Here is a 70,488-nt window from a genome sequence, read left to right on the forward strand (position 1 = left end):
AGTGGGCGGCACCTGTCTCTCAACGGAGTGGGGAGCCAGCCCTATATGCTGAAGGTGGCAGGTTCAAACCCACCCCCAGCCATAAAAAAAAAACTTGCTGGGCATTGTGGTGGGTGCCTGTAGTACTTAAAAGGCTGTCAGGAGCCTAAGAAGTTGATGTTGCTGTGAGCTATGGTGCCAAGGGGTACACAGCCCATCCATCCCACTCTACCCTGTGACAGAGTGAGACTGTCTCAAGAAAAAAAAAAAGTCTTTGGGCGGTGCCTGTGGCTCAGTGAGTAGGGCGCTGGCCCCATATGCCGAGGGTGGCGGGTTCAAACCCAGCCCTGGCCAAACTGCAACCAAAAAATAGCCGGGCGTTGTGGCGGGCACCTGTAGTCCCAGCTGCTCAGGAGGCTGAGGCAAGAGAATCGCGGAAGCCCAGGAGCTGGAGGTTGCTGTGAGCTGTGTGACGTCATGGCACTCTACCCGAGGGCGGAACAGTGAGACTCTGTCTCTGAAAAAAAAAAAAAAAAAAAGAGTCTTTAAACCCATCACCTGTAAGCCGCTGCCTTCAGATGTCCCATCTTTTTAGGCCAAACCAATGTATGTTTTCCATGCATTGATTTATGACCTCACCTGTAATTTCTATCTCCCTAAAATGTATAAATCAAAGTATAACCCGACCACTTTGATTCCACTTGCTCAAGTGAATTGAGTGAATGCCTTGGTTGTGGCAAAGGTATTTCTTTCCAGGACCCTGAGACTCCTCTTTCTTGTGACAGGGGCATAGACCACAGCTGCAGCAGTGATATTTGAGGACTGTCTAGTCTCAGGAAACCTTCGAATGACTGCTTTTTCTCTGCCTTCTGTCTAAATATTTATATTTCATGAGTGATCACTTTTCCATGAGAGTGTCGTATATGCAAAGTCACCTCTGTCCGCCCCTCAATGCCAAAGAAGCCTAGAAATCAAAGATAAGGTGAGACAAATCAGTTTGTCGGTAAAGGGTGATTTATTGGGGAACCTGCAGAAAGAGTGTGGTCACAAGCGGTGACAAGATGGGAAATGTGCAGAAAGGGTGTGGTCACAAGCGGCGACAAGATGGGAAATGTGCAGAAAGAGTGTGGTCACAAGCGGCGACAAGATGGGAAATGAGCAGAAAGAGTGTGGTCACAAGCGGCGACAAGATGGGAAATGTGCAGAAAGAGTGTGGTCACAAGCGACGACAAGATGGGAAATGTGCAGAAAGGGTGTGGTCACAAGCAGCAACAAGATGGGAAATGTGCAGAAAGAGTGTGGTCACAAGTGGTGACTTTGGGAAAGGTGCACCTGCCTCCAGGGCTACCAGAAACGACCTCCAGACAGGCAGGAGTGCCATGTGCTGCAGGGCCTGGGGTTTGTGTGATAAAATCACAGTTGGTGTGACTAAAGGCAGGATTGAAACTGAGTGTAGGTCCTCACTCTCAGGACAGTAAATAAAGTAGGATGGAGGCGTTCATGGGATGGAGTTTATCTGCATCATTAGAGTGGTCTGCATCCACTTGTCTTCATGCATGACACTCATGGCATGAAGTGCACACAGAGTGGTGTCTCCCCTGGGTACTCTATAAATTAGGGGGTACACAGCCCATTCATCCCAGAGGTTTGGTCACAGCTGGGTCTGGGATGACACCCAGCCAAAGCTACTGTGAGGAGGGCCCCAATGTCATGCACCTGTCCCTAAACACCAACTAATTATCACAACTGTAGATTCAGTTCAGCTGAATTTGAACAGAGGTTGTGAGAGAGGACACCTGGGAAGAGTGAGTCCAGAGAACAGGTCTTCTCAGGAGACCAGGAGGATACACATGCAGGGTCCTCTCCATGGTGACTCAGCTCTTGGGAATTTGTAGACTTCATGGAACTCGGAAATTTCCACTTCTGTGAAATCTTGTAGTTCTATGGGGCCTGGGACAGCATTTTTCATTAGATTCAAACTGACCAATGAGAAAGGTACCTGTGGGTTGGAACTTTTTTTTGGTAGAGATAGAGTCTCTTTGTCACCCTCGGTAGAGTGCTGTGGCATCACAGCTCACAGCAACCTCCAACTCTGAGTTTAGGCAATTCTCTTGCCTCAGCCTCCTGAGTAGCTGGGACTACAGGCACCCGCCACAACACCTGGCTTTTTTGTTGTTGTTGTTGCAGTTTGGCCGGGGCCGGGTTTGAACCCATCACCCTCGGTATATGGGACCGGCGCCCTACCCACTGAGCCACAGGTGCCGCCCTGGGTTGGAACTTTTGACTGAGATAAAAAGGGAAAGATCAAGCCAGTTGAGAGGCGGCCATTTGAATTCTTCTCTGCCGTAAGCTCCACTGATGAAATAAAAGCCTTTTTCCTCTTAAATACGGTGTTTGGGTGTTCTTTCTCTCTATTGGCCTCATCTTCCTGCAACAGTTCCACTGACTTGACAGCATCACACAAGATGGCACAGCTGGTGCCAGAGGAGGACAGACTGTGGGCCTGCAGAAGTTCTGAACCCCTCCAATAGATCAATGGGCCCTCCTTTGGCTAAAAGCCCTAAATTTTGGAGTTTCAGGCCATGGCAGGAGGGGGTATTTGTTACAGCCCTTTGTAAGAAATAAAGTCGTCATTTTTTTTTTTCTTTTGTGACAGAGTCTCACTGTGGTGCCCTAGGTAGAGTGCTGTTATGGAACAGCTCACAGCAACCTCAAACTCTTGGGCTCAAGTGATTCTCTTTTTTTTTTTTTTATGGTTTTGGCTGGGGGTGGGTTTGAACCCACCACCTCTGGCATATGGGACCGGCACCCTACTCCTTGAGCCACAGGCGCCGCCCTCAAGTGATTCTCTTGCCTCAGCCTCCCAAGTTGCGGGACTACAGGCCCCTGCCACAACACTGGCTATTTTGTTGTTGTTATAGTTGTCATCGTTGTTTAGCTGGCTGGGGCTAAACAGGGTTGGAACCCGCCAGCCTTGTGCATGTGGCTGGTCCCATAATCACTACGCTATGGGCTCCAAGCCTAAAGTCTTCTTTCTAAATTTATAGACTTTGTGACTCTTTTTCAGTTGACACCATAAACTCAAATGTGGTCAAAAGGAGCTTATTTTGAATAACAAAAGACAATTCTCTCCCTACCACTCACAAAATTCCAAGGGCTGCGGAAGCCCTTGTGCAGAAACAAAGACCAAATAACGTTTCTTATGTCACAGCTCTTCCCTTCAAGGGCCTGCTGGGATTCCTGGTGGTGGGGGTTCTCTGAGACTGTGGCTCCCAAAGCTTTTCACCCTCATGCTGGTCTTCTCCTGTGGGCACCTGCAGGCTGGTCCACATCAGCCTCTGAGACATCAAACTGAGAGAGGATACCTGGGAAGGGTGAGGTCTAGGAGAACACCCACCTTCTCAAGAAGACCGCAAGGATACACCTGCAGGGTCCTCTCCATGGTAACTCAGCTCTTGGGAATTTGTAGACTTAACTTCCTGTGAAATCCTGTAGTTCTGTGGGGGCTGGAACAGCATCTCCCACTTGATTCAAACTGACCAATGAGAAAGATACCTGTGGATGGAACTTTTTGACTGGAAATAAAAAGGGAAAGACCTGGGCGGCGCCTGTGGCTCAAAGGGATTGAGCGCCAGTCCCATATGCTGGAGGTGGTGGTTCAAACCCAGCCTCGGCCAAAAACCACAAAAAAAAAAAAAAAAGAGAAAGACCTACAATTCCTCTATATACCCAGAAGACCAAAAATCACATTATAACAAAGATATTTGTACCAAAATGTTTATTGCAGCCTAATTCATAATTACTAAGTCATGGAAAAAGCCCAAGTGCCCATCTATCCTGAATGGATTAATAAATTGTGGTATATGTACACCATGGAATATTATGCAGCCTTAAAGAAAGATGGAGACAGGCAGCTCCTGTGCTCAAAGGAGTGGGGCGCTAGCCCCATATGCTGGAGGTGGCAGGTTCAAACCCAGCCCCAGCCAAAAACTGCAAAAAAAAAAAAAAGAAGATGGAGACTTCACCTCTTTCATGTTTACATGGATGGAGCTGGAACATATCTTCTTAGTAAAGTATCTCAAAAATGGAAGTAAAAGTATCCAATGTACTCAGCCCTACTATGAAAGTAATTTATAGCTTTCATATGAAGGCTATAACCTAAGAATATGGGGAAAGGGGAAGGGAGGGGAGGGGAGGGGAGAGGATGGGTGGACGGAGGGTAATTGGTGGGACCACACGTTCGGTGCATCGTACAAGGGTACATGTGAAACTTACTAAATGTAGAATATAAATGTCTTAACACAATAACTAAGAAAATGCCAGGAAGGCTATGTTAACCAGTGAGATGAAAATGTGTCAAATGGTATATAAAACCAGCGTATGGTGCCCCATGATTGCATTAATGTATACAGCTATGATTTAATAATAAATAAAAAAAAAAAAAAGGAAAAGACAAAACCAGTTGGGGAGAGTAGCCATTTTGAATTCTTCTCTGCTGTAAATTCTGCTGGCTTAAATAAAGCCCTTCCTCTTATAAACATGGTGTTCTTTTTCTCCATTGGGCCTCATCTTCCTGAAACAAAACTACTGGTTAAATGTCCCCCACAGTCTGGCCCTGGTGGCTTCTTGCCCCAGGTGAGCTCATCTTGGGTGTACTGGTCTCTCCAGATTTCAGGGAGGCTGTTTGCCCTGTGATCTGCACTCTGGTGGGTCCAAGAAAAGCCATTTATTTTCAGTTCGTTCAGTGTTTTTCTCCTTGTCATGACAACTTCTAGGTTCTTCCAGCTGGAGCTGAAACTGGAAGGCCACCCTTAATTGTTAAGACTTCAAGGGCGCCAGCCACATTCACCGGAGCTAGTGGGTTAGAACCCAGCCGAAGCCTACCAAACAATGACAACTACAACCAAAAAATAGCCAGGCATAGGTGGCGCCTGTGGCTCAGTGGGTAAGGTGCTGGCTCCATATATTGAGGGTGGCGGGTTTGAACCTGGCCCCAGCCAGCTAAAAAAGCAGTGACAACTGTAACAATAAAAGCCGGGTGTTGTGGTGGGCACTTATAGTCCCAGCTACTCAGGAGGCTGAGGCAAGAGAATCGCTTAAGCCCAAGATTTGGAGGTTGCTGTAAGGTGTGATGCCATAGCACTCTGCTGAGGGCAACATCATGAGACTCTGTCTCAAAAAAAAAAACAAAGACTTTTAGCTTCTGTACAGCTAAGGAGACAATAACCAAAGCAAAGAGACAACCTACACAATGGGAAAGGATATTTGCATATTTTCAATCAGACAAAAGCTTGATAACTAGGATCTATAGAGAACTCAAATTAATCCACATGAAAAAAGCCAACAATCCCTTATATCAATGGGCAAGAGACATGAATAGAACTTTCTCTAAAGACGACAGACGAATGGCTAACAAACACATGAAAAAATGTTCATCATCTCTATATATTAGAGAAATGCAAATCAAAACAACCCTGAGATATCATCTAACCCCAGTGAGAATGGCCCACATCACAAAATCTCAAAACTGCAGATGCTGGCGTGGATGTGGAGAGAAGGGAACACTTTTACACTTCTGGTGGGACTGCAAACTAGTACAACTTTTCTGGAAGGAAGTATGGAGAAAACTCAAAGCACTCAAGCTAGACCTCCCATTTGATCCTGCAATCCCATTACTGGGCGTCTACCCAGAAGGAAAGAAATCCTTTTATCATAAGGACACTTGTACTAGACTGTTTATTGCAGCTCAATTTACAATCGCCAAAATGTGGAAACAGCCTAAATGCCCACCAACCCAGGAATGGATTAACAAGCTGTGGTATATGTATACCATGGAATACTATTCAGATTAAAAAAAATGGAGACTTTACATCCTTCGTATTAACCTGGATGGACGTGGAAGACATTATTCTTAGTAAAGCATCACAAGAATGGAGAAACATGAATCCTATGTACTCAATTTTGATATAAGGACAATTAATGACAATTATGGTTATGGGGGGGGAAACAGAAAGAGGGAAGGAGGGAGGTGGGTGGGGCCTTGGTGTGTGTCACACTTTATGGGGGCAAGACATGATTGCAAGAGGGACTTTACCTAACAATTGCAATCAGTGTAACCTGGCTTATTGTACCCTCAATGAATCCCCAACAATAAAAAAAAAAAAAAGACTTTAAATGAAGTAGGAATAGACAAATACATATAAATAAGAACAAGTATGTTTCTTTTCCAACAGAGGAGGCTATAAAACAGATATAGTCCCATTAAAATTAGCTAGAAGTCAACAATGCCTGTTTATTTAATATTAAATATTATGCTGGAACATTAACAAATGAGAAAAATTAAGAATAAATAGGAGGAGGGCGGCGCCTGTGGCTCAGTGAGTAGGGTGCCAGCCCCATATACCAAGGGTGGCGGGTTCAAACACAGCCCTGGCCAAACTGCAACAAAAAAATAGCCAGGCGTTGTGGCGGGCGCCTGTAGTCCCAGCTGCTCGGGAGGCTGAGGCAAGAGAATCATGTAAGCCCAAGAGCTGGAGGTTGCTGTGAGCTGTGTGACGCCACGGCACTCTACTGAGGGCAGTAAAGTGAGACTCTGTCTCTACAAAAAAAAAAAAAAAGAATAAATAGGAGGAACCAAAGTTACTATTATTTATTTATTTATTTATTTAGACAGATTCTCAAGCTGTTGCCCTTGGTAGAGTGCTGTGGCATCACAGCTCACAGCAACCTCCATCTCCTGGGCTCAAGCGATTCTCTTGCCTCTGCCTCCCAAGGAGCTGGGACTACAGGTGCCTGCCACAACGCCCCACTAATTTTTTTTTAGTTCCAGCCATCATTGTTGTTTGGCGGGCCAGCGCTGGATTCGAACCCGCCAGCTCAGGTGTATGTGGCTGGGGCCTTAGCCACTTGAGCCACAGGCACCGAGCCAACTATTTTTTATTTTTGAGACGGAGTCTCACTATGTCACCCTCGGTAGAGTGCGGTGGCGTCATAGCTCACAGCAACCTCAAACTCCTGGGCTTAAGCAATTCTCTTGCCTAAGCCTCCCAAGTAGCTGGGACTACAGGCAGCTGCCACAACACCCGGCTATTTTTTGTTGCAGTTGTTTTGGTGTTTTAGCTGGCTTGGGCCTCATTCAAACCCGCCAGCCTTGGTGTATGTGGCTGGTGCCCTACCCACTGAGCTACAGGTGCTGCCCAAAGTTACTATTATATATGGATTATATGGTCCTTTGAGGTAAAAGAAAGGCTCTGGTTGTGCCCTACTAATTAGCACCCCAGAATCTCACCCCTATGGTGTCTTCTACCATCCAGGGAGCAGAGGTCACCCCTAAGTTTTCACTCAGTTCTTAGTGGGCTCTTCAGCTAGATCTAGACACCAAACTGACACCAGGCAAATTGTCAAAAGCATACACGTTTTATTAATTGTAGGGGGAAATTCACATGAGAGTGAAGTCTGAAGAAGTGGCCAAAACAAGATGCTTTTTGTATTTTTTAGATAAAGAATGATAGATTTGAGAAGAAATAACAGGATGAAGGAAGTCAGGATAGGGGAAGTAAATTTCTAGGGGCTTTGCTAGGAGGTATTGGCAGGGTGTAAAGCTGGTGGAAGACAAGGCTATTTTGATATGTGTGCTCAGGTCGCTGCTGCCCCCAATTCGCAGTCTCTGGTGATAAGAGCTATTTTCTCACCATGGTGGGGGAGAGAACCCCTCCCAGAGAAATCTTCATGGCTTATTGCAGGCAGGGAGAGACAGCTTCCTTGCCTTTTCTGAAATTACAATTTCTCCAATATTTTCAACTTAAAATAATCAATATACCAGTCTTGCATATTTGGGGATGGCACATCTTCCACTCTTTCAATCAACATTATCTTCCAAATACCACCTTGAGGGGTAACTGGTAGAAAGGAGACCTGGAAAAGATAGTCTCTAGCATGCCTCCAAGGTGCTCTCTCTGAGGCAGGCAGCTTGTATTTCTATGCCTTGCAAGGTCCATAGTACACAATAGAGTCATAAATATTCAGCAGGTGGTGATAGGGAGCAAGCCCATGCACTGTGGGTAAACACATAGGTAATAAAAGTCCCAGGTTTACTTCTGGGAAGTAAATGCTTTCAGCATTAAAATACAGTGGAATCTGGTGCTCTACATCAAAAGGTGAATGAATGATAGTACACAGGCAGTTTGTGTTCAGCCTCTATAAGCTGAGAGTGGCTTAATGTCTGCATTTGTTTACCCGTAATTTTTTTTTTTTTTTTTTGTGATTTTTGGCCGGGGCTGGGTTTGAACCCGCCACCTCTGGCATATGGGACCAGCGCCCTACTCCTTGAGCCACAGGCACCGCCCCACTTACCTGTAATTCTAACACTCTGGGAGGCCAGGGCAGGTGGATTGCTTGAGCTCAGGAGTTCGATAGCAGCCTGAGCAAAAGTGAGACTGTCTCTAAAAACAGGTAGGCCTTGTGGCAGGTGCCTGTGGTCTGAGGTACTTGAGAGGCTGAGGCAAGAGGATAGCTTGAGCCCAAGAGTTTGAGAGTTGGAGGTTGCTCTTTGAGCTATGACCCATTTGATCTCTAACCAAGGTGATAAGAGTGAGAAAGACTTTGTCTCAAAAAAAAAAAAAAAGTTTGTGAGGCCAATTCTCTGTTCAATCAGAGTTATATGGTCTGGGCTGTAATCAGCTGATCATTTGCCTGACAAAAAATGTAATTTGTAGTTCTTTATATGTTCTGGATACGAGTCCTTTTTTGGAAAAGACTGTTTCGTATATTATTTTCCCAACTTTGTTACTGGCCTTTTTGCTCACTGACATTCTTTTTTTTTGAGACTGAGTTTCACTCTTTCCCTGGGCAGAGTCCTGTGGCGTTATAGCTCACAGCTGATAGGGCCAAATGTAGGGACTTGCCCACATAGAACCATCCTACCCAGGAAAGAATGTCCCACCCAGGAAAGAATGAATGCACCAATCCTACTCCTCTGAACTCTTACATTTTGACTTCTTTTTTAGACTCAGCCCACTGCACCTGAGTGAATAAAGGCCACGTTGCCCACATAGAACCTGGACTCGGATTCCTTTCATTCATGTCTGGGAATAATTTCTCAGTTTTGGTCCTTAACTTCTCATTTTGTGCTAAGAACCTAGGACAGGGAGTGCCCCCTAGGGAGGCCGAGATACACCTGGTGGGACCCACTCCCAACTAGATGGACTCTTGTTCCAATGGGCTGAAGGGAAACGAGGGGACCCCTCCAACCCCTGCCCAGAATTCATCCATTTAATAGTGATGTGAGCATTTGTCTAGAACTCCTCAGTCTTTTTTTTTTAGACAGAGTCTCAAGCTGTCGCCTTGGGTAGAGTGCCATGATGTCGCAGCTCATAGCAACCTCAAACTCTTGTGCTTAAGAAGAGATTCTCTTGACTCAGCCTCCCAAGTATTTAGGACTATAGGCACCCACCACAACGCCTGGCTATTTTTTGTTGCTGTTGTTGCAGTTGTCACTGTTGTTTTTTAGCTGGCCCTGGCTGGGTTTGAACCTACCAACCTGGGTGTACATGGCCGGTGCCCTACTCACTGAGCTATGGGCACTGCCTTTTCTGAGCCTTTTTTAACTTCTTTTCCCTTTCCCCACTCCAAGTCCTTTCTTCCTCTTCCTCCATTTCTGAGCCTTTTAAGCATTTGTATATAACTCCTCTCTGAGCCGTTTTAACTTCTCTTCCCTATTTAACTCCTCTCTGAGCTGTTTTAACTTTTCTTCCCTTTCTCCACTCTGGGCCGAAAAACTCCTGTAAGTCCATGCCTCCTGAATCTGGTGCTGGTCACGACTAACCCTAGTGGGTCAGACTTGCCCGCCCAGTGCCTCATGTGTGGGGATGCCTTTCCATGAGCCATGGACCACTCTTTTCTGGTTGGTTAAAAGTCGTTCAGGGACTGAGTCACTCCTGTGACTCAAAGGAGTAGGGCCCTGACCCCATATGTCAGAGGTGGTGGGTTCAAACCAAGCCCCAGCCAAAAACAAAACAAAACAAAAAGTCCTTCAGGGATATCTGGTAACCTCCCCGACGCCAGCCTTGGCCACTTCCTTCCTCCTCCCCCTGTTCGAACAACAAAAAAAAAATAAATAAATGGTGTCAGCAGAGTTGCATCACTCTGGAGGCTGTTGGGGGTCAGGGATTGGGTTCCCTGGGTTCTAGCTACCTGGTTAGAAAGTTCGACTGAGGCATGTTGGTAATTGAAAGCAAAAGTGAGTGGAAACTGAAAACAAAACTGGAGCAGCACAGGTGGAGCGGACAGAAAGCAAAAGTAACCTGCACAAGTTTCAGTGTAACAGTGAGAAATTTTATTTATGAAAAAAAGAGAAAGCTTAGAGCACTTCCAAAGAGAGATGGAAGTGGGTCCCTCTCATGAAGGAGAAGAGATGTGAGAGACACACAAGGACAGTGTGGAGATATAAATACACCTTTTCCTCTCAGTTTGAAATTGTTCATAAATTGGCTTGGTGCCTGTGGCTCAAGCAGCTAAGGCGCCAGCCACATACACCTGAGCTGGCGGGTTCGAATCCAGCCCGGCCCCGCCAAACAGCAATGACAGCTGCAACTAAAAAATAGCTGAGCCTTGTGGCAGGCGCCTGTAGTCCCAGCTACTTGGGAGGTGGAGGCAGGAGAATCGCTTGAGCCCAGGATTTGGAGGTTGCTGTAAGCTGTGGTGCCACAGCACTCTCTACCCAGGGCAACAGCTTGAGGCTCTGTCTCAAAAAAAAAAAAGAAAGAAAAAGAAATTGTTCATAAGTCTTTCATTGGTCTCCCTGCACCGCCAGGCATTATTGTCCTTTTCTTTTTTCTTTTTTTTGTAAGGCATTTTTTATTATTTATTTATTTATTTATTTATTTTTTGAGACAGAGTCTCACTATGTTGCCCTCGGTAGAGTGCTGTGACATCACAGCTCACACCAACCTCAAACTCTCGGGCTTAAGCGATTCTCTTGCCTCAGCCTCCTGAGTAGTTGGGACTACAGGTGCCCTCCACAATGCCTGGCTATTTTTTTGTTGCAGTTTGGCTGGGGCTGGGTTTGAACCTGCCACCCTTGGTATATGGGGCTGGCGCCCTACTCACTGAGCCATAGGCACTGCCCAGGCATTATTATTATTATTATTATTATTATTATTTTTTTTTTTTTTGAGACAGAGCCTCAAGCTGTCACCCTGGGTAGAGTGCTATGGCATTACAGCTCATAGCAACCTCCAACTCTTGGGCTCGAGCGATTCTCCTGCCTCTGCCTTCCAAGTAGCTGGGACTTACAGGCGCCCGCCACAATGCCTGGCTAATTTTTGGTTGCAGCCGTCATTGTTTTTTGGTGGGCCCGGGCTGGATTCGAATCTGCCAGCTCAGGTGTATGTGGCTGGTGCCTTAGCCACTTGAGCCACAGGAGCCGAGCCTTTATTATTATTTTTATTTATTTATTTGAGACAGTCTCATTAGGTCACCCTGGGTAGAGTGTGGTGGCATCACAGCTCGCAGCAACCTCAAACTCTTGGGCTGAAGCCATTCTTTCTCTTGCCTCAGCCTCCCAAGTAGCTGGGACTACAGGCGCCTGCCACAACACCTAGCTATTTTTTGTTGCAGTTGTCATTGTTGGTTAGCTGGCCCAAGCCCGGTCTGAACCTGCCACCTTCGGTGTATGTGGCTGCCTCCATAACCACTGTGCTATGGCGCCGAGTCAATTATTATTATTATTATTTTGAGACAAATTCTCACCCTGTGCCTTGGGTAGAGTAGAGTGCCGTTGCATTATAGCTCACAGCGATACCAGAATTTCATCTTCAGTAGGTTCTTGGTCTCAATTATTTGAAGAATGAATCCAGGAACCACAGATCACTGGTAAGATAGGATTTATTTTACAGAAAATAATACAAAAACACCAAAGCTCCTTGCAGAGAGAAAAAAACCAAAGTCAGGAAAAAAGCTCTATCTCTCTTTCTGTCTCTCTGGGCTCTTTTTCCAGAGATATATATATATGTATAATCCTCTGTAGTTACATTTGGCTTGCTTCCGACCTCTGTAGTTAGATTTGGTGTGGACTCTGTAGTTACATTTAGCATGCAAGGCTCCTCTGTAGTTACATTTGGCATGGACTCATAACAAATGACTGGATACAATTTCTTTGGTTTCCACGCCTAGGAAACCTGGGAAGTGGGGATTCCCTGTTCAGCTGCAAGTTGCAAGTGAAACAGGAGGGAGACACTAAGATGCTGGTGTCTCTCCAGCAGTTGTGTGGCCCCTCTCATTACTGGAACCCCCTGCACTATTGTCCCACATGTCAGCTACCCCCCCACTACCCACCGTCCCCAGCAGGTCCACCCCTCAGCTCTACCCAGCTGGCTGAGGCTCCACCGGTTCTGTATCAACAGCAACCTCAAACTCCTAGGCTCAGTGATCCTCCTTCCTCAGCCTTCTGAGTAGCTGGGACTACAGGAACCCAGCTAGTCTTTCTTTTTTTTGGAGGCGGGGGAAGAGTCTCAATATGTTGCCTTTGGTAGACTACTGTGCTGTCACCGCTCACAGCAACCTCAAATTGTGAGCCGTGTGGGCTTAAGCGTTTCTCTCGCCTCAGCCTCCCAAGTAGCTGGGACTGCTGGCACCCCCAACAATGCCCAGCTATTTTTTGTTGCAGTTGTCATTGTTTTTTTTGGCTGGGGCTGGGTTTGAACCCCCTACCTCTGGCATATGGGGCCAGCGCCCTACTCCTTTGAGCCACAGGTGCCGCCCAGTTGTCATTGTTTTTTAGCAGGCCCCAGCCAGGTTCGAACCCACCAGCCCGGGTGTATGTGGCCGGCTCTAACCACTGAACTATGGCCCCAAGCCCAGTTTTTGTATTTTTAGCAGAGGAGTCAATTGCCCGGGCTGGTCTCAAACTCCTGAACTCATGTGATCCACCCACCACAACCTCTGAGAATGCTGGGATTACAGGCATGAGCCACTGGGCTGGCCTAATTTTTTTAATTAAAATTTTTTTTTTTTTTTTTTTTTTTGTAGAGACCGAGTCTCACTATACCACCCGCAGGTAGAGTGCCATGATGTCACACAGCTCACAGCAACCTCTAACTCTTGGGCTTACGTGATTCTCTTGCCTCAGCCTCCCAAGCAGCTGGGACTACAGGCGTGGCCACAACGCCCGGCTATTTTTCTGTTGCAGTTTTGGCTGGGGCTGGGTTTGCCGCCAGCCTTGGCATATGGGGCCGGCGCCCTACTCACTGAGCCACAGGTGCCACCCAGGTATTGTGTTTTAAATGATTTGGGGCCAGGTTTGCTAGCATGCAGAAAAGGAAGTCAGCAGCCCCTTTTAAGCCCAATGCGGCGCCTGTGGCTCAGTGAGTAGGGCGCTGGCCCCATACACCAAGGGTGGCGGGTTCAAACCCGGCCCCGGCCAAACTGCAATAAAAAAATAGCCGGGCGTTGTGGCGGGCGCCTGTAGTCCCCGCTGCTCAGGTGGCTGAGGCAAGAGAATCGTTTAAGATCAAGAGTTTGAGGTTGCTGTGAGCTGTGAAAACACCGCACTCTACCCAGGATGATATAGTGAGACTCTCTTAAAAAAAAAAAAAAAAAGCGCGAGGACTGTGCTGGTGAGCCAACCCAACGTGCCCTTTTTCCCCTACGTTCTTGAGATCAATGTTTTTGTCTCATTTCATGACAACAACAAAAATATATATATATATACACATAAATATATATATACTTAACGCTACTTATTTTTCTCGGAATACACTTTACACTGTGTTTCACAGATTTAAAAATGAAGTGTTTGCTTTTTTGTATTTTGAGACAGAGTCTCACTTTGTCGCCCTGGGTATACTGCTGTTGAGTCACAGCTCATAGCAACCTCAAACTCTTGGTCTTAAGCGATTCTCTTGCCTCAGCCTCCCAAATAGCTGGGACTACAGGCGCCCACCACAATGCCCGGCTGTTTTTTGAGACAGGTTCTCTTTCTCAGGTTGGTCTCAAACTCCCGAGCTCAAGAGATCTACCCACCAGGGCCTCCCAGAGTCCTGGGATTACAGGCGTTAGCCACCTTACTTTTAAACCTCCAAATCCTGGGTTCAAGCAATTCTCTTGCCTCAGCCTCCTGAGTAGCTGGGACTACAGGTGTCCGCCACAAAGTCAGGCTATTTTTTGGTTGTACTCGTCATTGTTTGGCAGGCCCGGGCCGGATTCGAACCTGCCAGCTCTAGTGTATGTGGCTGGCACCTTAGCCGCTTGAGCTATAGGCGCCGTTCAGGCCTGGTCAATTTCTTGTACTTTTCCTAGGCCTGGGAATAAAAGGGACTATAGCCATTCATTTGTTACCAAGTCCTGGCCAAAGGTAACTACAAAGGAACCCATGCGACTATATGTACCCCTAGACAAAGAACAGACAAAGGAGAGAGAGAGCTTTCTTCACACTTGGGTTTTCTGCCGGGAGCTTTGGTGTTTTTCTGTAAAATAAATCCTGTCTTACCACTGGATCTTTAGTACGTGGAGGCATGCTAGGGTCTTTCCCACGGAACTCTCGGGCTGGGGCCAGGTAGGCCGTTTGTTCAGAGAGGGGAAGAGGGGGAAGGGTTTAGGCACCTAACACTGCTGAAGGAATTTGGATTTTTCCACTTATCTGTTAATCGCTTACGGATTGTTCTTCCCAGGGCGTTCTTACATTTTATAAAGCTACAATCTGTTCTGATTCTGAGGACCTGTGTATTAAAATCTACCGCCACAGCATAACATGTAGTCCTCTCTGCATTTGTGTCCCCTTTATTTTGTTGCTGCCAGTCCAGTATCCGAGTCGGCTCTCAGGAGATGCTCTGGTATCGCGGTTCGGAACCCTAGGCCTTGACCTGAACCACAGAGTTGCCCTGGCTTCCCGCCGTCTAGAGCGGCGACGACGTCTCAGATCGGCCCGGCCCACCGGCCGGAAGTCGCGCAGAACTTCCGGGTGCTAGAGGCCGGAGAGTCGATACACTTTGGCGCCGCAGTACAGGTTACCTACAGCGCGCGACTACTTGAGTAGGTGAGAGAGTTGGGCAAAGGCCCTACCCTTACCACGGTGCGTCTAGCTGTTTCCGAGCCACTTCCGTGGTGGAGGTGATTCGGCACCTTTCGGGGCGGGGGCGGGGCCGCGCGGGGGGTTGTGGGAGTCCCGGGCGGGGGTCGAGCCTCAGCTGGCGGCCTCGCTGCGGTGCGCCGCGGGGTCCCTCGGTGCAGTACGCGGCGGCTGGCGTCCTTATTGGGCGGCAAGGCCGCCACAGGCACTGCGGACATATGTGCGGTGGCGTGCGAGGTCGGGTTGGAGGAAGAGGCTCCAGGAATTCGATGCCTCGTCGGAGGCCCTCAGAGCCCGGGAGAAAAGGGGTTTTCACTTTGGCATCAGGTGTCCTGGAAGGTTCCACCGGTGGTGGAGTCACTTTCCGGGTGCAGAAGAGACTCTGGGGAGGGGGAGCGTTTGGACCTGCTTTACAGAGGGATTAGCCAGACTCGTTCTGTGAGTGGCTGCGGGACGTTCAGTTGTCTGCCAGCAGCAGGTCTAGCCTTTAGCTGAAAACTTTGCTGCTGAGTTCGTCAGGCTGTTGGTAGGATCTGCTTCTTTGCGATGTTACACAGAGGTCCACGTTTCCTTGCCGCCTGCCGGCCTGGGCGGCCCTCGGCACGTGGAGGTCTTTGCACGTGGTCCTGTGAAAGGTCCTTCTCAGGGTCTTAAGAGCTCATGTGATTAGGTTGGGTCCACCAGGGTAATAATTATGCCTATTACCTTAATTCCCTCTGCAAACTAACTTTTGCTGTGTAGGGTAACATATCCACAGGTTCCAGGGATTCGGACGTGTACGCGGGGGGCGGGGTTACGGAGTGTTTTGCCTACCACAGATTAATTCTGTGTCTTTGTGAGCAAGATCTTGCATATAATGAGGTGAGAAAAACAAGGTGTAAAACAAAAGCATAGTTTGGTGTAATTTATAACAAATAGGAAAAAAATATATATACATATTTGTGTAAGTTTAGCATAATCTGAAGGGGCATACTAGAAGCAAAGGGAAACTGAGTCCCTGACTGGGAAATTGTTCATCATAAATTCTTTTTTACTTTAAAAAATTTGAGCCATATGACTGTGTCCTTGCAGCGGTTCTCAACTTGTGGTTCGTGGCCTCTTTGGACCGTATTAAAGATTGGCGGCATGAGGAAGTTTGAGAACCAGTGCCTTATAGAGTAACAATGATGAGAATTCGAAGTATTTTAAAATAAAATGAACTATATAAATATTGCAAATGATCGTGTCTTTGATGAGGAGAATGAAGGTTTCTCTCTCTCTTTTTTTTTTTTTTTGAGACACAGTCTCACTTTCTTGCCCCCGGTGGAGTGCTGTAGTGTCCTAGCTCACAGCAACCTCAAACTCCTGAGCTCAAGGGATCCTCTTGCCTCAACCTCCAGAGTAGCTCGTAGTAAAGGCATCTATCACAACGCCTGGCTACTTTTTTAGAGATGGAGTCTCACTTTTGCACAGGCTGGTCTTGAACTTGTGAGCTCAAGTGATCCACCTACCTTGGCCTTCCCAGAGTGCTGGGATTACAGGCATCAGCCACCATTTCTGGCCTGAAGATTTCCTCAGAGCAGGCAGAGGGTGACTCATCTCATCCCTCCCTCTGAGCATTCTGCTAGGTTAATCTTGAGATGTTAGTTTTGTCTCCTCATTCAGTAATGTGCCTGGTGCCCCACCTTCATGGGGCAGTCAAGGCCTGCCTGTCCCTAGTGACCATCCCTGTGAGCCCTGTTCATACCTCCTTGCTTGCATCCTCAAGGATTGACCCTGTACTTATTATCTAACTTTCTCTCTGCAGTCATTATGTGTGTGTTCCTTCATGAACACAGCCCTACTCAGCCCTTCTTCCTTCCCTGGACACACTGTAGGTGACATCTACCATCATCCTGACTCCTGCACCATCTTCCTGCCACCGTTCTTCAGAGAAGGCGCATGTTAATCCCCTTTCCAAATCCTCTTGGACACATCCTCATTCTCAGCAGATGACACTGCTACCTTCTGACATCCCTCCTCCCAGGCAAAACAGAAAGGAACTAAGAGAGACTGCTGGCTGAGAGACTGCATCCCATAGAGTCTGTGCCCTTCCGGGGTAGTGGTGGGCCATTCCCCAGCTGCGTTTTTTTTTTTAGAAACACAGTCTTACTTTATTACCCTCAGTAGAGTGCCATGGCGTCACAGCTTCCAGCAACCTCCAGTTCTTGGGCATAGGTGATTCTCTTGCCTCAGCTTCCTGAGTAGCTGGGACTACAGGCGCCCACCACAATGCCCAGTTATTTTTTGTTGCAGTTTGGCTGGGGCCAGGTTGAACCCACCACGTTCGGTATGTGGGGCTGGCGCCCTACTCACTGAGCCAAAGGTGCCCATTTTTTTTTTTTTTTTCTTAAGACAGAGTCTCACTCTCTCCCTGGTGCCATGGTGTCATAACTCAGCAACCTCAAACTCTTGGGATGAAGCGATCCTCCCACCTCAGCCTCCCAAATAGCTGGGACCACAGCTGCCTTCCATCACACCTGGCTAGTTTTTCTATTTTTAGCAGAGACAGGGTCTCCTTCTTCCTGGGGCTGGTCTTAAACTCCTGAGTTAAAGCAATCCACTTGCCTTGGCCTCCCAGAATGCTGCAATTACAGGCGCGAGCCACTGCACCTAGCTTCCCAGCTGCCTTCCAAGCTCCCAATAGGGAGCCTCCATTTCAGGCTGAACCTTTGGTACAAGGCCTGTGGGACCTGACAGTGCCTCTTGGGTGTGACTCTGCTCCCTTGTTTTCCTGTCCACACTGGCTGCCCCACTGTTCCTGGAACCTGTCCTGCCTTCCCCAGCCTTTGCCTTCACTCCACCCCTGCCTCAGACTGCCTTCCCTTTTGTCTGCTTGGCTCTTTCCCTTCCTCACCTTTTGGTCACTTTCTCAGCCCTCTCTGACATTCCTAGTTAAAATGCCCTCTTGCCCCAGCCCTCTGCCCCTTCGGTGCTACCTCTGTCCAGAGCACAGCTCACTGATAAATTTGCTATGATCTGTCTCCCCCATGAGCTTCATGAGGGCAACAGTGTATTGCTGTGTCTGACACTTCCCTTTAGAACAGAGCCCAGCAATGTTCAGGCAGCAATGAAAAAAGTGTAACTAAGAGGAAAAAATCCAGTCTGTAGATTGACATGCATTTTCCACTGGGGGTTTCTGCCAGTTTTTCCTGCCTTGTCTTCATGCCTAAAAGGCAAGGAGTCAGTGAGTACCATGTGAGTGAGATCCTGCCTTATGCCACTGCCCCCAGATAGACCTTACTCAGGGTGTGGTGTGTTTACACAGAAAGGGCAGTGCGGAGGTGGAGTGGGGGACCCGTTTATGCCACTTGCTTAGAGGGAGCAATTAGGACTGGAGATGAGCCCCATTTTGAAAGTCTTCAGGATAAGGAGCATTGACATCTCAGGAATGGACAAAAATCACCAAGGAAATTTGTGTAGGTGTAGAAGTGAACCCTGGGGTGCCAACATGAAGAGGGAGATTAGAGGCTGGGAGGAAGTAACTAATGCAGTAGAAGGACACCTCAGGTAGAGTTGGGGACACCCACTGTAGATGCTGCCAGGAGAGTGCAACCCAGACAGAATTGACCACTAGGATTGGTGGACATTGCCACATGATGACCATGTGTGTCTCTAGTACAGCCTGCTCCTGGCTGCTCTGCCTTAGCTGGATCTGGTGTGCCCAGCTTCAGAGTAGCATGTCAGGAATAGTCAGTGAGAGGCGTGGACCCACAGTGCTCTATAACCCACTCTCCTGTCATGATGGGCCAGGGTCATTTGGGAGGCAGGGGTGCCTGCTGGGTACAGTGGGCTTACTTTGCTTTGTGAACAGCATCTTAGCCCTTTGTACCTGCAGCCCTGGCTCACAACTGTTTGTCCCCATGGCTGACATTCCCTCCCCTTGGGTCCCAGATCAGGGAAGATAGCATCAATCACTGGGACTAAACAGCACCAGGCTCTCTCTGGGTGGCTACAGGGGTGGAGGAAGAAACCCCTGTGTGATGAGAGGATGGATTCCCTGGCGGGAGCCCCTTTGCACACTTACCTGTTCTTGATGGTTTTTAGGTTCCAGCCATGCCCAGCCTCAGAGCTCGCCAAGAGGAGGCAGAGATGGAGCTCTCAGCTCCTGGACCATCCCCTTGGACCCCTGCAGCCCAGGCCTGTGTGAGCGATGCTTCTACTGTGACCCACCCTGGATCTGCAGTCTGTGGTCCCTTCTGCTCTAGTGATGCTAAGTTGGAAATGATCCACCCTCATCAGCAGCAGCCAGGTACTGGGAATATTTCTCCACTGATGCCTTATTCTGAAGAAATGGTGTCCATGCAACCCTGCGCTTGCTCCTAGGAGGTGTTTGTTTCATAATGGTGGGAAGTGTCATTGACTTAAGGGGTCAAGGCTTGATATCAGAAAGGAAATTGACCTGTTCTGGCTTCTGGTGCCCTAAGGAGGACACTGTGGTGTCTCCACTTACAGAGAGGTTGTGACATGATAGTTGCCAGGATCCTTTGCTTTGCTGTACAGCCCTGACTTCTTCCTAGCCCAACGACTAGGCTAGTGGTGTCTACTGCCCTTGGTATTCTGCCTAGTCTGGGCTCTGCTTCCTTCTGGCCAACACTGCATTTATGCTGTCCAGCTGCACCCGTTCTCTTCAGAACCCTGGCAGAGAGTCCTTCCCAGAAGACCCCTCCATCTTGCCTTTTTGGACCTTTCAGCAGTCATTAGGATGGATACTCAGTGTCAGCTTCCTTTGTTTGGATCAGAGAGAGGCTGTTTTACAAGGGAACGCCTTGGTCAGACCCTGTGTGGTCAGAAATGTCAGCCTAAGGGGACAGGTGGTGGGCGAGTGTCCCAGGTGTGCCAAACAGAACAGAGAGGAGCAGATTCTGAATGGGGAAGAGCAAGGTACCAGGGATGAGACACATAAGAAGCTCCCCAGAATGACCCCAAGAGACAGGCTTGCTGACCTGCCAGAGTACAGGCAGGATGTTAAATAGATGGTGAAGGAAGGCAAGACCTTTGGTCTGGAAAAACAAGAACAAGCTGATGGTAGCTCATGTTTTAAAAGACACTATGGAGCAAATCAGTGGAATAGGCAGCTCAAACACAACTGCTCCTTTACATAAACATCAGAAATCTTTTTTTTTTTTTTTATATAGCTATACTTATTTGTCATTAGTAAAAGGAAGTCCAGTACTGATAGGAAGATGCAAATTTGTCCTTCCATGCATTTGTGAAGCAAAAGACTAATTTGTGGGAGGCTGAGGAGGGTGGATTGCCTGAGCTCAAGGGTTTGAGACCAGACCGAGCAAGAGCAAGGCCTTGTGTCCAAAAAATAGTAGGCTTAGGGCCTATAGCTCAAGCTGCTAAGGCGCCAGCCACATACACCAGAGCTGGAGGGTTTGAATCTAGCCCAGGCCCACCAAACAACAATGACAGCTACAACCAAACAATGACCAGGCATTGTGGCAGGCGCCTGTATTCCCAGCTACTTGGGAGGCTGAGGCAAGAGAATCACTTGAGCCCAGGAGTTAGAGGTTGCTATGAGCTGTGATGCCACAGCACTCTACCCAGCACAACAGCTTGAGGCTCTGTCTCAAAAAAAAAAAAAAGAAAAAGTTGGGCATTGTGGTGGGCACTTGTAGTCCCAGCTACTCAGGAGGCTGAGGCAAGAGGATCGTTTGAGCCAAAAGTTTGAGATTGCCGTGAGCTATGACGCCTCAGCACTCTACTAAAGGCAATAAAGTGAGACTGTCTCCAAAAAAAAAAAAGACAAATTTGTTCACTGTCATTCCCTCAAAAGGAGTTGAGCCCCTGGACTACTAGGCTGACCCTTCAAACCTAACCTTCTTGTTAGATTTTCTGATCAAGGAAAAAGTGGAATGTTCTAATTTCCTAAAATTCTTTTTTTTTTTTTTTGAGACAGAGCCTCAAGCTGTTGCCTTGGGTAGAGTGCTGTGGCATCACAGCTCACAGCAACCTCCAACTCCTGGGCTTAAGCCATTCTCTTGCCTCAGCCTCCCAAGTAGCTGGGACTACAGGCACCCCACCACAACACCTGGCTATTTTTTGGTTGTAGTTGTCATTGTTGTTTTGGCAGGCTCGGGTTAGATTCTAATCCACCAGCTCTGGTGTATGTGGCTGGAGCCTTAGCCGCTTGAGCTATAGGCACCGAGCCAATTCTTTTTTGCTCTTGAGACAGAGTCTCACTATGTCGCCCTTAATCGATTCTCTTGCCTCAGCCTCCGGTGTAGCTGGGACCACAGGTGCCCGCCACAATGCCCAGCTATTTTTTGGTTGTTGTTGTCATTGTTGTGTAGCTGGCTCAGGCTGGGCTCGAACCTGCCACCTATGGTGTATGTGGCCAGAGACCTACTCATTGAGCTATGGGCGATTCTCTTGCCTCAGCCTCCCAAATAGCTGGGACTACAGGTGCCCGCCATAACACCTGCCTATTTTTTGTTGTTGCAGTTGTCTTTGTTGTTGAGCTGGCCCGGGCCGGGTTCTAACCTGCCAGCCTTGGTGTATGTGGCTGGCACATAACCACTGTGCTATGGGTGCCGAGCCTTGAATCAGGATTTCTTAGGAACCTTCTTAGAATTATTCCATATGGCATGCAAGCAGATCTGGCTTTATTTTATTTTATTTTATTTTGAGACAATGCCTGGCTATTTTCTATTTATTTTATTTTTTTTTGGTTTTATGTTCGCTAAGACTTTATAAAGTATTTTTCTTCACATTACATTTTGAAAAGGTTTCTTACCTCTTTTTTTGTTGTTGGGGATTCATTGAGGGTACAGAGAACTAGTTACACTGATTGCATTTGTTAGGTAAAATTTCTCTTATAATTGTGTCACACCTCCAAGTGGTGTGTTGCACTGTGGCACCCCCACTTCCCTCTCTCTGCTCCCCTATTGCCCCACCCCCCACCATGTACTAGGTCATCATTTGTCCTCATATGAGAATCGAGTACATAGAAAATTTTTTTTTTTTTTGAGACAGAGCCTCAAACTGTCACCCTAGGTAGAGTGCTGTGGCATCACGGCTCACAGCAACCTCCAATTCCTGGGCTCAAGTGATTCTCCTGCTGGGACTACAGACGCCCACCACAATGCCTGGCTATTTTTTGGTTGCAGCCGTCATTGTTGTTTGGTGGGCCCAGGCTGGATTCGAACCCGCCAGCTCAGGTGTATGTGGCTGGCGCCTTAGCCACTTGAGCCACAGGCGCCAAGCCAGTCCGTAGAATTCTTGCTCCTCCATTCTTGTGATGCTTTACTAAGAAGAATGTGTTTCCACCTCCATCCAAGTTAATACAAAAGATGTAAAGTCTCCATCTTTTTTTTAGTATTGAAAAAAATTTTTTTTAATTGTTAGAGATTCATTGAGGGAGTCTCCATCTTTTTTAATAGTATTAAAATAGTATACATAGTATTCAATGGTATACATATGCCATAGCTTGTTAATCCATTCCTGGATTTTTTTGTTTTGCAGTTTTTGGCTGGGGCTGGGCTGCCACCTCCAGCATATGGGGCCAGCACCCTACTCCTTTGAGCCACAGGCGCCGCCCTGGATTTTTTTTTTTTTTTTTTAAGAAACAGGGCTTAGGTGATTCTCTTGCCTCAACCTCCTGAGTAGTTGGGACCACAAGTGCCCGCCACAATGCCTGGCTATTTTTTTTGTTGTTGCAGTTTGGCTGGTGCCGGGTTTGAACCCGCCATCCTCGGTATATGGGGCTGGTGCCCTTCTCACTGAGCCCCAGGCGCCACCCTCCATTCCTGGATTGGTGGGCATTTAGGTTATTTCCACATTTTGCCAATTGTAAATTGAACTGTGATAAACATTCTAGTGCAAATGTCCTTATGATAAAATGATTTTTCTTCTGTGTAGATCCCGGGTAATGGGATTGCAGGATCAAATGGGAGGTCTAGTTTGAGTTCTTTGAGGATTTTCCATACTTCCTTTCAAAAAGGTTGTTTAGTTTGCAGTCCTACCAGCAGTGTAAAAGTGTTCCCTTCTCTCCACATACACACCAACATCTGCAGATTTGAGACTTAGTGATGTGGGCCATTCTTACTGGGGTTAGTTGATATGGCAGGATGATTTTGATTTGCATTTCTCTGATGATTAGGGATGATGAGCATTTTTTTTCTTTTCTTTCTCTCTCTCTTTTTTTTGAGACAGAGTCTCAGTTTGTCACCTTCTGTAGAGTGCTGTGCCATCATAGCTCACAGCAACCTCAAACTCCTGGGCTCAAGCAATTCTCTTGCCTCAGCCTCCCAAGTAGCTGGGACTACAGGTGCCCGCCACAGCGCCCAGCTATTTTTTAGAGATGAGGTCTCACTTTGGCTCAGGTTGGTCTCAAACTTGTGACCTCAGGCAATCCACCTCCCTCAGCTCCCAGAGCGCTGGATTATAGGTGTGATCCACCATGCTGGCCAAGCATTTAGCCATTCGTCTATCTTTAGAAAAGGTTCTATTTATCTCTCTTGCCCATTGATATAAGGAATTGTTGGCTTTTTTTATGTTGCTTAATTTGAGTTCTCTATAGATCCTAGTTATCAATTTTTCGTCCAATTCATAATATGCAAATATCTTTTCCCATTCTCATGGTTGTCTATTTGCTTTGGTTGTTGTCTCCTTAGCTGTACAGAAGGTATCCAATTTAATTAAGTCCCATTTGTTTATTTTTATTGTTGTTGCACCGTCAAAAATCTTGTTAGAACCCACTTTGTCAGAAATCTGGAAAAACCATCCAAGGTTTACAAGAAGGAAGCAAACACTCAAGAAAAAGACAACTTAAAAATAATGGGAAAATGTGGTTTTGGTTGCCCATACCCAGACCCCTTCCTAGTTTGGTGGAAATCTTAAAACGAGCATCCTGCATTCCCAATGTAGGACCCTGGTGTCTGCTTCCAGAGACAGTATAGCACATCTGACTCAGAAATAGTTGTTTATTCTAACCTATCTGGGGCTATCTTGAGGATTGATGCAAGACGTTCATCTCTGCTTTGCCTAACTCAGAACTTACTCAGAGCAAAAGAGCTCTAGGCTTAGAAATATTGTAAGGTAAACTAAAACCCTACAGCCACCTGGGCCATCGAGGATGACACATATAGTCAGCCATGCAAAGCCTAGGAAGAAAAGCTGAGGGAGAGTTTCTGGGGAGCTGAGTAGGTTTTCCAAAGCACTGCGTTCTTTCGAGAATCTTAGAGGTCACATGCTTATTTCTGGGCTCAAAAGCAACACTGGGGAGGGTTTTTTTTTTTTTTTGGCCAGGGCTGGGTTCGAACCCACCACCTCCGGCATGTGGGGCCAGTGCCTTACTCCTTTGAGCCACAGGTGCCACCCAACATAGGGGAGTTGTAAACAGTGTTAAGAACCTCCCCAGCATAGAGCCAGTTCACCAAGACTGGGAGAGGTATTTTGTTTTCCACTGCTCTTGACATTCAAGGAAATATCTATCAAAATGCTAGCTAAGGGCCTGTGTGGTAGCTCATGCTTGTAATCCTAGCACTTGGGAGGCTGAGGCGGGTAGATTGCTTGAGCTCACAGGTTTGAGACCAGCCTGACCAAGAGCAAGACGTCATCTCTAAAAATAGCTGGGTGTTGTGGCGGGTACCTGTAGTCCCAGCTACTTGGGAAGCTGAGGCAAGGTTGCTGTTAGCTATGATGCCACGGCACTGTACAGAGGGCAACAAACTGATACTCTGTCTCATAAAACAAAACAAAACAAAAACAACCCCAGCAAACCCTAGGAAACATTCGAGTGCAACATTTTTTCTTCGAGACCAAGTCTCACTTTTTCACCCTCGATACAGTGCCGACAGTGCCGTGGTGCGGTAGCTCACAGCAACCTCAAACTCTTGGGCTCAAGCGATTCTCTTGCCTCAGCCTCCCTAGTAGCTGGGACTACAGGTGCCTGCCTCAGTGCCCAACTGTTTTTTAGAGACGGGGTCTCGCTGTGGCTCAGGCTGGTCTCGAACTCCTGAGCTCAGGCAATCTACTTGCCTTAGCCTCCTGGAGTGGTAGGCGTGAGCCACCGCACCCAGCCTCAGGTGTGCAACTTTTAACAAAAAAACTTAAAGCATGCCAAAAAAACAGGAAAATACAGCCCATTCAAAGGAAATAAATAGGTAAAAAGTGTCCTTGAGAAATCACAGTGGACCTACTAGGCAAAGATTTTATATTGAATGATTGATTGATGATTGCGATAGAATCTTACTTTGTCGCTCTGGGTAGAGTGCTGTGACGTCATAGCTCACAGGGACCTCAAACTACAGGGCTCAAATGATCCTCCTACCTTAGCCTCCCAAGTAGCTAGGACTATCAGCATCTACCACAATGCCCAGCTAGTTTTTAGTAGAGACAGGGTCTAGCTTTTGCTCAGGCTGATCTTGAACTCAAGAGAGCTCAGGCTGGTCTCAAACTCAAGGGAGCTCAGCTGATCCTCCTGCCTTGTCCTCCCAGAGTGGTGGTATGAGCCACTGCTCCTGGCAAGTAGCTGAGTTCTGATAAGAACTGAATGGAGGTCAGAAGGCAGTGGTGTAAGACATATTTAGAGGGCTGAGAGGAGGAAAAATAAAATCAAGCAAGAATTCTGTATTCAGTAAAATTATACCGTGAAATGAAGTTACCCTGGGCAGAGTGCTGTGGCATCATAGCTCCCAGCAACCTCAAACTCTTGGGCTGAAGTGATCTTACCTCAGCCTCCTGAGTAGCTGGAACTATAGGTGCCTTCTACTGTACCCAGCTAGTTTTTCTATTTTTAGTAGAAATTGGGGTCTCACCCTTGCTCAGGCTGGTTTCAAACTCACGAGCTGAAGCAGTCCACCCGCCTTTGGGATTACAGGTTTGAGCCACTGAGTCTGGCTTTAGATTGACATATCCTGAAATCTAATCCATAGTGTGTTTGGTATTACAAGGTGGGGCCCATGAGAAATGACTAGATTGAAGGCAAACCCCTTGTCTGAGGGATTAGTACCCTCATAAAAGAGGCCTAAGTGAGTTGTTTACCCCTTTTCCTGCTTTTCTGCCTTGTGAGGATGATAGAAAGTACCATCTAGGAGGAGTGAACCCTCACCAGGCAGTGAATCTACTGCCACCTGGATGTTGGACTTCGCAGGCTCCAGAAATATGAACATTAAATTCCTGTTTGTTTTTTTTTTGAGACAGAACCTCAAGCTGTCACCCTGGGTAGAGTGCTGTAGCATCACAGCTCACAGCAACCTCCAGTTCCTGGGCTCAAGCAATTCTCCTGCCTCAGCCTCCCAAGTAGCTGGGACTACAGGTGCCCGCCACAACGCCCGGCTATTTTTTGGTTGCAGCCATCATCGTTGGCGGCCTGAGCTGGATTTGAACCTGCCAGCTCAGGTGTATGTGGCTGGCGCCTTAGCCGCTTGAGCTACAGGCGCCGAGCCTAAATTTCTTTTTTTCTTTTTTTTGAGACAGAGTCTCACTTTATCGCCCTCAGTAGAGTGCTATGGCGTCACACAGCTCACAGCAACCTCCAGCTTCTGGGCTTAGGTAATTCTCTTGCCTCAGCCTCCTGAGTAGCTGGGACTACAGGCTCCCGCCACAACGCCCGGCTATTTTATGTTGCAGTCTGGCTGGGGCTGGGTTTGAACCCACCACCCTCGGTGTATGGAGCCGGCGCCCTACTCACTGAGCCACAGGCACCGCCCCCTAAATTTCTGTTGTTTATAAATTACTCAGTCTAAGGTATCTCATTACAGTACCCCAGGTAAGCTAAGACAGAAATATATAAAACACTCTACCTCAAAAAACAGATACAGTCTTCTGAAGTATACATGTAATATAAACTGTGTTAGGTCACAAAACAAGTCTCAATAAATTAAAAAAAAATTGAAATCATACAAAGTATCTGATTAATAACAGCAGGAAAACTGGAAAATCCACAAATATTTAGCAATAAAGCAACCAGTGGGTCAAAAGTAAAATTAAAAGGGAAATTTGACAATACCTGCATTTGAATGAAAACATAACATACCAAAACTTATGAGGTACAGTGAATGCAATGTGAAAAGGGAAATTTATAGCAGTAAACACTTTCATTAAGAAAGGAGAAAAATGGGTGGCACCTGTGGCTCAGTGAGTAGGGTGCTGGCCCCATATACCAAGGGTGGCGGGTTCGAACCTGGCCCCAGCCAAACTGCAACAAAAAATAGCCGGGCATTGTGGTAGGCGCCTGTAGTCCGAGCTACTCAGGAGGCGGAGGCAAGAGAATCGCCTGAGCCCAAGAACTGGAGGTTGTTGTGATCTGTGATGCCATGGCACTCTACCCAGGGTGACTGCTTGAGACTCTGTCTCAAAAAAAAAAAAAAAAAAAAAACAAAAAAGGAGCGAGGGAATTGCTTAAGCACAAGAGGTTGAGGGTGCTGTGAGCTGTAATGCCACGGCACTGTACCCAAGGCGACATAATGAGACACTGTCTCAAAAACAAACAAAAAAAGAAGTTGGATCCTACCTTACGCCATATACGAAAACTAACTCAAAATGGACCAATGACCTAAATATAAGAGCTAAACCCCACAAAATTCTTAGAAGAAAACATGGGGGAAAAACTTCATAGTTGGCTTGGTAGTGGATTCTTTACAGTGGCACCAACAGCCCTAAGGAACAAAAGAAGAAACTACTTATTGAACATAAACTTTTTTTTTTTTTTTAAGAGATAGAGTCTCACTTAGTTGCCCTCGGTAGAGTACCATGGTGTCACAGCTCACAGCAACCTCCAGCTCATGGGGTTGGGCGATTCTCTTGCCTCAGCCTCCCAAGTAGCTGGGACTACAGGCACCCGCCACAATGCCCGGCTATTTTCTGTTGCAGTTTGGCCGGGACTGGTCTCAAACCCGCCACCCTTGGTATATGGGTCCGGCACCCTACTCACTGAGCCACAGGTACCACCCACAAAATAAGAAACTTTTGTCCTTTGGACATCAAATGACATCAAGAAAGTGAAAAGACATCATATAGAATGGGGGAAAATCTTTGCAAATTATGTCTGTTAAGGGTATAGTATCCAGAATATATAGAAATATTCTTACATCTCAACAATAAAAGACAACCCAATTTCAAAAAATGGGCAAAGGACTTGAACAATCTTTTCTCTAAAGAAAATACAGTAGCTGGGCACGGTGGCTCACACCTGTAATCCCAGCACTGTGGGAGGCTGAGGGATTGCTTGAGCTCAGGAGTTCGAAACTTGCCTGAACAAGAATGAGACCCAGACTCCTAAAAAAATGGAAAAACCCAGCTGGGCGCTGCGGGGAGCGCCTGTAATCCCAGCGGCTTCTGAGGCTGAGGCAGTGGGATGCCCACAGCCCGAGTCTGAGGTTGCAGTGAGCTATGAGGCCATTGCACTCTGCTTGGGGAATAGGGTGGAACTCTGTCTCAACAACAACAAAAAGCAAAGAAATAAAACTAAAGGGTGGTGCCTGTGCCTCAGTGGGTAGGGTGTTGGCCCCATATACCAAGGATGGCGGGTTCAAACCTGGCCCCAGCCAAACTGCAACAAAAAAATATCCAGGCGTTGTGGTGGGCACCTGTAGTCCCAGCTACTTGGGAGGTTGAGGCAAGAGAATTGCCTAAGCCCAGCAGTTGGAGATTGCTGTGAGCTATATGACGCCACAGCGCTCTACTGAGGGCGATAAAGTGAGATTCTGTCTCTACAAAAAACAAAAAAAGAAATAAAAAATAAGCAAGGAGGGCGGCACCTGTGGCTCAAAGGGGTAGGACGCTGGTCCCATATGCCAGAGGTGGTGGGTTCAAACCCAGCCCTGGCCAAAAAAAACAACAAACTAAAAAATGAGCAAGGAAATAAAAGAAAAAAAAGAAAATATAGTAGAACCTCTGTTAAGTTGACAACCTAAGGGACCATAACAAACTGGTCAAGACATGGGGTGGTCAACATAAGGAACTAGACCTATGTATTGATATATACATGTGGGACGTGTCTGGCTTATAAAAATTAGGTCAACTCAAGGTGGTCAGCTATGCAGGTTCTACTGTATACAAATGGGTAACGAGAGAATGAAAAGATGCTTAACATAATTTTAGTCATTAGACAATACAAATCAAAACAATGAGATTATCATTTCCCAACCACTGAGATGTCTATAATATGAAAAACAAAAGATAATAAATGTTCTTTTTTTTTTTTTTGTAGAGACAGAGTGTCACTTTATGGCCCTCGGGTAGAGTGCCATGGCATCAAACAGCTCACAGCAACCTCCAACTCCTGGGCTTAAGCGATTCTCTTGCCTCAGCCTCCCGAGTAGCTGGGACTACAGGCGCCCGCCACAACACCCAGCTATTTTTTGGTTGCAGTTCAGCCGGGTTTGAACCCACCACCCTCGGTATATGGGGCCGGCGCCTTACCGACTGAGCCACAGGCGCCGCCCAATAAATGTTCTTAAGGACGTGTAGAAATGAGAGTACTCATACATGCTGGTTGGAATATAAAATGGTGCAGATGCTAGGGAAAATAACTTGGTGCTTCCTCAAAAGTCTAAATGTAGTATTCCCATGTGAACTATTAATTCCACTTCTAGGTATATACTCCAAGGAATGGAAGACAGGCACTCAAACTAAATACATGTATTTCATGTTTATAGCCACATTATTCACAACCAAAAGGAGCAGACAGCCCAAATGTCCTTGTGGCATAGACATGTAATGGGATATAATTCAGCCTTGAAAAGAAAGTAAGTGCTGACCCATGTTGCAACGTGGATGGATGAACTCCCAGAACATACCAAGTGAAAGAAGATCCAGAGAAAATAAATGTATAGAGCCAGGATGTGGATTGGTGGTTGCCAGGATCTGGAGGGAGGGGAGATGGGGATTAGCTGCTTAATGAGGAAGAAGTTTACCCTGGAGAGATGGGATGTTTGTGGATGAGAGGTAGCAGATGCACATTTAATGTACTGAACACCCGTGAGTTGTTCATTTTAGAGTGGGTGATTCTGTACTATGTGAATTTCACCTCAACTAGTTGAAATAAGATGAAAACAAGTTGCTGTGGGAGATGGAGGACTAGGCACCCTCCAAGTGTGAGGTATCCTGAGGGTGAAGTGTCCCTCGGGTCTACACAGCAGAGAACCTAGCTGATGCACCTGCTGCAGATGATGGGCCATAGTCACTTGTGAGGCTCATGTGGGTGTGGTTTTATGGCATGGCCAGTGCCCTGTTGTGTCTATAGGTCCTGCTATAGAAGGGCTCAGAGTCCTTGCCCTTCTCAGTGGGTGTCAGAGCTCATGCTGCTTTCAAATCTTTTTCTTCACCTTTAAACCCAAAATTGACTGACGTTTTAAAGATTTTCTTTAAAGGAAATCATATTTACTTTCTCGCTCTCTTTTTTTTTTTTTTTTTTTATTGGGGATTCATTGAGGGTACAATAAGTCAGGTTACACTGATTGCATTTGTTAGGTAAAGTCCTTCTTGAAATCATGTCTTGACCCCAGAAGGTGTGGCACACACCAAGGCCCCACCCCTCTCCCTCCTTCCCTCTCTCTGCTTTTCCTCCCTCCCATAACCTTAATTGTCGTTAATTGTCCTCATATCAAAATTGAGTATATAGGATTCATCCTTCTCCATTCTTGTGATGCCTTACTAAGAATGATGTCTTCCACTTCCATCCAGGTTAATAGGAAGGATGTAAAGTCTCCATTTTTTTTAATGGCTGAATAGTATTCCATGGTATACATATACCACAGCTTGTTAATTCATTCCTGGGTTGGTGGGCATTTAGGCTGTTTCCACATTTTGGCGATTGTAAATTGAGCTGCAATAAACAGTCTAGTACAAGTGTCCTTATGATAAAAGGGGTTTTTTTCCTTCTGGGTAGATGCCCAGTAATGGGATTGCAGGATCAAATGGGAGGTCTAGCTTGAGTGCCTTGAGGTTTCTCGATACTTCCTTCCAGAAAGGTTGTACTAGTTTGCAGTCCCACCAGCAGTGTAAAAGTGTTCCCTTCTCTCCACATCCACGCCAGCATCTGCAGTTTTGAGATTTTGTGATGTGGACCATTCTCATTGGGGTTAGATGGTATCTCAGGGTGGTTTTGATTTGCATTTCTCTAATATATAAGGATGATGAACGGTTTTTCATATGTTTGTCAGCCATTCGTCTGTCTTCTTTAGAGAAGGTTCTATTCATGTGTCTTGCCCATTGATATATGGGATTGTTGGCTTTTTTCATGTGGATTAATTTGAGTTCTCTGTAGATCCTAGTTATCAAGCTTTTTTCTGATTCAAAATATGCAAATATCCTTTCCCATTGTGTAGGTTGTCTCTTTGCTTTGGTTGTTGTCTCCTTAGCTGTACGGAAGCTTTTCAGTTTAATGAAGTCCTATTTGTTTATTTTTGTTGTTGTTGCAATTGCCATGGCAGTCTTCTTCATGAAGTCTTTCCCCAGGCCGATATCTTCCAATGTTTTTCCTATGCTTTCTTTGAGGATTTTTATTGTTTCATGTCTTAAATTTAAGTCCTTTATCCATCTTGAATTAATTTTTGTGAGTGGGGAAAGGTGTGGATCCAGTTTCAGTCTTTTACATGTAGATATCCAGTTCTCCCAACGCCATTTATTGAATAGGGAGTCTTTCACCCAAGGTATGTTCTTATTTGGTTTATCGAAGATTAGGTGGTTGTAAGATGTTAGTTTCATTTCTTGGTTTTCTATTCGGTTCCAAGTATCTATGTCTCTATTTTTGTGCCAGTACCATGCTGTCTTGACCACTATGGCTTTGTAGTACAGACTAAAATCTGGTATGCTGATGCCCCCAGCTTTATTTTTATTACTAAGAACTGCCTGAGCTATACGGGGTTTTTCTGGTTCCATCTCTCTCTCTCCTTTTTTTTACGAGGCAGAGTCTCACTTTGTCACCTTTGGTAGAGCACTGTGGCATCACAGCTTACAGCAACCTCCAGCTCTTGGGCTTAGGCGATTCTCTTGCCCCAGCCTCCCTAGTAGCTGGGACTACAGGCGCCTGCCACAGTGCCCGGCTATTTTTTGTTGCAGTTTGGCCAGGGCCGGGTTCTAACCCACCACCCTTGGTATATGGGGCCAGTGCCCTACTCACTGAGCCACAGGTGCCACCCCATATTTTTTTTTCCTTTCCTTTCCTTTCTTTTCTTTTCTTTTTTTTTTTTTTTTGACAGATCTTGATGATGTGGTTTTAATTGAACTCTTCTCTCCCCCACTCCCAAAGCATCTTCTTTTCCAGTTAAAAAAGACAAGGCATGATGAAAACCTTCTCTGCTCCCTCAATGGGGGACAGTGATCTTGGTGCTGGGGGAGGCTATCTGGGCTTCTTCCCAGGCCTTCCTCGACGGTGCCAGCACTGGGAGGGGCGTACAGTGGGGCAAGGCAGGTTGTCCCCGCCAAACCCTCTGGCCCAATCCCTTCAGAAAGGCTGGGCCTCTGTTTCCCTTTAGTGGGCAGCCACCCTGAATGTGCACAGCCACTCACACTCTTCTCACCCTTGACCTTAAGGAACTCAGCCATGCTGGAGAAGTACTTCTGGTTGGCCTCAGCCACCTTTTTCTCTGCTGCTTGTGGGTTCACAATCTCCAGTCCCTGGAGTGGGGTGAAGGCCACACTGGTGGCTGTCCCTGAGGAATGGTCTCGGATGGTGAACTTCCCACCGTATACCACGCTCTGCTTTTGCAGGGTACGCTGCAGTGTCTTAGAGATCCTGGCTTTGGTGGCCTCGTTCACCTATGTCTGCCGCACACGCCCACTCCCTGACTTGCCTAGGTGGCCCAGACTGAAGCCCAGGTCCTCCTAGTAGACATCCTCCTCAATCTCTCCGAAGCTCATGAGATTGGCCTGCTTCCGGATCTCTGTCAGCCCCAGCCGCTCCTTCATCTTGCGGTACCTGCAGCCACCTCGCTTCTTTCGCTGGCCATCCAGGGGCGCAGGCAATGGCTTTACCTGCTTCACGGGCAGCGGCTCCTGCCACTTGTCAAATTTGCGCTCTATCTCATCCTTCAGTTCGTAGCCCACCTTCCCCTTCCATGCTTTCATGGAAACTGTCCACACGGGCCGCCAATGTACACTTGGCAGCCACCAGCCTGGCTGCTTTCCGCCGGAGATCCGGGGGCAGCGACTACACGATGTCACTGTGGTAGATGTAGCTGGTGTGGGGCAGCACAGAGGTAGATGAGAAGCCAGACAGTGTCTTGTGCTGGGTGCCAAGAAGCATGATGTTGCAGGCAGGCATCTTGGAGAGATTGGTGAGGTCGCCAGCCACACCCATGATCTTAGCAGCCATGGATGCCCCAATGATGATGGACAAGTTGGGCGCAATGAAGGACATGCGGGACTCCACGTACTCGTAGATGCGGTGCTTAGAGGCATTCAGCTCCAGGGCCATGTCACAGGCCTCCTCCAGCCGCTCCAGCCGCTCCAGCTCCTCTTCTGACAGCTGCTACCCCTGAGTGGTGGAGGCAGTGAAGCTGACAACCATGATGGTGGCATTGGTCAGGATCTGCTGCATGTTCTTGCATTTGTCCAGGCTATTGCCCAGCTCCTTGACCGTGCAGATGTAATCCAGTGCATTGGGGACCAAGGACTCCAGCTCAGGAAACTCTTCGAGTACTTATTCCGAATAAACTTATGGATAATGTTCAGCTCATTCTCGATCTCCACAGTCAGGTTGTTGGCATCCACAATGACCCGGTACTCAGGGGCTGCCTCCACTGGCCCCATCACTTCTGAAGCTTTGGCTTGCTTGCTGATATATTCCTCAATCTTCATCATAATCTCGGCAAACATCTTGCTGTCCCATAGCTTTGCGATGCTCTTGACTGAATCCCCAGAAAGAGCCAGTTGTGTCTCTTCCTGAACATCCTCAATCGCTGGCTCCTCTTCTTCTTCCCCATAGCTTCCTCCTTCTTCCTCTTCTGCAGCCTCTTCTAGGTCAGCTAAGAGCTCGTCTGCCAGAGACATCCCAAGGCCAACCTCTTCCCACTTCCAGATCTTCATGCAACCACTCCCCTCTCCTTAAAATGTCTCTTCCCCTCTCTTTAGTAGCCCAACACCTCCTCAGCCTTCAGCTCTCATGTTCCACCTCCTTGACCTACACACCCAACTCCAGGCCAGAAGGAGTTTCTCTGTGATACACACTCCGCACACCTGTGTGTCTACCCTAGGGCACTTCACATGTTTGTGGCTAAGTAATTTATTTTATTAGGCCTGTCTCCAGGCGTCAATCAAAGCTCTGAAAGCGCAGGGGGACAACTTTTGCTCCTGACATAACCCCAGGTCCACACCATAGTAGGAGCTTATAAACCCCTTGGGGTGATTAATCTACGTGGTCTACCTATCTTCTTATAAACTTCCTCCCTAGACCCAGGGCTCTGGTCTCCCGGCCTCCCCTCCTCTCCATCACACTCCTTTCCTTTTTTAAGAGGAACTTTCATCATTTTTTCCCACAGTTCTTAAGTTGCAGACAAGAATTACATCAAATTGTGTAGGCACCCATAGCACGGTGGTTATGGCACCAGCCATGTAACACTGAGGCTGGCAGGATCAAACCTGGCCTGGGCCAGCTAAACAACGACAACTGCCAACAACAACAACAAAAATAACTGGGCGATGTGGCGGGCGCCTGTAGTCCCAGCTACTTGGGAGGCTGAGGCAAGAGAATCGCTTCAGCCCAAGAGTTTGAGTTTGCTGTGAGCTGTGACACCATAGCACTCTACCAAAGGTGACATAGTGAGACTCTGTCTCAAAAAAACAACAAAAATAAGAATTACATCAAATTTAGTAAGTCCACAAAGTGATTTCCCGCCATTCTCACCTACAGAATTCACTTTTAATTCATGTCTCAAAAAAAGACTATTTTCTAAACATTGGCTAAGGCTGGAAAATGAGCTCCCCATTGCCACCCTTTCCTGGTCCACACCAGTTACATCTAATCTCAGTCTGGAGTCACCAGATCCAGGTAGTGGGCTATTTCCATAGCTTGCAAGCCGAGAATGGTTTTGAGATTTTCTTCAGGGTTGTTTTAAAAAAAAGTGAAGAATGGCTAGGCGTAGTGGCTCACGCCTATAATTCCAGCACTCTGGGAGGCCAAGGCGGGTGGATTGCCTGAGTTCACAGAAGACCAGCCTGAGCAAGAGCAAGACCCTGCCTCTAAAAATATGTCAGGCGCTGTGGCGGGTGCCTGTGGTCCCAGCTATTGACAAGGCTAAGGCAAGAGAATTGCTTGAGCCCCAGAGTTTGAGGTTGCTGTGAGCTATCACACTACGGCACTCTGCTGAGGGCAACAAAGTGAGACTCTGTTTAAAAAATGAAAATGAAATAAATAATAAAAACAGTGAAGAAGACCACAGGACAGGTCTCTCAGCACAGTGCTTCACAGTCCTCTGATCTGACCCAGAGAACTCTGGTTCCTGTGCACCTATAGTAGTTGCCACAGTTTGCTTTGTCCTTCCCAGTCTGGTCCCTGCTGCATACAGCCAGAGGGCAGGGGCTCCTGAGTCAGGGCCTTAGGGGGGAGCAGGGGGTATACTGAGCCCCAGGCTGTCCCCTGGCAGGTCTGAGGCCTCCTGTCCAGACTGGTCCCAGCAGCCCACACTCCCCATCCAAAACTCATGGGGGACCTGCAATGTGTGGATGCCACATTCCTGGACACCCCAATAGCCAGGGCTGGGGCTCCTGACTTGGCGAACTGAGGTTCATGGGGGATGGGGGAGGGCTTCACATGGAAAGCTGCTCAGAGGCAGGAGGAAGGTAAAGAAAGGCATCAGGGACAGTCCTGCAGGCAGCTGGAGGGGCCACAGGTGCCAGGTAACCCAAGCATGAAGTGTCACTGAGAGGCTGTGGGTTGGGCAGGCAGAGGGGTGGGTCCTGTCAGGGCTGAGGTGAGAGCCACACCTGTGGCCATGTCAGATCTGCAGTGACACCACTGGTGGCTTCTTGGGAACAGATATGTCCAGAATGGAAGCAGAGATAGACGCTTATCAGATTCTGGAAGTCGTAGACAAGATGGGGCACTGAGGGAGCAGGACACAGGGCTGGTGGCCCCAAGAACTTGGGTGTAGGTAGGGGGTTGGAGACTTCCTTCACCACCCACCAGAATTATTACAGCTAGCTAGATGAGGGGTCTTTCCAGTCCTGGGGACACAGTCCTGTGTCTGGAAGTGACCCGGGCTGTGAAGGGGACAGCAGGGAAGGGACAAGGGGAGAGAGAGAGCTGGGACTTATTGTTTACAATGGTCAGGAAAGGAGTGCAAGGGCCGTGTGGAAAGTGTTCCAGGCGGGCAGACTCTAAAGCAGGTGCATTGCTCTGCTCAGGGGCAGAGGTGGGGAAAGGTGAGGTCTGGTCTGGGAGGGCCAGGGTCACATAGTCATGGAGGCACTGGGAGGACATTTGAGTGTGTGACCATGCTGTGTCTCAGGTTGCCTGGCTATCTGTAGTTGGGTGAGGAGTAGTGGGGAGGGGGATGTTGGGAGACCAGGGAAGCTACTCAGCACCATGTGGCCTGGGGTGTCTATTTGAATGAGAGACAGACTCAAGAGCACCCTTTGAGTGAGGGATCCAGGGGCATGAGGAGGTCTTTGTTCTGTGTTTTTGAGGAGTGGAGATGAAGTGCTAAAGCCTATATTCTGGTGGGACAAGGAGCCTTATGCATGTTTCTGGTGTCAGAAGGGTGGGCACGGCTGTTTGTACATTTTCACCAGGACTGGAAACCCAGCATATTCCAATCAGAATCGTAGGTTTTAGGCATGAGGTGGCTTTGACAGGCCAGAGCAGTCTGAAGGCTCCTGTGTTGAGTGGGTCAACACCTGGGGTTTCCCACAGGTCCCTGCCATGGGTGAGCTGACAATACACCCACAGGATTCTTGGCCTGGCCATTGGGGCCAGCAACAAGGCCACTCTCTATGCTGGGAACACCTACGACCAGTCTGAGTGCCATGAGCTGGCACTGATGGAGCCAGGTAGGCTAGAAAGATTCTTGACCGTGAAGAAAAATAGGCAACATGGGGCAGCACCTATGGCTCAGTGTGTAGGGCACCAGTCCCATATACCAAGGGTGGTGGGTTTGAACCCGGCCCCAGCCAAACTACAACCACAACAACAAAAAAAATAGCTGGGCATTGTGGTGGGCGCCTGTAGTCCCAGCTACTTGGAAGGCTGAGGCAAGAGAATTGCCTAAGCCCAGGAGTTGGAGGTTGCTGTGAGCAGTAATGCCATGGCACTCTACTGAGGGCAATAAAGTGAAACTGTGTGTCTTAAAAAAAAAAAGAAAAAAAACAAAACAGGGTGGCGCCTGTGGCTCAGTGAGTAGGGCGCCGGCCCCATATGCCGAGGGTGGCGGGTTCAAACCCAGCCCCGGCCAAACTGCAACAAAAAAATAGCTGGGCGTTGTGGTGGGCACCTGTAGTCCCAGCTGCTCGGGAGGCTGAGGCAAGAGAATCGCGTAAGCCCAAGAGTTGGAGGTTGCTGTGAGCCGCATGACGCCACGGCACTCTACCCGAGGGCGGTACAGTGAGACTCTGTCTCTACAAAAAAAAAAAAAAAAAAAAAAAAACAGGCAAAATGTATAACAATAGAACGTGAAGAAAGCCTGAGCTGTTTTCTTGGCATAGGTGGGAAGGATGAGGGGCACCTGGGCTTGGGGCATGTTCTAAGTAGAGCTGACAGGACTTGGCGGTGGCCTGCTATGGGTGGTGTTGGGAGCACCAGGGTTTTGTCTAAGATGAGGCCTCCTAGTGAGGGTAGGCTGAGAACCTGTCAAGAGTTCTCCCTCATCCATAGCTCCCGTGAGGCTTTGCCCCACTCCAGCTACTCCCTGTCCCCTTGCCTCCTCCATAGAGGGACTGTTGGCTCTGCAGATGTGCTCTCTGTTTCTGCTGTTGCTTCATCTCCTTCCATTGACTTTATATTTATTGTTTCAGATCATGACACCAGAACTGAGGACACGGAGTTCCTTCAGAAGGAAGGTGTCCCTGCAGATTTTGAATCACAGGCTGAAATACCAGAAAACTATGCTGATGATGTTTCCCAGGCACCTGAGCTTGGAGAGCTCTGTGATGATGGCTCAGACAGAGTTTGGGGAGTCCCTGAAGGTGAGGGATGGGTGCCCCCCATCTCCTGTGTGGGGGGCTCCACACCAATGACAGTTCTCAGGAGCCCCTTAGGGGAGAAAGACCCGGACTGTAATGGTTTTGACAGAAGCCCCAGTCTGAGCCCAAATCTCATGGCATGTCAGGGAATTTCCATGGAAGAGTTGCCACATCCCTATGACACATGTGGACAGAGTTTCCAGCACAGCTTGGAATTAACCCACCATGAGGATTTCCCTACAACTGAAAGCCCGCTCATATGTACCAAGTGTGGGAAAACCTTCCAAGGAAACCCTGACCTTATTCAGCAGCAGATAGTCCACACTGGAGAGATGTCCTTTTTGTGTAATGACTGTGGGAAATCCTTCAGCCAGAACTCAGTCCTGGAAAACTGGCATCTACCTCCTGTGAGTGAGAAAGCCTGCTGGCACAGTGAGTGCAGGAAAGCTTTCCGTGGGTGCTCAGATCTTGCTGTACACCAGATTCCCCACAGTGGAGAAAGGCCTCATGTGTGTAGTGAATGTGGAAAAGCCTTCAGCCAGAACTCAGGCCTTAAGAAGCACCAGAAATCCCACATGAGTGAGAAGCCCTATGAGTGCAACGAGTGTGGGAAGGCTTTTAGGCGGAGCTCAAATCTCATCCAACATCAAAGAATACATTCTGGGGAGAAACCATACGTGTGCAGCGAGTGTGGGAAAGCCTTTAGGCGGAGCTCAAACCTCATCAAGCACCACAGGACTCATACAGGCGAGAAGCCTTTCGAGTGTGGTGAATGTGGGAAAGCTTTCAGCCAGAGTGCACATCTGAGGAAGCACCAGAGGGTCCACACTGGAGAGAAGCCTTATGAGTGTGATGCCTGTGGCAAGCCATTCAGTCGGGTCTCCAACCTCATTAAGCACCATAGGGTTCACACCGGAGAGAAACCCTACAAGTGCAGTGACTGTGGGAAAGCATTTAGTCAGAGCTCTAGCCTTATTCAGCATCGGAGAATTCACACTGGAGAGAAGCCTCATGTGTGTAATGTATGTGGAAAAGCCTTTAGTTACAGCTCGGTGCTCAGAAAGCACCAGATAATCCACACAGGAGAGAAGCCGTATGTATGCAGCATCTGTGGGAAGGCCTTCAGCCACAGCTCAGCCCTCATTCAGCACCAGGGTGTGCACACAGGGGACAAGCCCTACGAGTGCCACGAGTGTGGGAAGACCTTTGGTCGCAGCTCCAACCTCATCCTTCACCAGCGAGTTCACACTGGAGAGAAACCCTATGAATGTAGTGAATGTGGAAAAACCTTCAGCCAGAGCTCAACCCTCATTCAGCACCAGAGGATTCATAATGGGTTGAAGCCCCATGAATGTAACCAGTGTGGTAAAGCTTTCAACCGAAGCTCTAATCTCATTCACCACCAGAAAGTTCATACTGGGGAGAAGCCCTACACATGTGTTGAGTGTGGCAAGGGCTTCAGCCAGAGTTCACACCTTATTCAGCATCAAATAATCCACACTGGTGAGCGGCCCTACAAGTGCAGTGAGTGTGGGAAAGCCTTCAGTCAGCGGTCCGTCCTCATCCAGCACCAGAGGATCCACACTGGGGTGAAGCCCTTTGACTGCACTGCTTGTGGGAAAGCCTTTAGCCAGCGGTCAAAATTGATTAAACACCAATTGATCCACACCAGAGAGTAGCCTGCTGGGCTGGTGAGAGTGAGCTCAAGCATGGTTTCTTCAACTCCTTCCTGTCCAGTGTCTCCCACCTCCCAGACCTGAGGCCCAGGCTCCCTCCCTGCACTGCTGCCCTACATCTAGTGGCCACAAAGTCTGGGGTTCTCCGTTGAAACATCTTTTACAGGCTCCCTTCCCATGGCCACTGCTTCTGCCTCATGTGACCCCTGTGGTTTTACTTTGTTTTTACAGTTTATGAGCAGACTGCACATTTGTTAGGAGGGAAAGGTTTAAGAAACCTCCATATTCATGAATAGCCTTTATTATTGTAACCGAAAATTACCAGAAGAGTAAAGTGACATTTGATTTGAGATAACCAGCAATTCTTTTGTTTGGTAATTAGTCCTAAGGGGTGAGTTCATTGTTGGTGGCTCTCACTGATATTTTGCTTCCATAAAATCAAGTTGAATTTTTCATGCCTGATGGCTCCATCATCCTCTCAAGTTAGACACACATTACTGCCGGTTTCCCTCCTGTTCTTGTTTTTCCCATTTCACTACTTGGGCCCAAAACTCCCCCCACTGCCCTGTGTCCTCCTAGGCATGTATGCAGCCTGACCTGAACCTTCTCCTCTCTGCTGTGACTGTAGCCCCTGTCCTGCCTGGGGCTGCTGCGTGGTTAGGTGGGGCTGCTGTGTGGGGCTGTGTGGGGCTATGCCCTAGCTCTGAGGAAGTTCCCTCCACACTTTGTGTTTACCCACCAGCTTCCAGGCTCAGTTTCTTCCCAAATGCATCCATCATCAGACATTTCTGGAGCACCTAATAGGTGCCCTTCCCTGGTGGCCCAGCTGACTCGCTCCCTGGGCTTAGTTTCCCACAGCTGTGCCCTTGTCCCTGGAAGGGACAACTCAGCCCAGATGCTGTGTGTCTGTCACAGGGGAGGCCCCTTGACACCAGACAGCCAAACCTGACCCATTACCTGTGTTAAATAAAGCGGTGTTAGAACACTGCCATGTCAGCTTGTTTACAGAAGCCTGGCAGCTTTTGCGTAGCAGAGTTGAGTAGGTGGGATAGAAACCATGCTGCCCACGGAGCCAGAGTATTTACTTCCTGGTGTGATATAGAGAAGGTTTGTTATCTGCCTTTGGGCATTACCTGGTGACCTTGGGTGGCTGGCAGGGGCTAGATTTACTCAGGGGCTAGGAGTTCTGGCAGGAGCTGAGGTTAGTTTCGTGACTAGGGGTGTCTGTGCTACATGCTGACCACCTGTGTGCAGGAGGGCTCCTGCGCAGCTGCAAAGCGCAGATCACCCTCCATCCTCCCCCCTCCCTCTTACTAACTTTAGTTAGATGGTATTATTAACAGAAAATAAATATTTTGCAGAATCTCTAGGAGAACTGGAAGAAATAGGCTGGGATCAAGGTTCCAGAAAAGCTCCCAGAACCATTATGTGAAATTGCCCCTGCCACATGGGAATGCCACTGCTCTTCTGTGACCCAGGCCAGTGGGCAGTTGTCAGCTTCCTTTGCCTGTTTAACTTGCCTTGACTAAGAGTCTTGTGCAGATACATTTCAACACCAAAACCAACTTATTTTTTTTTGGAGACAAGAGTCTCACTATGTCACCCTGGGTAGAGTGCTGTGGCGTCATAGCTCACAGCAACCTCAAACTCATGGGCTTAAGCAATCCTCTTTCCTCAGCCTCCCAAGTAGCTGTGACTGAAGGCACCCACCACAACGCCTGGCTATTTTGGTTGCAGTTGTCATTGTTTAGCAAGCCCAGGCTGGTTGAACCCACCAGCCGTGGTGTATGTGGCCGATGCCCTACTCAGTAAGCTATGGGTGCCGAGTTCAAAACCAACTTTTTGATTTCTACCAGCAGCAAGGGAAGCCAGGAAGTATGGATATGGCTTCAGTGTTGAAAAGGCATGTAGAGAGCTTCCAAAATGCGTAGTTCTTTTTTGTTGTTTTGAAACAGAGTCTCTATTGCCTTGGGTAGAGTGCAGTGGCATCACAACTCATAACAACCTCCAGCTTTTGGGCTCAAGTGATCCTCTTGTCTCAGCCTCCCAAGTAGCTGGGACTACAGGCCCTTGCCACAATGCCCAGCTATATTTACAGATGGGGTCTTGCTCTTGATCAGGCTGGTCTTGAACTCCTGAGCACAGGAAATCCACCCACCTTGGCCTCCCAAAGTGCTGGGATTACAGGCAAGAGCCACTATGCCTGGCCAAACTGTGGAGGAGGTTTTTTTTCAGAGACAAGAGTCTCACTTTATCACCTTAGGTAGAGTGCCATGGCATCACACAGCTGACAGCAACCTCCAACTCTTGGGCTTAGGTGATTCTCTTAACTCAGCCTCTGGAGTAGCTGACAGATGCCCGCTACAAGGCCCAGCTATTTCTTTGTTGCAATTTGGCTGGGGCCAGGTTTGAACCCACCACCCTTGGTATATGTGGCTGGTGCCCTACTCACTGAGCCACAGGTGCTGCCCTGTGTAGAAGGGTTTTTTTTTTTTTGTAGAGACAGAGTTTCACTTTATGGGCCTTGGTAGAGTGCCATGGCATCACACAGCTCACAGCAACCTCCAAGTCCTGGGCTTAAGTGATTCTCCTGCCTCAGCCTCCCTAGTAGCTGGGACTACAGGCGCCCACCACAACACCCGGCTATTTTTTTTTTTGTTGTTGTTGCAGTTCCGCCAGGGCTGGGTTTGAACCCGCCACCCTCGGTATATGGGGCCGGTGCCCCACCGACTGAGCCACAGCTGGTTTTGAACCCACCACCTCAGGCATATGGGCCCGGCACCCTACCCCTTTGAGCCACAGGCGCCGCCCCCTGTGGGGGAGGTTTTAAAGAGACTTTAAATTGTCATAGATGACAGATATCTGCTAGCATCTACATCTTTGTGAATTTTTTGATTTTGAATAATTCCACACAGAAAAGCAGTAATAATACCACAAAGAACACATCTTTTTTTTTTTTTTTTGCATTTTCTCGCTGGGGCTGAGTTTGAACCTGCCACCTCCGGCATATGGGACCGGTGCCCTACTCCTTTGAGACACAGGCGCCGCCCACACCTATATCTTTCTTTAAGTCAGTTTCCTCGGTTGAAATTTCCACATTTACCTTACCATTTTCTCCTCTTCCTTCCTCCCTATAGATGTACAGATATTTTCCTCTTAGACTGAGTTACAGGCACCTGTCCCTGCATATATCAGCATGTGCCTCCTGCTGCTCTCCACTGCTGAACTCCTCGGTTCTAGCATTCTAAGAGTGAAATCAAGAGGCAGCAAGTGTACCTCCAGACGTGGAGGCCGACTGCCACGAAGATTGGCAAGTGACAGGGGTAGAAGTGGATGCAGGTCCCAGCAGACAGTGGCACTGGAGTCTCTGTGTCATTCCTTTTTTTCTTTTTTTGAGACAGTCTCACTTTGTTGCCCTCGGTAGAGTACTGTAGCATCATAGCTGACAGCAACCTCAAACTCTTGGGCTCAAGTGATCCTCTTGCCTCAGTCTCCCAAGTAGCTGGGACTACAGGCACCCACTGCAATGCTCAGCTATTTTTTTTTCTTATGTTGCCGGTGCCATAACCACTGTGCTACAGGCACTGAGCCATCACTCTTTATTTATTTATTTATTTATTTATTTAGAGACAGTCTCAAGCTGTCACCCTGGGTAGAGTGCCCTGGCATCTTAGCTCACAGCAACCTCCAACTCTTGGGCTTAAGCGATTCTCTTATCTCAGTTTTTCTATTATTGGTAGAGACAGGGTCTCGCTTTGGCTCAGGCTGGTCCCAAACTCATGAGCTCAAGCAATCCAGCCGCCTTGGCCTCCCAGAGTACTAGGATTACAGGTGTGAACCACCATGCTCAACCATAATCACTGTTTAAAAAACAACCTATTGGGGCTTGGCACCTGTGGCTCAAGCGGCTATGGTTCCAGCCACATACACCTGAGCTGGCGGGTTCAAATTCAGCCCAGGCCCGCCGAACAACAATGATGGCTGCAACCAAAAAAATAGCCAGGTGTTGTGGCAGGTGCCTGTAAATCCAGCTACTTGGGAGGCAGAGGCAGGAGAATCGCTTGAGCCCAGGAGTAGGAGGTTGCTGTGAGCTATGATGCTTCAGCACTCCACCCAGGGTGACAGCTTGAGGCTTTGTCTCAAAAAAACCCCAAACAACCTATTGGACAGCGCCTGTGGCTCAGTGAGTAGGGCGCCGGCCCCATATACCAAGGGTGGTGGGTTCAAACCCGGCCCCAGCCAAACTGCAACAAAAAAATAGCCAGGCCTGTGGCGGGCGCCTGTCAACTATTCTGGAGGCTGAGTCAAGAGAATCACCTAAGCCCAAGAGCTGAAGGTTGCTGTGAGCTGTGACATCAAGGCACTCTACTGAAGGTGACAAAATGAGACTCTGTCTCTTAAAAAAAAACAAAACCCTATTGATGGTTCAATTCATCTACTGGTTTTTCTACTTTGATTTGATGATTATATGTAGCTAAAATACTGTGAACAACAGATAAATTTGACTCTTGGTTGTGTCTTGGTTTTCTTTTCTCACAGTAGCTGTCATCCATTGTGACAATAAGGTTTGTTTCTGAGTGTTGCTTGTTAGTGGTTTTCCCTTTGTTAATTCCCTTTTTTTTTTTTTTTTGTAGAGACAGAGTCTCACTTCTTTATCGCCCTCGGTAGAGTGCTGTGGCATCACACAACTCACAGCAACTCCAACTCCTGGGCTTAGGCGATTCCCTTGCCTCAGCCTCCCGAGTAGCTGGGACTACAGGTGCCCACCACAACGCCCAGCTATTTTTTTGTTGCAGTTTGTCCGGGGCTGGGTTTGAACCCGCCACCCTCGGTATATGGGGCCGGCACCCTACCCACTGAGCCACTTGTGCTACCCTGTTAATTATCTTTTTATAGGTAAATAACTTGCTTTAAAAATATATTCTTTAGGCTTGGCACCCATAGCACAGTGGTTACAGTGCCAGCCACACACACTAAGGCTAGCAGGTTCGAATCCAGCCCAGGCCAGCTAAACAACTGCGACCAAAAATACCTTGGCATTGTTCTAGCTACTTGGGAGGTTGAAGCAGGAGAATCACTTGAGCCCAAGAGTTTGAGACTGCTGTGAGCTGTGACGCCACAGCACTCTACGAAAAGTGACATAATGAGACTCAAAAAATAATAATTTTTATAAAAAAAAAGTAAAAAAAAAAAATTCTTCAGGCTGGGCACCTGTAGCTCAGTATTTAGGGCACCAGCCACATGCTCCAAGGCTGGTGTATTCTAATTTGGCTGGGCCTGCTAAACAAACAAAAAAATAGCCAGGTGTTGTGGCGGGCACCTATAGTCCCCACTACTAGGGAGGCTGAGGCAAGAGGATTACTTGAGCCCAGGAGTTTGAGGTTGCTGTGAGCTGTGATGCCACTGCACTCTACCCAGGGTGACATAGTGAGACTGTCTCAATTAAAAAAAAAAAAATAGGGCAGTGCCTGTGGCTCAGTGGGTAGGATGCCGGCTCCATATACTGAGGGTGGCGGGTTCAAACCTGGCCTGGGCCAAACTGCAACAAAAAAATAGCCAGGCGTCGTTGTGGGCATCTGTAGTCCCAGCTACTCAGGAGGCTGAGGCAAGAGAATCGCCTAAGCCCAGGAGTTGGAGGTGGCTGGGAGCTGTGTGATGCCACAGCACTCTACCGAGGGCAATAAAAAAGTGAGACTCTGTCTCTACAAAAAAAAAAAAAAAATGTATGAAGCATATGTATATATGCTTCAGTGAGATTAAGAAAAGAGAAACATGACTAGTGAGTCTACCTTGTTTGTTCACTGGAAGATTCAGTATTACAAAGATGAAAACTTTTCTGAATTGATCTATGGATTCAATTCAGCCCTATTCAAAATGCAAATAGGAAAAATTAGGGAACGAGTCTGGATTATCTCAGATTTCATCCAAAAGACCACACACGTAAACAGGTGTCTTACGTTTGGTAGCAAATAAAGGCATCCACACAAGCAGCATGAATTGGAAGTGAATTTCTTGGTGGATGCAGGCACATCTTCATATGGACAGCAGGAAGTGGGCATTGTCACTGTTCCCCCACAGCCATTTCTTCTTTTCTCAGATACGGCAAGAACATGGCCACCCCAGAGTTTGCTCCCCAGTTTACTTGTCCTGACAGGTCTAGGGACAGGATCAGTTTGTGAAAGTTGCCGTGTCCTCAGTTGGTGTTCACTAGGAGAAAGCTGGTAGAGCTTCCTCCCTGGGTTGGTAGGGCATGCGTCTTGCCCACAGGCCAGCGTCCACGGTGATGACCAGGGTCTCCTTTTCCAGCATGTTACAGCTTGAGAACCCTGTGCGAGAACAAGTGGACAAGTTGAGGTCTCAGTTAACTATGAATCTGGACCTTAAAGAGTTTTGAGATGGAGATGTAAATTTGGGGGTCTTAGTGTTTGTAAAAATGTGATACACAGTCTGGAAAAGTAAATTTCTGTCTACCACAACCAGTTTCTTCCTTTTGATTTTTGTGATGTCTTTGGAAAGGTTTCTCACAAAACAAATACTGAGTCCACAAGTTGGACCAGGAGTGGTGCCTGCTGGCAGCCTGCGCCTCTGATTAGTGGGGCTGGGGCTCAGGGAAGCTGGTGAGAGAGCCTTTTGCTTTTATCTTGATATAGTAATTCTTTTTCTCAAAAGACCTTTAATTATTTAGCTGAGTATTTACTTCATTACATAAGTACTTAATTACTGGGCATCCACAGCAGGCCACAGAAACTGGGGACAGGACGGAGAAAAGAAAAAGGGAGTGAGAGAAAGGAAGCAGTCTGCCACTCATCCCCTGGGAACACCCTTAAGGGGCTCAACACATTGCCAACCCCCCCTTACCTGCTCTGATTGTTGCCAGTCCCCAGTTGCCTTGTATGACCTGGGTTGACTCCTGGCTCTTGCAGTAGCTACCAGCTTTACCGCCCAGCCCCTGCCAGGGCCAGGCCAGCAGAGAGTGCAGCTCCAAAGTGGAGTCCATGCCACACAAAAGCCCTCATCTCAAATGTAGCTTCCCCAATTTGAATTTTTTAAAGTTTAAGGCCTGGCGTGGTGGCTCACACCTGGCAACAGAGTGAGACTTTGTCTCAAAAACAAACAAAAAAACCCAGATTATTTATCAAATATTACTAAATTCACATGAATTTGAAAATTTAATTAATTTATGAGAACAACATATAATACATGCAAAAAGATAACACATCTGAACACACACACAAGCACACAAAGGCCCAGTAGACTTCACCTTAGAACTCACCATGAGACAGCAACAAAGACTCACCAGGTTATAGGATGATGGGATCCAGATAATTTCTGACAAAATTGGAATTTGTCCACATGGCTAAGCTTTAGTTGTCCTGATAGTTAATCTATTAACAATAAAGCCTGTAGATCAAAGTTTTGGGTAAAGCAATTTTCATGGTAGTTTGATTTTTTTTTTTTTTTTTTTATAGAGTCTCACTTTGTCACCCTTGGTAGAGTGCTGTGGCCTCGCAGCTCACAGCAACCTCTACCTCTTGGGCTTAAGTGATTCTCTTGCCTCAGCCTCCCAGGTAGCAGTGAGTACAGGCACCCACCACAATGCTGGGCTATTTTTCTGTTGCAGTTGTCATTGTTTAGCAGGCTCAGGCCAAGTTCGAACCCACCTGCTGTGGTGCACATGGCCTGTGCCCTACCTACTGAGCTACGGGTGCTGCCCATGGTGGTTTGATTTTTAAAAATCTCTTAGCCTTCTTCAGTTTAAAATGAGTTTTCAATATGTACATTTTAGCTAGAACTGGCTGCCTTGAATTAGTAATACTGTAAATATTGAGTGTATCTCAACATCAATAGAAAAAGTTAACAGACTCAGAATACGCAGAAAAGAAAATAGATAGACAAAGAACTTAAGAGACTAGGGTGGCACCTGTGACTCAAAGGAGTAGGGCACCGGCCCCATATGCCGGAGGTGGTGGGTTCAAACCCAGCCCTGGCCAGAAACTGCAAAAAAAAAAAAAAAAAGAAAGAATGAGACTCTGTCTCAAAAAAGAAAAAGAAAAAGAAAGAAAGAGACTTGACACTTTAACTTTATAGTGGCAGGTTGACCATTTCAGCTTTGAATATTCCTTGATGTAATTTGCCCTTCTTTACAGGGGTCCTCAAACTGTGGCCCGCAGGCCACATGAGGCAGTGTGATTGTATTTGTTCCCGTTTTGTTTTTTTACTTCAAAATAAGATATGTGCAGTGTGCATGGGAATTTGTTCATAGTTTTTTTTTAAACTATAGTCCGGCCCTCCAATGGTCTAAGGGACAGTGAATTGGCCCCCTGTTTAAAAAGTTTGAGGACCTCTGAAAAACATGTGCATAGGCTCAGTGCCTGTAGCTCAAGTGGCTAAGGTGCCAGCCACATACAACAGAGATGGTGGGTTCGAATCCAGCCCGGGCCTGCCAAACAACAATGATAACTACAACCAAAAAATAGCTGAGTGTTGTGGTGGGCACCTGTAGTCCCAGCTACTTGGGAGGCTGAGGCAAGAGAATCGCCTAAGCCCAGGAGTTGGAGGTTGCTGTGAGCTGTGACGCTACAGCACTCTAACCAGGGTGACAGCTTGAGGCTCTGTCTCAAAAAAAAAAATAAAAATAAAACAATGCTCACAAGGCTTTGTGTGGGGGCTCACACCTGTAATCCTAGCACTCTGGGAGGCCGAGGTGGCTGGATCTCCTGAGCTCAGGAGTTTGAGACCAGACTGAGCAATAGCGAGGCACCCCCCCACCTCCATTTCCACTAAAAACAAAAACCTAGCTGAGCATTGTGGTGGGCGCTTGTAGTACAGCTACTCAGAGGCTGATGCAGGAGGATCACTTGAGCCCAAGAGTTTGAGGTTGCTATGAGTCTGGCTGACTCCATGGCACTCTAACCTAGGCAACAGAGTGACACTCTGTCTCAAAAATAAAATCCCACTGAACCTAATTTGTTTTCCTCTGCCAATACCCTGCTACTATACAGACAGCCCTTCCCCTCTCTAGGCACAGGGACTTTCATGGATGAGGAGTTATGTGAGACTGTAAGGGCCGGTTTGAGGAATGATGAAATTAGCTCAGACCCTACAAATCAAAATGGCACACAGATAAGAAGGTCTCTAGATTCCTTGACTCAGATGTTTTTATTTTTATTTTTATTATTATTATTTTTTTTTTTTTTTGCAGTTTTTGGCCAGGGCTGGGTTTGAACCCGCCACCTCTGGCATATGGGGCTGGCGCCCTACTCCTTTGAGCTACAGGTGCTGCCGCTTTTTATTATTTTTGAGACAGAGTTTCACTTTGTTGCCCTCGGTAGAGTGCTGGTGGCATCATGGCTCACAACAACCTCAAACTCTTGGGCTTAAGTGATTCTCTTGCCCAGCCTCCTGAGTAGCTGGGACTATAGACGCCCGCCACAATGCCTGGCTATTTTTTTTAAGAGATGGGGGTCTTGCTCTGGCTCAGGCTGGTCTTGAACCTGTGAGCTCAGGCAATCCACTCACCTGGGCACAAGCGATTCTCTTGCCTTAGCCCCCCACGTAGTGGGGACTACAGGCATCTGCTACAGTGCTGAGCTATTTTTAGAGATGGTGTTTCACTCTTGCTCAGGCTGGTCTGGAACTCCTGAGCTCAAGCAATCTACCCACCTCAGCCTCCCAAGTATAATCCCAAGTGCTGGGATTACAGAAGTGAGCTACTGTGCCCTGCACTCAAATGTTTTTTTTTTTTTTTTTTTTTTTTTTTTTTTTTTGTAGAGACAGAGTCTCACTTTATGGCCCTCAGTAGAGTGCCATGGCCTCACACAGCTCACAGCAACCTCCAACTCCTGGGCTTAAGCGATTCTCTTGCCTCAGCCTCCCGAGCAGCTGGGACTACAGGCGCCCGCCACAACGCCCGGCTATTTTTTGGTTGCAGTTTGGCCGGGGCCGGGTTTGAACCCGCCACCCTCGGTATATGGGGCCGGCGCCTTACTGACTGAGCCACAGGCGCCACCCCACTCAAATGTTTTTAAGCAAACATTTATGTTTATGTAGCTAATTGCTGTAAATCTGGCACTAAGACCAAGACTAAAGTAACTAGGTGCTTTGTGATAAGTTAATTTTATAACCTTGGTTTTGGCTGTTGGTTTTCAAGTATATTGTTTAAATTATTGTTGTTATTATTTTTTTTTTATTGAGACAGAGTCTCACTTTGCCACTCTTAGTAGAGTGCCTGGCGTCATAGCTCACAGCAACCTCTTGGACTCAAGTGATTATCTTGCCTCAGCCTCCCTAGTAGCTGGGACTACAGGAACCCGCCACAACACACGGCTATATTTTTTGTTTGTTTTGTTTAGCAAGCCTGGGCTGGGTTCAAACCCACCAGCTCCAGAGCATGTGGCTTGTGCCCTAACCACTGAGCTACAGGCTCTCAGCTACTTAAAAAGTATTTTTTAGGGGCGGTGCCTGTGGCTCAAAGGGGTAGAGCGCTGGCCCCACATGCCGGAGGTGGTGGGTTCAAACCCAGCCCCGGCCAAAAACTACAAAACAAACAAACAAAAAAGTATTTTTTAGTTTAGTTATTTTGTTTTTGAGACAGAGTCTCACTCTGTTCCCCTGGGTAGAGTGCCATGGCATCATAGTTCACAGCAACCTCAAACTCTTGGCCTCAAGTGATCTTCTTGCCTCAGTTTTCCTAGTTTTATTTATTTATTTATTTATTGCAGTTTCTGGCTGGGGCTGGATTTTTTTTTTTTTTTTGAGACAGAGCCTCAAGCTGTCACTCTCAGCAGAGTGCTGTGGCATCCCAGCTCACAGCAACCTCAAACTCCTGGGCTTAAGTGATTCTCCTGCCTCTGCCTCCCAAGCAGCTGGGACCACAGGTGCCCACCACAACACCTGGCTATTTTTTGGTTGCAGCTGTCATTGTTGTTTGGTGGGCCTGGGATCTGAACCCTCCAGCTCAGGTGTATGTGGCTGGTGCCTTAGCTGCTTGAGCCACAGGCGCCGAGCCATGAGGTTGGGTTTGAACCTGCCACCTCCCTCATATGGGTCTAGCGCCTTTGAGCCACAGGCGCTGCCCTAGTTTTTGTAGAGACAGGTTTTTTCTTTTTGAGACAGAGCCTCAAGCTGTCTCCCTGGGTAGAGAGCTGTGGCATCACGGTTCACAGCAACCTCCAACTCCTAGGCTCAAGTGAGTCTCCTGCCTCCGCCTTCCAAGTAGCTGGGACTATAGGCGCCCGCCACAACGCCCAGCTATTTTTTTGGTTTTAGCTATCCTTGTTGTTTGGCGGGCCCAGGCTGGATTCAAACCCACCCGCTCAGGTGTATGTGGCTGGTGCCTTAGCCGCTTGAGCCACAGGTGCTGAGCCAAGACGGGGGTCTTGATCTTGCTCAGGCTGGTCTTAAACTCCTGAGCTCAAGCGATCCTCCTGCCTTGGCCTCTCAGAGTTCTGGGTTTATAAGAGTGAGCCACATGCCCAGCCTGCTTAAAAGGTTTTGAGGGGTGGGCGGCGCCTGTGGCTCAGTGAGTAGGGCGCCGGCCCCATATACCGAGGGTGGCGGGTTCAAACCCAGCCCCTTATCAGTATAGCTGGAATGGGGCAGTGACTAGAGTCATTCTCCTCTGATCCACCTTTGTGTCTAGGCTGCCACCAGCATACTGCTGGGAGCTCACCTCTGGTTCCCAAGGGGATATGGGTAGGGTGTTTCCAGGAGCTCTGGTCTTGAAGCACTCCAGAAGTCTTGGGGAGAGGGATTGCTGGTTTCTGACCTGTTTTTCTAAAATGGCTGCAGTCCTGTCAGGGTTATGAGAATTCCTTTCCCACATTCATTCCTGTGCTGGCTCTACATTGTTTTATTTTATTTTTGTTTATTTATTTATTTATTTTGCGACAGAGTCTCACTCTGTCACTCTGGATAGAGTACCATGGCGTCAGAGCTCACAGCAACCTCAAACTCTTGGGCTCAAGCATCCTCCTCCCTCATTCTCCTAAGTAGCTGGGACTATAGGCACTGGCCACAATGCCTAGCTAGTTTTTCTGGGGGGTTGTTTGTTTGTTTGTTTGTGACAGTCTCAAGCTGTTGACCTGGGTAGAATGCCGTAGCATCATAGCTCACAGCAACCTCCAACTCTTGGGCTCAAGCAATCCTCCAGCCTCAGTTTTTCTATTTTTAGTAGAGACAGGGTCTCGCTTTTTGCTCAAGCTGGTCGTGAACTCGTGAGCTCAAGCAATCCACCTGCCTTAGCCTCCCAGAGTGCTAGGATTATAGGTGTGAGCCACTTTGCCTATCCCTTTTTTGTTTTTGTTTTTTTGGGGGGAGGGTTGGGGGGACAGAGTCTCACTTTGTCACCTTCCATAGAGTGCTATGCTGTCATAGCTCACAGCAACCTCACAATCTTGGGCACAAGCAATCTTCTAGCCTCAACCTCCCAAGTAGCAGGGACTACAGGCACCTGCCACAGTGCTCAGCTATTTTTGGAGATGGGGGTTTGCTCTTACTCAGGCTGGTCTGGAACTCTTGAGCTCAGGCAATCCACCTGCCTCAGCCTCCTAGAGTGCTGAGATTACAGGCATGAGCCACCATGCCCAATCTCTACATTATTTTAATATGAACCATTTCAGCAGAGTGACTAAATGTACATATTTTAACAAGCTATAGAAGGACTCACATATTTATGAAGAGAAAACATACTTGTGTAATTGTGCTTGACACCTCTCATCCCATCATGGCTGAGAACTCAGTTTTAAGGCTTTTTTCTGGAGGTCCTTGGACAAGACAGATTCCTTGAGGTAGGAGGGAGCTTAAGATTTTATTTTTAGTTCAGTCCTCCTTCCCTCTTTTGGCCAAGACATACCAGAGACAGCAACAATGGACAAACTTTATTTTGTCTCATCATTTCCAGTGTGGAGTGGTTATTTGTCCCAGGTCCACTAAGCCCTCAGTGAGGCCTATATGGCTGAGAGGAGAGGTTTAGAGCCATAAAGCCTTATAGTCAAATAAATATTTTGGGCCCTGTTGGAGCCAGGACGCGAGGTCACCAGCTCTGGCCCATGAAACTGCCAGGATGCGGACCGCTGTTCATTTTGCTCTGGGTATGGCTCCCCATAAGTGCCAGGGAGCCTGTTATCTCTGTCAGGTAAGGCTCCCCATCAGGAGAAGCCAGTTGTCTCAGTTAGGCCAGAAGTGCCGGAGCACCTCAAAGGTGCAGCCGTCAGTCTTAATAGGAACCTAGGAGGAGCTTTGACTAACTTCTCCTGTCGCTATTTATAGAAGTGATCCCGTGGCTATTTACACCACAGGTGTGGAGACTGCCAAGCAATGATGTATGTGCTCTCGGGCTTTTTTTTTTTTTTTTGTAGAGACAGAGTCTCACTGTACCGCCCTCGGGTAGAGTGCCGTGGCGTCACATGGCTCACGGCAACCTCTAACTCTTGGGCTTACGCGATTCTCTTGCCTCAGCCTCCCAAGCAGCTGGGACTACAGGCGCGCGCCACAACGCCCGGCTATTTTTTTTTTTTGTTGCAGTTTGGCCGGGGCTGGGTTTGAACCCGCCACCCTCGGCATATGGGGCCGGCGCCCTACTCACTGAGCCACAGGCGCCGCCCCTGCTCTCGGGCTTTTTAACGAGAGACCAATCCCTTCCCCATTCTCTTATTACCAAGGTGTTTCTTTTCAGGTGTCTCCTACAGGGCCCAACAAGAATGGTGGTGGACAGGCACTCATTAACCCCTCAAAACCTTTTTTTTTTGTAGAGACAGAGTCTCATTGTACCACCCTCGGTAGAGTGCCGTGGCGTCACACGGCTCACAGCAACCTCCAGCTCTTGGGCTTACGTGATTCTCTTGCCCCAGCCTCCCGAGCAGCTGGGACTACAGGCGCCTGCCACAATGTCCAGCTATTTTTTTGTTGCAGTTCAGCCGGGGCCGGGTTTGAACCCGCCACCCTCGGTATATGGGGCTGGCGCCTTACCGACTGAGCCATAGGCGCCGCCCTTGGCCAAATATTTTATCCATCTTGAATCAATTCTTGTAAGTGGTGAAAGGTGCGGGTCCAGTTCCAATCTTTTTTTTTTTTTTTTTTTTTTGAGACAGAGTCTCAAGCTGTCACCCTGGGTAGAATGCCGTGGCATCACAGCTCACAACAACCTCCAACTCCTGGGCTTAAGCGATTCTCCTGCCTCTGCCTCCCAGGTAGCTGGGACTACAGGCGCCTGCTACAATGCCCGGCCATTTTTTGGTTGCAGCTGTCATTGTTGTTTGGCAGGCCCAGGCTGGATTCGAACCTGCCGGCTCAGGTGTATGTGGCTGGCATATTAGCCGCTTGAGCCACAGGTGCCGAGCCCAGTTCCAATCTTTTACATGTGGTTATGCAGCTCTCCTGACACCATTTATCAAATAGAGATTATTTTCCCCAGTATATGTTCATGTTTGGTTTATCAAACATCAGGTAGCTGTAAGATGTTTGTTTCATGTCCTGGTTTTTTGTTTGGTTCCAAATGTCTATGTGTCTGTTTTTGTGCCAATACCATGCTGTTTTGATCATTATGGCCTTGTAGTATAGCCTAAAGTCTGGTAGGATGATGCCCTGGCTTTATTTTTATTACTAAGAATTGCCTTGGCTATATGGGTTTTTTTCTGGTTCCATACAAAATTAAGAATTATTTTTTCCAAATCTTGAAAGTATGGGAGACGTTGGTATTTTATTTTATTTTATTTTTAATTAAAAAAAAATTTTTTTTGCAGCTTTTGGCTGGGGCTGGGTTTGAACCCGCCACCTCCAGCATATGGGGCTGGCGCCCTACTCCTTTGAGCCACAGGCGCCGCCCTTTAATTTAATTTTTTTTTTTTTGAGTCAGAGTCTCACTTTGTTACCCTCGGTAGAGTGCCCTGGTGTCACAGCTCACAGCAACCTCAAAGTTTTCAGCTCAAGCAATTCTTTTGCCTGAGTCTCACAAGTAGCTGGGACTACAAATGCCTGCCACAACGCCTGGCTATTTTTTTAGAGACAGGGTCTTGCTCTTGCTCAGGTTGGTCTTGAACTCATAAACTCAGGCAATCCACCCACCTCGGTCTCCCAAGTGTTGGGATTATAGGCATGAGTCACCGTGCCTGGCCCTAATGTTGGTATTTTAATGAAGATTGCTTTGTATCTGTAGATTGCGTTGGGAAGTCTAGACATTTTAACAATGTTGATTCTTCCCAGCCACGAGCATGATATGTTCTTCCATTTGTTCATGTATTTTGCTATTTCTTTTCTTAGGGTTTCATAATTTTCTTTCTTTTTTTTTTTTTTTGTAGAGACAGAGTCTCACTTTATGGCCTTTGGTAGAGTGCCATGGCATCACACAGCTCACAGCAACCTCCAACTCCTGGGCTTAAGCGATTCTCTTGCCTCAGCCTCCGGAGCAGCTGGGACTACAGGCGCCCGCCACAACACCCAGCTCAGCCGGGGCTGGGTTTGAACCCGCCACCCTCGGTATATGGGGCCGGCGCCCTACCGACTGAGCCACAGGCACCGCCCAGGGTTTCATAATTTTCTTTGTAGAGGTCTGTCACCTCTTTTGTTAGGTATATTCCTAGGTATTTCATTGTTTTTGAAGCTACTGTGAAAGGAATTGTGTCCTTGATTAGCTTCTCATCTTGGCTGTTATTAGAATATTATGTCCTGAGACATTACTGTATTTTTTGATCACTTCCAGGAGTCAAGTGGTTGAATCTTTGGGGTTCTCTAAGTATAAGATTATATCATCGGTAAAGAGCAAGAATTTGACCTCCTCTGCCCCCATTTGGATGCCCTTTATTTCTTTCTTTTGCCTGAGTGTATTGGCTAGAACTTCTAGCACTATGTTGAATAGTAGTGGGAATACAGGACAACTTTATCTGGTTCTGGTTCTAGTGGAAAAGCTTTCAGTTTTACACCATTCAGTATAATATTAGCTGTGGGTTTGTTGTAGATGGCTTCGATCAGTTTAAGAAATGTGCCATCTATGCCTATATTCTTAAGTGTTCTAATTAGAAAAGGATGCTGAATTTTTTTTTCTTGAGACAGAGTCTCACTAGGTCACCCTTGGTAGAGTGCTGTGGTGTCACAGCTCACAGCAACCTCTAACTCTTGGTCTTAAGTGATTCTTTTGCCGCAGCCTCCAGAATACCTGGGACTACAGGCACCCACAATGCCTAGCTTTTTCATTGCAGGTGTCATTGTTGTTTAGCAGGCCTGGGCCAGGTTCAAACCCACCTGCCTTGGCTTATGTGGCTTGTGCCCTACCCACTGAGCCTGAGCCCTTGCTCTTGATGAAAGTAAAAATGGAAATTAAGAATAGAACCAATGAAACAAATTAGGAATAACAAAATACAATGAAATGAAAAAAGGTTAGATAGCCAAAAACAGCAGCAACCTTAGCAACATTGAAAAGAAGAAAAAATACAAAAAGAAATTGTGTGTGTGTGTGTGTAGTGGTATAGTGGAAGGGACCAACTTTAATGGCAATATGTATACATGTATGTTGCAATATGTTTCCAGGAGATCAGATGGCACTGTGGGTTTTAGAGAGATGGAGAAAACAGCTAGCAACCTCTCTGGTCCTTATTCCAAACTTAGTTGCATTTCCTCAGCATTCAGACCCCACCGGGTTGACATTTTTTTTTTAATAGAATTTATTTATTTTTTATTTTTATTTTTTTTGCAGTTTTTGGCTGGGGCTAGGTTTGAACCCGCCACCTCTGGTATATGGGGCCGGCACCCTACTCTTTTAAGTCACAGGCACTACCCCTGGGTTGAGATTTTAAAGCTCTCCAGAATCATTCAGACGCAGGTCTTGCAGTGCCCCCTGACACTAGTTCCTGTGGGGTGAGGGAGTCACTCAGCCTCTCCCGAGAGTGGAGATCTGATCCCAGCAGGCAGAACTAAGACAGTTGTGCTTTAGGCCCCTGATAAGAGGCCTATCTTCAGGACATTCTCAAGACCTTCCCACAATGTTGGCCCCCTGGAAGCCATTACCTTCCCAGTATGGCTGCCTTGTCACCCACCAAACCAATGGCAAATCCACTCCAACTGAACATTCCCTTGATCCTGCTCTTCCTGGACTTGACTGCCATGTCTTGTCCTGCTCACGGCTCTCACAAGGCCTGCACTGGACGGTAGTGAGGCAGCAGGTGTTTGTTCATGGCTCTCTTACCTGTGGTGTGAAGTGAGTAGATGAAATCTCCTACCTCAGATGTTTAAGTATCAGCAGTTTTCACCATAAGCTGTGTAGATCCTGCCAGAACTTTGGTGCTTCATTGAGGTCTAGACATTATTTGCCACACACTGAACCAATAGAGTTGACAAAAGCTTGTGTGTTCTGCTTTTCCTAAACTACATCTGTAGCCTGATGAGACTTGAGGGCAGAGATATGGGGAGGACTTGTTGAGAAGGGCTCTGGTCTGGCTTGAAACTTATGCTCTAGGAGATGCCCTCCCCAGTGGGCATTCTGCACAGCGGGTGAGCTGGTGTGCTGTGGCACAGCCAGAACTTGGCCCAGGGCTGTGGGTCAGGAGTGGGATATTTACTATAGGTAATTCTAGTGTGTGACTATTGCTAGAGTATGAGATTATTAAGTAAAAATCGCGGAGACTTTGTGTAACCTTGCTGTAAGGAGAAAGGATGCCCCTGGCAGTAGTGGCAGGTGCTGATGGCTGCAATAGCCCTTGTGCTTTTTCCTCTGTGTCTATTTTGTGGTGTTTTCATTGATGTTTTGGTATTGTGAGCTCCTTAGTTGGCCCTTGACCTTGACTTCCACCACTAAGTCTTGACCCAGAACTGAAGACATAAGTCAGAAAGGGACCATGATTTGTTCTTTCTCCTGTGAAAGATGTTCTGCTTTGGTGCCTGTTAATTTCTCATGCGTTGTCCTGCGTTGCCCTTCCTGCTAGTCTATTGTATAGTTGATATTCATGTTCCCCACCAATTTTTGAGATTAATTCAGGCTTTCTTTATATATTCATAAGCAGTAAAAGGTAATGGTGGATTCCATTATTGCCCATTTTCATGTAGGAGTGGGAGGCACTTTGTTTTTCTTTTTGTAGAGACAGAGTCTCACTACTTTATGGCCCTCAGTAGAGTGCCTTGGCATCAAACAGCTCACAGCAACCTCCAACTCCTGGGCTTAAGTGATCCTCCTGCCTCATCCTCCCGAGTAGCTGGGACTACAGGTGCCCGCCACAATGCCCAGCTATTTTTTTTTTTGGTTGCAGTTTGGCCGGGGCCGGGTTTGAACCCGCCACCCTCGGTATATGGGGCCGGCGCCTTACCGACTGAGCCACAGGCGCCACCCAGAGTGGGAGGCACTTTGTAATGTCAGGGAATTGCAGGATTTGGGAATGAAGTGCTGCCTCTGACCCTAGTTCGTGAGGCCCTGACCCTCCAGGCAGTACGACAGGGACTGCCAAGATCCCTGGAGCTGCTCCATGCCCGATATACTTCCACAGCCAACTTGATGACAAGATGATCAAAGACCATTAGTAATCACAGAAATTCAAAATAATATCTCATAGTGATATTTTATACTCACCAGATTAGCAAGTGATGCCAAAAACATATAGCAACAATTCCTCTCTTGCAGTACTGATGCCAGTAGAAGTTGGTGCAACACATCGGAAACTAACTTGGCATTATTAATAAAGTTAAAAGTAGGACACAACTTAATTCCACTCCCACACACATGAGAACCAAGAAATGTATCAAAAAATGTTTATAGCAGCATTGTCATTATTATTTATTTTTTCCTTTTTTTTGATGGAGTCTCACTCTATACCCTGGGTAGAGTGCTGTGGCATCATAGTTTATAGGAACCTCAAACTCCAGGGCTCAAGTGATCATCATGCTTCAGCTTCCCCAATAGCTGGGACTACAAGCACCAGCCACAACTCCTAGTTAGTTTTTTTTTTTTCTATTTTTAGTAGAGATGGGGTCTTGCTCTTGCTCAAGTTGGTCTCAAACTCCTGAGCTTATGCAATCCACCTGCTTTGGTCTCCTAGAGTGCTAGGACTACAGGCATGAGCCACCACGCCCAGACAGTAGCATTGTTTTTAATAGCAAAAAAACTTAACAGCCTGATGTTCATGGAGAGAAGTTTGACTATATTCATACATGCATTTAATGAAAAACTGAGTGTCACAATTAATTACCTATCATTACATACATCATTCTTGAAGCTACTTTGCAGGAGAACATGGATTTTCTCAATACTCACCAACTTCCAGCAGTGAAACCCTGATGGACCCAGGGAAATAAAAGCAAAGTTTGACCTCATAGGGAGGGCCAGTTTACTGTCAGCAGAAGCCTGGATACTATAAATAGGAAGAGATTCTAAGACTATTATACTAGAAAGAAGAGAATGTAATGGCTGGACTTGTATGGGCACAGATGGTAGTTGCTAGCCTAGGAGCAACTGGTGGTGGTAGTCTGTATTTGGTCATTACTAACTGCCAGGACTATCTAATGGGATCAAAAGTTTAGGAGATGAGAAGAGTGAAGTGAATGCTGTGGAACCTGCTTGCCCACCCCAGCCTATAACTCCCAAGAGGGTCCAGAGGACCATCCTTTTACCCAGGCTTTGAGAAATGCATTGGCAAGGGGATACCAACAATCCGTGAAAGACTCTATAGTAGCTGTTTTTATAGGCTAGGAAAAGCAAGAGGGCCTGTCATGAAAATGGATTCCAGGGCGGCACCTGTGGCTCAAAGGAGTAGGGTGCTGGGCCCATATACTGGAGGTGGTGGGTTCAAACCTGGCCTTAGCCAAAAACTGCAAAAAAATAAAAAAAAGAAAGAAAGAAAAAAAAATGGACCCATAGCTGAGTGGCAATGGTCAGGGCCAGATGGCAGCATGCCAGAGATGGGGAAGTTGTCATCATAACAGGCTCAGAGACATAGCAGTAATCCAAATGGTTTAGTCACAAAGATTTTGACCCATGTAATGGATGATGATGACTCTGGAACTGAAATAGGTAGACTGCCTGCTAAAGTTTTCTCTGTCAGTTTAAGTGGAAGCCATGAAGTCTGGAGAGGATCCACCTGACCTGGATCATCACAACAGTCATGGACCCTGGCAGAGGGAGGCCAGGTTTCCCCTGAGACAGCTTGCTACTATTCCACAAACTTATGCTGTAAGTCTTACTCTTCCCCAAAGGGAATGTGACTATTTACTAGAGTAACTATATACTAGAGGACAGTATATTCCCATTTTTCAGAGATGAAGAAATAAAAGCTCAGACTGAGAAATAAATCTGTTAAACTATTCATCAGGCAAGAGCAGTTGATTTTCGTACTGGTGTGCCATGAAACAATTTAAAGATCATTAATTAAATTATTTTCAAACGTTCACAGCACAGTAAGTATATATATATATATTTTAATATTTTTTTTGATTAACACAATTTAAGTGTGTTGCAGAAGTTTATAAGTTCAAGTGTGTTGTGAAATAAAACAAGATTAAAAAACACTGGGCCAACCTGGCTTATTGTACCCTCAATGAATCCCTAACAATAAAAAAAAAAAAACAAAAAAACAACACTGGGCTAGACTAACAGGCAAATGCCATAAGCTGTGAAGTTAATAGGAAACTTCCAGTCAAAGATAGGTGCAGCTGTGCAATGTCATAACATTTTACCTGTGCTTCCTTATCAACAAACTTTATTCTCTTATAGACCAATAGAAATATGTGAGAAACTATATCAGTAAGAATGGAATATCCTGGGCGGTGCCTGTGGCTCAGTCGGTGAGGTGCCGGCCCCATATGCCGAGGGTGGCAGGTTCAAACCCGGCCCCGGCTGAACTGCAACCAAAAAATAGCCAGGCGTGGGGCGGCGCCTGTGGCTCAGTTGGTAAGGCGCCGGCCCATATACCGAGGGTGACGGGTTCAAACCCGGCCCCAGCCAAACTGCAACCAAAAAACAGCCGGGCGTTGTGGCGGGCACCTGTAGTCCCAGCTACGCGGGAGGCTGAGGCAAGAGAATCGCTTAAGCCCAGGAGTTGGAGGTTGCTGTGAGCTGTGTGAGGCCACGGCACTCTACCGAGGGCCATAAAGTGAGACCCTGTCTCTACAAAAAAAAAAAAAAAAAAAAAATAGCCAGGCGTTGTGGCGGGCGCCTGTAGTCCCAGCTGCTCAGGAGGCTGAGGCAGGAGAATCGCTTAAGCCCAGGAGTTGGAGGTTGCTGTGAGCTGTATGATGCCATGACACTCTACTAAGGGCCATAAAGTGAAACTCTGTCTCTTAAAAAAAAAAAAAAAAAACAAGAATGGAATATCCTATTCTTTTCTGGTGGATCTAAGTCACTTTGACACAGAGATACAGCCTTGATTTACAACCTGATGTGGGGGCGGCGCCTGTGGCTCAGTGAGTAGGGCGCCGGTCCCATATGCCGGAGGTGGCGGGTTCAAACCCAGCCCCGGCCAAAAAAAAAAAAAAAAAAAATAACCCTACAACCTGATGTGGTTTTTGGACACCACAGTCTACATCAATCTTAACTTTGTGGCTTCTAAGGAAACAAGAGCCTGGGTCTACTTCACAATTCAGACCTGAGTTGAGTGACTACTCAGCCCTGCTTTGCGGTGTACCCTTTGAAACACTGCATTAAACTAGATGAGATGATGCACTCCTGTAATTCCAGCACTTTGAGAGGCTGAGGCATCACGTGAGGCCAGAAATTTCAGACCAGCCTGGACAACATGGTGAGACCCTATCTCTACAAAAACTAAAAAGGTTAGCTGGGTGTGGAACCTGTAGTCCCAGCATTTCAGGAGGCTGAGGCAGGAGGATCACTTGAGCCCAGGAGTTCCAGGCTACAGTGAACTGTCATCAGGCCACTACGCTTCAGCTTGAGTAACTGAGTGAGACCCTTCCCTGTCTAGGAAGAACCACAAACTCCATGCTTTTTCTAAATTTCACCTGAACTCCACTCTTCCACAAAGTCCTCTTTAATACTGTTTTCCTTTGTTTGGTGAGTTATTCCACAGTTCTGGTGGCTTGTCACCTTCATTGTAATGGGTCAATAACCCCAATTTTGTTGGCTTTCAGGTTTGTTGCTGGTGGTTCAGGAAGGGTAGACTTAGGACAGAGATTACTGGACCCTAGCTTTGAATTGATGTTAAAGCTGGGATTCAAACTATTACTGTTGTTCACCAGAATAGAACTTTATGAGGCCAAGTAATCAAGTATTAGTTTAGCCATCTCACGGTAGGGGCAGAGGGTCCCTGAACCTGTTCTAAGGTTGTTTTTTGGAAGCCGGAGACAAGTTGGAGCACAGCACTTGGCAGAGTCCCTGCAGCTTCTCTAGCGCACCCAGCGAGGGACACTGTGGGGAAGGGACAGGACCCTCTGTTACTAGATAGGCCTGTGTGTAAGCTGGGTTACTGTGGGCAAACTACCTTCTCAGAGTGTGAGTTCACTTACTTGCAAAACAGGGATAAAAATATCCATCCTTGAAGGGCTGTGTAGGGATTAGGAATAAACAAGTGTATAATTAACATGCTTCTCAGAATACAGTAGGCGCACAGTGAAGTTAACTCTCTTCCCTGCCATTTTCATCTGGGCAGCAAGGACAGCAGGAAGCATGGAGTCTTTGGAGAGAAACGGCCTGGGTTTTCACCCTTGTTGCAACTCCTTGGCATGTGTTCTTGTTTTTTTTGTAGAGACAGAGTCTCACTGTACCACCCTCGGTAGAGAGCCGTGGCGTCACGCGGCTCACAGCAACCTCTAACTCTTGGGCTTACGCGATTCTCTTGCCTCGGCCTCCCAAGCAGCTGGGACTACAGGCGCCCGCCACAACGCCCGGCTATTTTTTTTTTTTTTTGTTGTTGTTGTTGCAGTTTGGCCGGGGCTGGGTTTGAACCCGCCACCCTCGGCATATGGGGCCGGTGCCCTACTCACTGAGCCACAGGCGCCGCCCATGTGTTCTTGTTTTTAAAGAGAGGACATAATCTCTCTCATATTACCATGAGATTTATGTATGACAACTTATATAATATGGTGTTGCAAACTATATGTTAATTACTTTCCAAACACCACTTTCTCTTCTTAAACGAGAGGCAGTAAAGTTGATTCGTGGATCCATTCCATCAACAAACATATGTAATTAGTACCTGTTCTGGGTATGGTTCCAAGTTCTCGAGTATAGTAACAAGTAAAGCAGACAATCTCTGCTCTTGTGAAGCATACCTTCTAGTGAGTGTGTGTGAGATAATGAGCTAATAAATGTCTGGTGGTGGTGAACAAATAGAGCAGAGAAAGAATTAGAGGGGCCAGTCATGGTCCCTTTCAGCCCATAGTGGCTAAAGAACTACATCTCAGAATTTGGCAGGAAGCTCTAGGGCCTGTGTTCCCAGGCTCTGCAGTCTGGGTTGCTGTGTGTTGGGGAGGGCTGTTTCCCCTCAACATTCCAGGCCCTACTCCCGTGTGAGGACTGACCCGTTTGGTGTGGAGCTGGCACAGCAGTGGACCAGTCAGCCATGAAGTAAAATAATTCTCATGTCACTTATTCCCCAGGTCCTCACATCTCTACTTACCTCTTGGGAGACTAGCCCTTGGGAAGGGGTTGGGGGATCTGGTTTCTGGGTTGTGGGTCAGACATATTGCAGGGTCACTGTGAGCAAGCTCCAAGGACGACTCACCTGGATCCCTGTACTGGGAGAAGATGGTGTGTGAGGGAGTCCAGGGTGCCCTCAGAACCCCAGTTACCATGGTGGCAGAGGGCTGAGACATTCCATTATGGAAGAATTGGCTCATGAGACTGTGGAAGCTAAGAAGTCCCATGATCTACCATCTGCAAGCTGGAGGCCAGGAAAGCCAGTGGTGCAGTTCCAATCCCAAACTGCAGGCCTGACAGCAAAGGGGGCCAGTGTGTAATTCCTGGTCTGAGTCCAAAAGCCTGAGTACTAGGAAGACACGAAACTAGGAGCACTGATATCTGAAAGTGGGAGAAGATGGATGTCCCAGCTGAAGCAGAGAGGTCAAATCTGCTCTTGCTCCCACTTTTTGTTCTCAGATCCTCAAGGGATTGAGTGAGGCTGGTCTGCATTGCTGAAGGAGATCGGTTTTTTTTTTTTTTTTTTTAACGCGGCCTACTGATTCAAATGCTAATCTCATCCACAAACACCCTCACAGTCACACCTAGAAATGTTTCACCAGCTTTCTTGGGTATCCCTTAGCTCAGTCAAATTGACGGATAAAATTAACCATCACATGTCCCAAGCAAGTCTGAAACCAAGCAGGGAAAATTCCATTAGATTTTAAGACTCAACAATATTCCTCTGTGGCTCTGTTTTGTGTCCTATAGGCACAATGGGGTGGCAGTTCCACCCCCGGGTGCCCACTGGAGCAGTGGCCCCACCCCCACCCTGAGGAGGATCCTTGGGTACTAGCCTGCTGAAACGGAGAAGGCTTCCCCATTTCCCAGACTGCCCTCAGGGAGCAGTGGCAGCCCTGCTGACCTCTAAATTGTCTCTGTTAAGGTTTTAATCCCAATGAAGGGGCTCTATCCTATCTACCCCGTTTCCCCGAAAATAAGACAGTGTCTTATTTTAAGGTGTGCTCCCAAAGACGCGCTAGGTCTTATTTTCACTGAGCATGGGCGCTGCCAAGTTGCCGAAAGTTTGATTGGGATTTTGTTAAATCTATAGATGAGGTTGGCAACTGACAGGTACATAGAACATCTTTCCAAATTTTGAAATCTTTGGTTTCTTTCATCAGTTTTGTAATTTTCTTCATGTAGATACTTTATATACTTTGTTACATTTACACCTAAATTTTTCAGTTTCTGGTGCTAATATAAATGTACTGTGTTTTTTATTTTGAATTCCAATTGTTCATTGGTATATAAGAAACCATTTGACTTTAGTATATTAACCTTGCATCCTGCAACTTTGCTATAATAACATATTACTTTCAGTAGTTTTGTTGTTGTTGTGGATTCTTTGGGATTTTCTACACAGTCATGGCATCCATGAACAAGGATAATTTTATTACTTCCTTTCCAATCTGTTCTGGTTTTATTACATTAGCTATAACTTCCAATACAATGTTGAACTGTAGTAGTGGGAGTGGATATCCTTGCTTTGTCCCTAATCTTAGCAGAAAATCATCAAACTTCTCAGCATTAGGTATGTTTGCTGTGGGTCTTCTGCAGATGTTCCAAGTAAGTTATGCGATAGGACTCTTCTCTCCCACAGACCCTACATTGTCCCGCCACCTCAATTGACCATCACACAAAAACAGAGTAATCTGTAAAATACACATCTCAGTAAGATCCTATCACTTTTCTGGTTTACATGACTTCCCCCAGCATTAGAATGAAAGCAAACCTGTGACCTGGTCCCTCTGAGAAGACCTCACCCAGGCTCGCTCTAGCTAGCCTCCTCCGCCAGCCTCCGTTAACTGACCTCTGCGGCGCAGCGAGCCAGACTCTGTTGCCACCGGCTGCGTCAGGTCACAAGTTGGAGGTCTCTTCCTTCGTTCGCAGGGGGCATTGGTGACCACTCTCCTGACGCTTCCCGCACAGCCGCTCTGTGCAACGCATGTTATGTTTTGTTTACTGGCCTTCCCTTCCCACTAGATAGGGAGTTTGGAGAGGACGCACTCTTGCTTAGAACTTCGTCCTTCCTACCACAACGGAGCACGCAGCACAGCATTCTTCCGTCATGCTCTGCGGCCTCTTCCTGGAACCCTTCAGGCCCCGCCCCAGGCGGAACTCTTGTGCCCGGCGGAACTTTCGCGCACCGCAGATGCCTTTTGGAGGAAGGAATTCGGCATCGGACCTGAGGTGGCTTTGGTGGTGGTCGCGGCGTATGGCGGTGAGCTGTGTGGGGTATACTTGCGGGCGGGACCTTGGGCTGTTGGCAGCTCCTTGGTGACTTTCGTACTGCCCTCCTTTCTCCAGGCTCTAAGTCATTCTGCTCTGGAGGCTCCGGCGGCCCCAGGCCCGGGTACCGCCCGCGCTCCCTGCAGACCCCGGGCCTCTGGCCCGGCTTCCAGCTCCCAGAATCCTCCCGCTGTTTGTCTCTGCTCAGGGCGACGCACAAGCAGTGACGCCCCCTGCGCAGCACACCCGGTAGGCGGTCAAGGTGACGCATTCTTCAGGAAGCAAAAGAATAAGAAGAAAACCTGGAACAGGGCCTCTGTGGCGAATGGAGGCAGGAAGACCTCAGAAAAGCCTGCCCCGGAGGAAGCCCCCCTGAGCGCTGAGGCCCAGGCAAGGGCGAGCTTTAGTTGGGAAGAGTGGAATCCCCGGGTGCAATCTGGGTGCGAGTCCACGGGCTGGTGGGATCTGTGGTGTTAAGGCTTGGAGGAGGATGGATCCAGGTTCGAATCCTTGCGGGATGGGGCTAGGGATTGTGGGGCTCCCATGTCCTCTCACAGCCACTTGCCAATCTATCACAGGCGAAGCAGTTGGCCCAGGAACTGGCCTGGTGTGTGGAGCAGCTAGAGTTGGGCCTCAAGACGCAGAAACCCACCCCGAAACAGAGTAAGGGGCTCTTCTATAGAGATGGGGGATGTGGACGGTACAGTGCCATGGTTTGCAGGTGCTGGCAGGGGATGGAGTAGTTGCCTTTATGGCGGGATGATAGGGAGTGAGTATAGAGGTCGCTAATCTTTTATTTTTATTTCCAGAAGAGCAGGCAATGGGGGCTATCCGAACTCTGTGCAGCAAAAGAACCCCCCTGCCCCGGAAGAGGCAGTTGATGCGCTCCTTGTTTGGGGACTATAGGGCTCAGATGGAAGCAGAGTGGCATGAGGCCCTGCGGTCTCTCAGGTCTGGTGAGTATCTGGGAACCGGTTGATTTTGGAGGGCCTAGTTCAAGGGGATAAGGGGGCAACACTTAGGGAACAAAAGCGAGAAGGCGTCTAACCTGAGCCCTGCAGGCCGCGTGTGGATTATGTGAGGATTTTTTTGCTTATTGGTGGTGGCAGATATTACAAAAATTATGCATGGATTTTTTTTCTCATAAGCTTACACAGTGTCTGTATTTAATGTGTGACCCAAGATGACAATTATTTTTCCACTGTTTGTGCCTTGGCTTTCTCTGCTGGCCATGAATTCAGATCCTATGAGCACATTTCTTGGAGCCAGATGAACTGGGTTCAAATCCTGAATCAACAGCTTAGTAGCATTAACACTTTTGGCAAGTTACCAAATCTCTGTGTGACTGTAAATGAGGGATAATAATGTCTACCTTAAAATTTTGATAAATTAGGTATTTTGTGCAAAGGGGTTATGTTTGTATGGGTAATGTACAGGTAATGTTAGCTATTTTTATTCAATTCTGGCACCATCTCCTTCCCTCTCCCTGACAGCTGCTCATTCCGCCCAGGTGCATCCTGTAGATGAAGCCACCAGAAAGAAGAGTCGAAGGGTCTGCAGGCCTCGCCCTGCAGTGAGAATCCAGGCCACTGTGGACACTCCTGATGAAGAGTTTAAGTTCAGTTTCTTTTAGACTCCAATCTTGGCACAGTTTCCCTCCTGAAGGGTAGTGTGGGGTTTGTCTTGAGTGCAGAACTTTTGTAGGAATTCTCTCTTGACAAATGTGAGGCTGTTCTGTCCCTGGTTGGTCTGAGGATCTGGGGCTACTGGTTAGGTATGGGACTGTTAGATAGGCACAGGACCCCATTTGTAGGATTTCTGATGAAATGTTCCTCCTGCCAGGAGATCAGTACATTTAGAAAATATTCTACAATAAATTGAAGTGTATGTTTAGTGTGTTATAAAAAGGGTATTGTATTCAGTCTTTAGGTTGGTAGCAAGGATTAGTGGGGAAACTACATGATTGTATACTGCTCACTTTTGAAAGGATTCCCTATACAATGGGTTAGTGCTTCATGCTGTTATGGCATATTGCCCTAATCTCTCTCTCTGTCTCTCTCTTTTTTTTTGATAAAAATGGATAATGAGTGAAAGAGTGCACTGTTTGTGTTAAAGGAAGTACAGATTAGGGAGGAGTCTGGCACTTCTGGTCCAGGTTCTCCAGAGCTTGGTCCTTTGTCCATGTTGCCTTTTTTTAAAAAGACAGTCTCACTTTCTCGCCCTCTGTAGAGGGCTGTGATGTCACAGCTCTCAGCAACCTCCAACTCTTGGGCTTAGGCAATTCTCTTGCCTCAGCCTCCTGAGGAGCTGGGACTACAGATGCCCGCCAGAACACCCAGCTATTTTTTAGTTGCAGTTTGGCCAGGGCAGGGTTCGAACCCACCACCCTAGGTATATGGGGCTGGCACCCTACCCACTGAGCCACAGGTGCTGCCCAGAAGTTTACTTTTTTTTTTTTTTTTTTTTGTAGAGACAGAGTCTCACTTTACCACCCTTGGTAGAGTGCCATGATGTCACGGGACTCACAGCAACCTTCAGCTCTCGTGCTTAGGTGATTCTGTTGCCTCAACCTCCCAAGCAGCTGGGACTACAGGTGCCCGCCACAACGCCCAGCTATTTTGTTGCAGTTTGGCCGAGGCTGGGTTTGAACCCACCACCCTTGGTATATGGGGCCGGCGCCCTAACAGGCGCCGCCCAGAAGTATACATTTTTATTTTATTTTTAGCTGGCCTAGGTTCGAACCCGCCACCCTTGGTATATGAGCCTGGTGCCCTAACCACTGTGCTATGGGAGCCGAGCCAGTCCATGTTGCCTTTGTTCCTGAGCAGGTGTCATTTTCAGTTAACCATTGTAGCTTCCATCAGACTACTCTCTGTCCTTGGGAACAGGGAGTCTCTTGCTCTGGATTGTGCTTTAATGGACCTCCTAGTATCTAAATGTTGGTGGCTCCAGGCATCAGTCTTAGGTCCTTTGCCCCATTGAGTTGGGATCTTCAGGTGACCTGATCCTCCTCAGCAGCTTGATCTTAACTATTGTCTTCCAAACTTGCATTCCAGACTAGATGGATACTTAGAGCCCAACTGCCATCTCCACATTAGTGTTTCATAGGTCTTTCAAACTTAATTTGTTCAGAACACCTGATGAGACTCCTAATCTCCCTTTGTTTTCTGCTTTTTGGTGAATGGTGTTACTGCCCATCTACTTGATTAGATTAAAACCTGTATCACCTCTGTTGCCTCCTTTCTCCAACACTGTATGTCCAATACTTTAGCTGGTATGTCAGCTCTGTCTTCAAAATAAATCTCAGATCTTTCACGTGTTCATTATCTTTGCTGATGCTCATTCTGGTTCTGCCCTCTTACTTGCCTGCTGTGCTAACTTTCTAACATTAATCTCCATTACTGTCTGTTCACTGTCTGTACCCTTCATGGATGTTGGATAACATTCTCCTGATCCAGTGACTTCCCTTTGCCCAGAATACAATATGAAGGCTGATGGGAAGGCCCTACACAGGCCTGCACATGTCTGCACACCTGACGGCCCCTTTAATTTGGTCCTCCCTCTGCTCCTAAAGTAACCAGACTCTTACCTTGCTTCGAGTCTTAAAACTTGTCCCTTTCACTCAAATTGCTGTTTTTCTAGATATTAGCATGACTGGCTTCTGGGAAAGGAACTCTGCTCTGTCATTCATCAGTTCAAGGTAACAGGTTCAGATAAAACAGGAAACAGTTTTTCTTTGCCTTTTTTTTTTCCTTTTTCTTTTTTTGAGGCAGTCTTACTATGTCACCCTTGGTAGAGTGCCATGGCATCACAGCTCACAGCAGCCTCAAACTCTTGGGTTTAAGTAATTCTCTTGCCTCAGCCTTCCAAGTAGCTTGGACTGCAGGCGCCTGCCACAATGCTTGGGTATTTTTTTTTTTTGTAGTTGCCATTGTTGTTTGGCAGGCCCCGGCTAGGTTCGAACCCGCCAGCTCTGGTATATGTGGCTGGAGCCCTAGCTGCTGGAGCTACATGTGCCGAGCCGGGAAGCGGTTATTCTCCCATGGGCGCTGTACAGATGTGAAGTGTCATAATGACCTCTTTGAGTGTCTGTGACTTCATACTGAGAATCCATGTTTATTAAAATCTTAAACACTTTGCTAATAGACATCCATAGGAGGGATGAGCTTGAGAAGATTCCTTGATTTACAATTCAGATGCAGAGTTTCCAATTAAGTAGCCTTGGGACACTGTTTCCAACCTATCTTTGTGGTTTCCAAGGAAATAGAACCCTGCTTCACTTCCCAGTTTGGACTTGATGTTGACACTATAAACTATACAGCTCTGTTTTGCTGTGTGTCCATCAAAATACTTGCATTTAGATTTTACCTAAACATCCTTTTAGTAAAACACCATCTCTGGTGAGATGTCCCATAAATCTAATGGAAATTCTCCCCTGTCAGAGTAGGCTGATAAACTGCTGGACGACAGGTTTGTCCTTTCTGGACTTAGTTGTTTTCTTTTTTTAGTCTTTGGTCAGGGCTGGGTTTGAACCCACCACCTCTGGCATATGGGGCCGGCGCCCTACCCCTTTGAGCCACAGGCACCGCCCTACTTTGGTATTTTTTGGAGGACAGAATCTCCCTCTGTTGCCCTACGTAGGGTGTCCTGGCATCATAGCTTACAGCAACCTCAAACTCCTGGGCTCAAGCCATTTTCCTTTCCGCCTCCCAGAGTGCTAGGATTACAGGTGTAACCTATTGCACCCAGCCTCCTTCTGGACTTGTGATGATTGGACTAGGATAGTCAGACTTTGGATCTTATTGTCACCTCCTTTCCCCTGAACCCACCCCCCATCAGCAGTTTGA

General features: G+C 47.4%; 2 protein-coding genes and 1 pseudogene across 7 annotated transcripts; 2 read left to right on the top strand and 1 right to left on the bottom strand.

Annotated features, from left to right (window-relative positions):
• The first annotated feature begins 14,946 nt into the window (after positions 1-14,946).
• ZNF16 (zinc finger protein 16) lies at positions 14,947-40,185 on the top strand. Of its 6 annotated transcripts, none has more exons than XM_053558192.1 (3): positions 14,947-15,010; positions 19,109-19,313; positions 37,964-40,185. In XM_053558192.1, the coding sequence occupies exons 2-3, from the start codon at positions 19,118-19,120 to the stop codon at positions 39,808-39,810; spliced, it is 2,043 nt and encodes a 680-aa protein (XP_053414167.1). In that variant the 5' UTR covers positions 14,947-15,010; positions 19,109-19,117; the 3' UTR covers positions 39,811-40,185. The 6 variants fall into 6 exon arrangements, with proteins under 6 accessions (XP_053414167.1, XP_053414171.1, XP_053414166.1 ...); XM_053558196.1 differs by having other exon boundaries at positions 14,992-15,046; XM_053558191.1 differs by lacking the exon at positions 14,947-15,010 and adding an exon at positions 15,152-16,959.
• On the bottom strand, positions 32,236-34,345 carry LOC128563118 (U4/U6 small nuclear ribonucleoprotein Prp31-like; annotated as a pseudogene).
• A 25,370-nt stretch (positions 40,186-65,555) lies between the features above and the next one.
• Positions 65,556-69,553, top strand: C13H8orf33 (chromosome 13 C8orf33 homolog). Its single transcript, XM_053558242.1, has 5 exons — positions 65,556-65,633; positions 65,720-66,031; positions 66,220-66,304; positions 66,451-66,597; positions 67,135-69,553. The coding sequence occupies exons 1-5, from the start codon at positions 65,565-65,567 to the stop codon at positions 67,272-67,274; spliced, it is 753 nt and encodes a 250-aa protein (XP_053414217.1). The 5' UTR covers positions 65,556-65,564; the 3' UTR covers positions 67,275-69,553.
• Positions 69,554-70,488: the final 935 nt, after the last annotated feature.

This window comes from Nycticebus coucang, chromosome 13 (genome assembly GCF_027406575.1).
Source record: "Nycticebus coucang isolate mNycCou1 chromosome 13, mNycCou1.pri, whole genome shotgun sequence".
Classification (NCBI taxonomy): domain Eukaryota; kingdom Metazoa; phylum Chordata; class Mammalia; order Primates; family Lorisidae; genus Nycticebus; species Nycticebus coucang.

Coding starts and splice junctions, on each gene's coding strand:
- ZNF16 (XM_053558192.1), top strand. CDS start 19,118: ATGCCCAGCCTCAGAGCTCGCCAAGAGGAGGCAGAGATGGAGCTCTCA. Junction 19,314..37,963: donor CCCTCATCAGCAGCAGCCAG/GTACTGGGAATA, acceptor TTATTGTTTCAG/ATCATGACACCAGAACTGAG.
- C13H8orf33 (XM_053558242.1), top strand. CDS start 65,565: ATGCCTTTTGGAGGAAGGAATTCGGCATCGGACCTGAGGTGGCTTTGG. Junction 66,032..66,219: donor CCCTGAGCGCTGAGGCCCAG/GCAAGGGCGAGC, acceptor AATCTATCACAG/GCGAAGCAGTTGGCCCAGGA. Junction 66,305..66,450: donor GAAACCCACCCCGAAACAGA/GTAAGGGGCTCT, acceptor TTTTATTTCCAG/AAGAGCAGGCAATGGGGGCT.